This window comes from Parathielavia appendiculata (genome assembly GCF_033297405.1).
Source record: "Parathielavia appendiculata strain CBS 731.68 unplaced genomic scaffold N657scaffold_1, whole genome shotgun sequence".
NCBI classification, from domain to species: domain Eukaryota; kingdom Fungi; phylum Ascomycota; class Sordariomycetes; order Sordariales; family Chaetomiaceae; genus Parathielavia; species Parathielavia appendiculata.
Window position 1 is genome coordinate 655,404 of NW_026944220.1, and position 62,616 is coordinate 718,019.

The 62,616-nt window shown below is 56.1% G+C and overlaps 22 protein-coding genes across 22 annotated transcripts; 12 read left to right on the forward strand and 10 right to left on the reverse strand.

Moving 5' to 3' along the window:
* Nucleotides 1–907: 907 nt before the first annotated feature.
* Nucleotides 908–2,912, forward strand: N657DRAFT_563161 (uncharacterized protein; the record flags this gene model as incomplete). Its single annotated transcript, XM_062788192.1, has 3 exons — nucleotides 908–986; nucleotides 1,053–2,716; nucleotides 2,775–2,912. 3 exons carry the CDS (start codon nucleotides 908–910, stop codon nucleotides 2,910–2,912), a joined length of 1,881 nt encoding a protein of 626 aa, XP_062652021.1.
* A 227-nt stretch (nucleotides 2,913–3,139) lies between these two features.
* N657DRAFT_638682 (FMN-dependent alpha-hydroxy acid dehydrogenase) lies at nucleotides 3,140–4,911 on the reverse strand. The gene is made up of 3 exons (XM_062791642.1): nucleotides 4,840–4,911; nucleotides 4,451–4,780; nucleotides 3,140–4,337 (listed from the first exon to the last, which is right to left on the reverse strand). The coding sequence occupies exons 2-3, from the start codon at nucleotides 4,776–4,778 to the stop codon at nucleotides 3,334–3,336; spliced, it is 1,332 nt and encodes a 443-aa protein (XP_062652022.1). The 5' UTR covers nucleotides 4,779–4,780; nucleotides 4,840–4,911; the 3' UTR covers nucleotides 3,140–3,333.
* Nucleotides 4,912–5,275: 364 nt separating this feature from the next.
* On the reverse strand, nucleotides 5,276–9,216 carry N657DRAFT_638684 (uncharacterized protein). Its single transcript, XM_062791643.1, has 7 exons — nucleotides 8,903–9,216; nucleotides 8,783–8,837; nucleotides 6,695–8,734; nucleotides 6,352–6,637; nucleotides 6,179–6,288; nucleotides 5,821–6,115; nucleotides 5,276–5,760 (listed from the first exon to the last, which is right to left on the reverse strand). The coding sequence occupies exons 1-7, from the start codon at nucleotides 8,915–8,917 to the stop codon at nucleotides 5,730–5,732; spliced, it is 2,832 nt and encodes a 943-aa protein (XP_062652023.1). The 5' UTR covers nucleotides 8,918–9,216; the 3' UTR covers nucleotides 5,276–5,729.
* Nucleotides 9,217–9,450: 234 nt separating this feature from the next.
* N657DRAFT_607424 (DUF1903-domain-containing protein) lies at nucleotides 9,451–10,018 on the reverse strand (the record flags this gene model as incomplete). Its single annotated transcript, XM_062790244.1, has 3 exons — nucleotides 9,451–9,737; nucleotides 9,806–9,818; nucleotides 9,893–10,018. The coding sequence occupies 3 exons, from the start codon at nucleotides 10,016–10,018 to the stop codon at nucleotides 9,562–9,564; spliced, it is 315 nt and encodes a 104-aa protein (XP_062652024.1). The 3' UTR covers nucleotides 9,451–9,561.
* A 1,080-nt stretch (nucleotides 10,019–11,098) lies between these two features.
* On the forward strand, nucleotides 11,099–11,493 carry N657DRAFT_676067 (ubiquitin-like protein; the record flags this gene model as incomplete). The annotated part of the gene is made up of 2 exons (XM_062795869.1): nucleotides 11,099–11,347; nucleotides 11,434–11,493. 2 exons carry the CDS (start codon nucleotides 11,099–11,101, stop codon nucleotides 11,491–11,493), a joined length of 309 nt encoding a protein of 102 aa, XP_062652025.1.
* A 111-nt stretch (nucleotides 11,494–11,604) lies between these two features.
* N657DRAFT_695224 (uncharacterized protein) lies at nucleotides 11,605–14,777 on the reverse strand (the record flags this gene model as incomplete). Its single annotated transcript, XM_062797311.1, has 2 exons — nucleotides 11,605–14,614; nucleotides 14,690–14,777. 2 exons carry the CDS (start codon nucleotides 14,775–14,777, stop codon nucleotides 12,099–12,101), a joined length of 2,604 nt encoding a protein of 867 aa, XP_062652026.1. The 3' UTR covers nucleotides 11,605–12,098.
* Nucleotides 14,778–16,151: 1,374 nt separating this feature from the next.
* Nucleotides 16,152–18,328, forward strand: N657DRAFT_10091 (MFS general substrate transporter). The gene is made up of 8 exons (XM_062785722.1): nucleotides 16,152–16,455; nucleotides 16,552–16,706; nucleotides 16,774–16,858; nucleotides 16,944–17,443; nucleotides 17,516–17,755; nucleotides 17,809–17,851; nucleotides 17,912–18,012; nucleotides 18,069–18,328. Exons 1-8 carry the CDS (start codon nucleotides 16,265–16,267, stop codon nucleotides 18,239–18,241), a joined length of 1,488 nt encoding a protein of 495 aa, XP_062652027.1. The 5' UTR covers nucleotides 16,152–16,264; the 3' UTR covers nucleotides 18,242–18,328.
* An 853-nt stretch (nucleotides 18,329–19,181) lies between these two features.
* Nucleotides 19,182–19,669, reverse strand: N657DRAFT_561943 (uncharacterized protein; the record flags this gene model as incomplete). Its single annotated transcript, XM_062788096.1, has 4 exons — nucleotides 19,182–19,293; nucleotides 19,350–19,459; nucleotides 19,513–19,558; nucleotides 19,620–19,669. 4 exons carry the CDS (start codon nucleotides 19,667–19,669, stop codon nucleotides 19,182–19,184), a joined length of 318 nt encoding a protein of 105 aa, XP_062652028.1.
* Nucleotides 19,670–20,132: 463 nt separating this feature from the next.
* Nucleotides 20,133–23,200, forward strand: N657DRAFT_659993 (putative dynamin-related protein). Its single transcript, XM_062795028.1, has 4 exons — nucleotides 20,133–20,581; nucleotides 20,659–21,042; nucleotides 21,104–22,708; nucleotides 22,780–23,200. Exons 1-4 carry the CDS (start codon nucleotides 20,483–20,485, stop codon nucleotides 23,077–23,079), a joined length of 2,388 nt encoding a protein of 795 aa, XP_062652029.1. The 5' UTR covers nucleotides 20,133–20,482; the 3' UTR covers nucleotides 23,080–23,200.
* Nucleotides 23,201–23,800: 600 nt separating this feature from the next.
* Nucleotides 23,801–28,489, forward strand: N657DRAFT_10439 (uncharacterized protein). The gene is made up of 2 exons (XM_062785741.1): nucleotides 23,801–24,752; nucleotides 24,816–28,489. Exons 1-2 carry the CDS (start codon nucleotides 23,949–23,951, stop codon nucleotides 28,356–28,358), a joined length of 4,347 nt encoding a protein of 1,448 aa, XP_062652030.1. The 5' UTR covers nucleotides 23,801–23,948; the 3' UTR covers nucleotides 28,359–28,489.
* A 732-nt stretch (nucleotides 28,490–29,221) lies between these two features.
* N657DRAFT_10441 (uncharacterized protein) lies at nucleotides 29,222–30,290 on the forward strand. Its single transcript, XM_062785742.1, has 2 exons — nucleotides 29,222–29,845; nucleotides 29,931–30,290. Exons 1-2 carry the CDS (start codon nucleotides 29,453–29,455, stop codon nucleotides 30,204–30,206), a joined length of 669 nt encoding a protein of 222 aa, XP_062652031.1. The 5' UTR covers nucleotides 29,222–29,452; the 3' UTR covers nucleotides 30,207–30,290.
* A 768-nt stretch (nucleotides 30,291–31,058) lies between these two features.
* On the reverse strand, nucleotides 31,059–33,923 carry N657DRAFT_607448 (uncharacterized protein; the record flags this gene model as incomplete). Its single annotated transcript, XM_062790245.1, has 4 exons — nucleotides 31,059–31,205; nucleotides 31,265–32,500; nucleotides 32,588–33,659; nucleotides 33,802–33,923. 4 exons carry the CDS (start codon nucleotides 33,921–33,923, stop codon nucleotides 31,059–31,061), a joined length of 2,577 nt encoding a protein of 858 aa, XP_062652032.1.
* Nucleotides 33,924–34,202: 279 nt separating this feature from the next.
* N657DRAFT_10372 (uncharacterized protein) lies at nucleotides 34,203–35,265 on the forward strand. The gene is made up of 2 exons (XM_062785740.1): nucleotides 34,203–34,375; nucleotides 34,672–35,265. The coding sequence occupies exon 2, from the start codon at nucleotides 34,673–34,675 to the stop codon at nucleotides 35,168–35,170; it is 498 nt and encodes a 165-aa protein (XP_062652033.1). The 5' UTR covers nucleotides 34,203–34,375; nucleotide 34,672; the 3' UTR covers nucleotides 35,171–35,265.
* A 210-nt stretch (nucleotides 35,266–35,475) lies between these two features.
* On the reverse strand, nucleotides 35,476–36,328 carry N657DRAFT_563677 (glutaredoxin; the record flags this gene model as incomplete). Its single annotated transcript, XM_062788230.1, has 2 exons — nucleotides 35,476–35,562; nucleotides 35,627–36,328. The coding sequence occupies 2 exons, from the start codon at nucleotides 36,326–36,328 to the stop codon at nucleotides 35,476–35,478; spliced, it is 789 nt and encodes a 262-aa protein (XP_062652034.1).
* A 427-nt stretch (nucleotides 36,329–36,755) lies between these two features.
* On the forward strand, nucleotides 36,756–37,760 carry N657DRAFT_10555 (uncharacterized protein). The gene is made up of 2 exons (XM_062785749.1): nucleotides 36,756–37,280; nucleotides 37,342–37,760. Exons 1-2 carry the CDS (start codon nucleotides 37,048–37,050, stop codon nucleotides 37,697–37,699), a joined length of 591 nt encoding a protein of 196 aa, XP_062652035.1. The 5' UTR covers nucleotides 36,756–37,047; the 3' UTR covers nucleotides 37,700–37,760.
* Nucleotides 37,761–37,923: 163 nt separating this feature from the next.
* Nucleotides 37,924–40,919, forward strand: N657DRAFT_585067 (uncharacterized protein). Its single transcript, XM_062789777.1, has 3 exons — nucleotides 37,924–38,265; nucleotides 38,369–40,432; nucleotides 40,496–40,919. The coding sequence occupies exons 1-3, from the start codon at nucleotides 38,070–38,072 to the stop codon at nucleotides 40,618–40,620; spliced, it is 2,385 nt and encodes a 794-aa protein (XP_062652036.1). The 5' UTR covers nucleotides 37,924–38,069; the 3' UTR covers nucleotides 40,621–40,919.
* A 281-nt stretch (nucleotides 40,920–41,200) lies between these two features.
* N657DRAFT_562267 (uncharacterized protein) lies at nucleotides 41,201–42,042 on the forward strand (the record flags this gene model as incomplete). The annotated part of the gene is made up of 2 exons (XM_062788125.1): nucleotides 41,201–41,439; nucleotides 41,523–42,042. The coding sequence occupies 2 exons, from the start codon at nucleotides 41,201–41,203 to the stop codon at nucleotides 42,040–42,042; spliced, it is 759 nt and encodes a 252-aa protein (XP_062652037.1).
* A 1,677-nt stretch (nucleotides 42,043–43,719) lies between these two features.
* N657DRAFT_10623 (uncharacterized protein) lies at nucleotides 43,720–45,201 on the reverse strand. The gene is made up of 2 exons (XM_062785752.1): nucleotides 44,291–45,201; nucleotides 43,720–44,173 (listed from the first exon to the last, which is right to left on the reverse strand). The coding sequence occupies exons 1-2, from the start codon at nucleotides 45,081–45,083 to the stop codon at nucleotides 43,908–43,910; spliced, it is 1,059 nt and encodes a 352-aa protein (XP_062652038.1). The 5' UTR covers nucleotides 45,084–45,201; the 3' UTR covers nucleotides 43,720–43,907.
* A 4,644-nt stretch (nucleotides 45,202–49,845) lies between these two features.
* On the forward strand, nucleotides 49,846–51,484 carry N657DRAFT_651996 (uncharacterized protein; the record flags this gene model as incomplete). The annotated part of the gene is made up of 2 exons (XM_062794249.1): nucleotides 49,846–50,174; nucleotides 50,242–51,484. The coding sequence occupies 2 exons, from the start codon at nucleotides 49,846–49,848 to the stop codon at nucleotides 51,482–51,484; spliced, it is 1,572 nt and encodes a 523-aa protein (XP_062652039.1).
* A 787-nt stretch (nucleotides 51,485–52,271) lies between these two features.
* Nucleotides 52,272–56,013, reverse strand: N657DRAFT_10746 (uncharacterized protein). Its single transcript, XM_062785759.1, has 2 exons — nucleotides 55,945–56,013; nucleotides 52,272–55,879 (listed from the first exon to the last, which is right to left on the reverse strand). The coding sequence occupies exon 2, from the start codon at nucleotides 55,837–55,839 to the stop codon at nucleotides 52,645–52,647; it is 3,195 nt and encodes a 1,064-aa protein (XP_062652040.1). The 5' UTR covers nucleotides 55,840–55,879; nucleotides 55,945–56,013; the 3' UTR covers nucleotides 52,272–52,644.
* A 1,289-nt stretch (nucleotides 56,014–57,302) lies between these two features.
* N657DRAFT_607465 (ATPase, V1 complex, subunit C) lies at nucleotides 57,303–58,677 on the forward strand (the record flags this gene model as incomplete). The annotated part of the gene is made up of 4 exons (XM_062790246.1): nucleotides 57,303–57,588; nucleotides 57,657–57,843; nucleotides 57,917–58,409; nucleotides 58,471–58,677. 4 exons carry the CDS (start codon nucleotides 57,303–57,305, stop codon nucleotides 58,675–58,677), a joined length of 1,173 nt encoding a protein of 390 aa, XP_062652041.1.
* N657DRAFT_638704 (adenylylsulfate kinase) lies at nucleotides 58,517–59,853 on the reverse strand. The gene is made up of 3 exons (XM_062791644.1): nucleotides 59,770–59,853; nucleotides 59,385–59,637; nucleotides 58,517–59,299 (listed from the first exon to the last, which is right to left on the reverse strand). Exons 1-3 carry the CDS (start codon nucleotides 59,775–59,777, stop codon nucleotides 58,925–58,927), a joined length of 636 nt encoding a protein of 211 aa, XP_062652042.1. The 5' UTR covers nucleotides 59,778–59,853; the 3' UTR covers nucleotides 58,517–58,924.
* Between the last annotated feature and the right edge of the window lie 2,763 nt (nucleotides 59,854–62,616).

A 62,616-nucleotide genomic window follows, 5' to 3' on the forward strand; every position in this document is an offset into this window, starting at 1 on the left:
GAGGGGCAAACATGTGGCATGACTCAATGTGGGGCAGCCATCAGAAAGAAACGCCATGTTAAGCTTCATTGATGCTTCAAACCGGCCATCAACAAGCTGCCAAGGGAGAGATGTCTCGGTATGCGCTCGACCAATAGGCCGGCCAGCAGCACGGGAGACAAGTGTGATAAACCAGTCGGTACCATTGGCCCTCGCCCACATTGGGCCAAAATAGAGCTTGAAAGAACGGGACGTGCCTGGCTCGCCCACGTGTCCGAGTTCGGACTCGGCGCCTCAAGCAACAGTGTGCTGTCCGCTTGAATGAAATTCTGACGGATACAATGCACTGCCTGTCAGTAGAGTACCGAAAGAAAAGAACATTATCATGGAACCCATAAACCTATTCGAACCTCAAGGACGTCCCGGTCAACCTTGAGACAGCGACAGGCTGCCATTGGAGTCTCTTCGTCAATTACCCCGAGCTCAGGGAATGGCCCCTAGCACGGTAAGGAGCGTAAACCTCAAAATATCCGATACCCATGATGACATTCTGACTCGTTTATCCTCATGAAACGCGTCCTGCTGTTTTAAATGTGCTAACGTTAAATGTGTGTAGCTAACACGGCAGACTTAACACACGGCAAGTCGAACGAAAAGAAAGAATCGTTGCCGGCCGGAGGGCTCCGCCACGCCGTCTTGGCACTTTGAAATAACCGGGCTGAACACACTCCACTCCTTCTCCACTTACCGTCGAGGCGAAGCTATCCCGATGCGGAATTGGGCCAAGAACGCTGGCAACTTGAATGCACCGCGTTACAACTTGCGTCGTGCCGTGCGACTGCTGCCAAGCAAAAATCCGCAGTTGCGATTCCACTGAGAGAAGCAACTCACAAAGGAATAGGAGAGCGAAAGGGACTCTTGAGCCGACATGCCCGAGACCAGCACCGACGACGACGTCAAGTCGAACAAGCGAAGCCATGCCGACTTCACTGGCGATGATGGCTCCGGTACGTGGGGAGCTTCTTTGCACCGCACTCTTCTCGCAGCAAGAAACTGACAGCTCGACATGGCAGACAGCTCCTCGGACGACGATATGGGCCCACAGCTGCCCTCAGCAGCCCCCAAGAAGAAGCGGCGCGTCCTACCCTACGAGAAGCTGTACATATCGGCCCTCCCCAAGTCGACTCGCTATTCCAAGTCCCTGATGCACAAGGAGCAGCTCGCCTTCGTCGCCATGACGCCCCTTACCGACTTCCTCATCACTACCTCGATAGACGGCGTGGTCAAGTTCTGGAAAAAGGTGTCTGAGGGGCTCGAGTTTGTAAAGGAGTTCAAGGCACATCAGGGCGAAATCCGCTCTGTGTCCTGCAGCCTGGACGGGCGGAGCTTCGCCACTGCGGGCGTGGACAAGACGGTTAAGCTTTTCGATGTGATAACCTTTGACCTCCTGGCCGTCCTCCAGCTCGACTTCGCGCCGAGATGCGTCTGCTGGGTCCACAAGAAAGGCTCCTCTCTGCCTCTCTTGGCTGTTTCCGACAGCGAAGCCAAACCCAGCATTCGCATCTACGACGGCCGAGGCGAGAACCAGAAGCCGATCCACGCCATCTCTGGACTGCACCGAAGCCCTGTATCTCTGATGGCCTTCAATGACCACCATGATTGCGTAATATCCGTCGACGAGGGCGGCATGATCGAATACTGGCGTCCGGGAGGGTTCTACGAGAAGCCCGACAGCGTCTTCAAGTACAAGAGCTCGACCAGTCTCTTTGAATTTAAAAAGGCAAAGTCGGTGCCGGCAACTCTGACAATGTCCGCTGACGGGAGCCGATTTGCGACTGTGTCGTTCCCTGATCGGAAGATCCGTATCTTCGACTTCGCCTCCGCCCAGCTCCAGCGGACCTATGACGAGTCGCTTCAGGTGATAGAAGAAATGCAGCAGGCTGGAACCGCAATACAGAAGCTGGATGCCGTGGAATTCGGACGCCGGCTAGCGCAGGAGCTCGAAATCGAGTCGCCCGAGCTCCGCAACAAGTTCAACGTCATCTTTGACGAATCAGGCCATTTTATCCTTTACGGTTCCTATCTCGGGGTCAAGGTTCTCAACACGTACACGAACCAGGTGGTCAAGGTCTATGGGCGCGAAGAAGGCTTCCGACCGTTGGCGCTGGCACTGTACCAAGGACAGCCCCTAAAGAAAGGTGTCACAACCGTTGCTATGGCCGCATCAAACAACCCCTTACTGCAGGAGTCTGAGACGAGGGACCCAATACTGTTTGCCACAGGGATCGGAAAAGTCCGCTTCTACATGTTCACCAACGAAGAGGAAATCTCAAAGTCGTCAAGGGACGTCCAGAATGAGAAACCAACGGTACTGGGCCAGAAAAAGACCGAGGAGAAGAAGAAGGCCGAGACAGGAACAGCGGCGATCATCCACACCACCTACGGCGACATCCACATCCGCTTGTTCCCTGACGCGGCACCAAAGGCCGTGGAGAACTTTGTGACGCATTCCAGGCGCGGGTACTACAACAACACCATCTTCCACCGCGTGATTCGGAAGTTTATGATTCAGGGCGGAGACCCCCTTGGCGATGGCACAGGAGGCGAGAGTATCTGGGGCAGGGAGTTTGAAGACGAATTCAGCAGTTTGAAGCACGACAAGCCGTATACCGTCAGCATGGCCAACGCTGGGCCCAACACGAATGGAAGCCAGTTCTTCATCACGACGGAAAAAACGGTATGGCTAGCCCCTCCCCCTCGTTTTCACTTGAGTGGCATGCTAACATGTGGCTCAGCCCTGGCTCGACAACAAGCACACCATATTCGGGCGCGCCGTGCGGGGTCTGGACGTGATCCATAGGATTGAGAACGTCAAGACATACAAGGAGAAGCCGGTAGAGGACATCAAAATTCTCAACATCGATATCGCCTAAGAGGGCGAGAGAAGGTCAATTCGCGTGCCAGAGATGGAAGGCTCTCGACCATCCTGAGGAACCATACATCTTACCTTCAAAGGTTGCCTGCCATGCTGGGACGATTCACATGGGATGACAGACTTTGAGGGCCAAGATGGGGAATCTGTGACTTGGCCCAATGCCAGCTGGCCCGTCGCTTACAACTTAAGTATGGGCCATGGGTAGGGCATTCGGTAGAGGGCTGTGGGCCAAAGCTGAGCTGCATTCAGGATAGGACGGGCTCAGTGTATTATGGGCTGCAGTACGATGGATTCGAGAAACAACATGGTTCGAGCGGGTAGCATTGAATCTTGCCGCATCTGAGCAAGCTGGTATCTCATGTAAGAGACAAACGTGCACCGAGCAGACAAGAAGAGGAATGGAGTAACAGGCCTGGTTTTCAGAGGCATGACTTGACATCACCGCCGTAGTTGATCCGCCGCAACATGATCCGGTTCAACTCGGCCACCTTCTGCACGCCGGCCAACCCCATTGACTGGTCCACGTCGGCCAGCAGCCCGGCGAGCACATGCCGAGCTCCCTCGCCACCCGCCACGCCCAAGCCATAGATGACGGGCCGCCCGACCAGCACCGCTTTGGCGCCCAACGCGAGAGCCTTCAGAACATCACCCCCGGTCCGGACACCCGAATCAAACAGCACCGTTAGGCGATCCCCAACAGCATCCACAATCTCGGGCAGCATCTCCAAGCTCGGCACGGCCCCGTCGAGCTGTCTCCCGCCGTGGTTGCTCACAACGATGCCGTCCATGCCGTACTTGACCGCCATCTCGGCGTCCTGCACGCTCAGCACGCCCTTGAGCACAATCGGCCGGTCGCCCCACAGCCGCCGCAGCGTCGCCAGGTCCTCCCACCGGTGCGCGTGGCCCGAGAAGACCTCGCCCAGCCAGAACCGGCTCGCCTGGACGACGTTATCCTCGACGGCGCCGCCGTCGTGTTGCTCGGCAAATTTCTGCCGGAAAATGGGGTCGCTGAACCCGAGCGCGTTGCCCTCGCCCTTGGCGAACGGCAGGTAACCCGCGTCGAGGTCCAGCGGGCGCCAGGACATGGTAAACGTGTCGAGCGTCACGACCAGCACCTCGCACCCCGCGACGCGGGCGCGGCTGAGGAGCGAGGCCGTGATGGCGTCGTCGAGCGGCCAATAGAGCTGAAACCAGCGCGGGGCGGCGGCGATCGTGATGGAGGACGTCGAGGCCGCGCGCTCCGACTCGGCGGCCGGGTTGATGGAGAGGTCGGCTGCCGAAGCGACGTCCTCGAGCGGCGTGCAGGCGGCGGTGCTGTAGATGAAGGGCACGCCGAGCGCGGCGCACGCCATGGCGACCCCCTTTTCGCCGTCTGCGTGGTACGCTGCTTGCACGCCTATCGGGGCCATCAGGAGGGGCGTGTCTGGGTGGTGACTGTGTTGTTAGCGAGGGGAATCCTGAGAAATGACGTGAGCACACTACGTTGGGTATTGTGAGGAAAAGAGGGGGGGTGGAAAGGGGGGTTGGACGACTTGCCGTAGGTCTTGCCAAAGAGGGTGACGCTGAGATCTCGCGGCATGGTTGGGCGGAGCATGCGTGGGATCAGCTTCCACTGGCGAAAGGCCAATCGGTTGGCATGCATGGTCGCTTGTTCGCCGGCGCCGCCAAAGACGTAGTTGAAGGCCTGCGGGCTCATGGCCTCCCTGGCCGCCTGCTCCAGTTTGTTGGGGTCGGTTGTGACGATAGGCGTCTTGCCGGAGATGAGAGCTTGAGTGTAGATATCGATCTGATACTGCCCATAGGGCTGCTTCTGCTTCTGCGTCTCCCCATTAACCTTTTCGTCTTTCTCCTGTGGCCCGGACATGGCTCGAGGGGCATTAGCTTCCTGGTAAACTGAGGCCCATGTTCTTTGACTGTTTACTTACACACAGCGGCAACTGAAGAGTCTAAATAATACCGCTCGGACTCAGGTATGTTCGGACTCGTGTAATTGTAGGTACGTTCAGGGCCCCGAGCTTCCCCGCATGTGAAGCCAATGGACTTCGGCGATCAACTAGCGGCCTCGTCGGTGACTGTAGTGTGGGGCAATCAACCCAGAGATTTGAGGCATGACTGACGAGGAGGACTGGGCCAATTGAATAATGAATGATCGACTTGGCCCGAAGGCACAATTGTGATGCCGGCTGGATTGACTAGGTGAAAGAATGCTCGAAGGGAGAAAAGGGGTCTGAGGCTCTGGCCACTATCGGGCCCTGTTCAATACCCAGTTCCGCTACACGTGTGTTCCTTCCAACTGAATCACCCTAAACAGAGCTGAGCTGCTCTGGCATATCATGTCAGACAACGGCTCAGGCACTCTTAGGGAAGGATTTACTCGAATGTCTCTTTGGACGTGGACTGGTTCTCATCACTGCCTATGTCAAACGCCTATCGCACGAGATGAATGTATCCATCGTCCTCTTCCTTCGATGCTCCATCCCCGTCTCTCTGCTGCAGCCGTGGAGAGACAAAAGCTCTGATCCTCTCCGTCGAAAGCATCCATCCAATCAAACACCCGTCGTTTGTGGCAATCTGGGATGCTCGCAAAGTGCCCCTGTTCTGAACAGCCACATAGTAAGTCCATCAAGCCACCACCTAGTAGCTTGGCTTGCCCATCGTCTGGCGTGCTGTTGACTGCATCGCATCCGCATCCATACACCACATTCTCTTCTTCATGGAGATCGCATCGCTGAGACATGTGCATGCATCTCTACCATACTTCCCATCCAGTTTTTGGCTAGGTGGACTTCAACCAGTTGTTGTGACGGCATCTAGTTCAGGGCTTGATGGACCACAGCTCTCGGGACCTATTCAGGCTTGTCAGTTCATGTGCTCAACATCGCAACCAGTAAGAAAGGCATGCATACCATCCCATCTCCCTGATCTTTTTCGAACTAGCCTGCGACCCCTTCTTATCGCTCGTCCAAATCGCCAGCGCCTTGCTGCACGACGCAAACGCCTCGACAAGCTCCTTCATCCTGCCGCACCTCAAAAACTCCTGGGCGACATCCGAGCCCTTTTCGGCGATCACCGCCGCAAGCTCCATGCACTCCAGGAGGTTGTCCCGCGAGAGGGACGTGCCGGCAAAATGCAGGCAGCTGATATAAGCCAGCACCGTCTCGGGAATGTAGGCGGCGCGAAGCTCTTGGAAGTCCTTGTCGACTAGCCCTGCGCCGTTAGCCTTCACAACGGGCATGCAAAGCCGTAAAGGACGCCATATCATACCTTCGTTGGACACCAACAACCAGTTCTTCAATACTGGCTGCATGCACGCCTTGGCCGCGCGGACCTCCTGGCTCGTGTGTTGCAACATATCTCGGGACATGGTGTTTTGCCTGTTACAAGCCATGTTAGCCAACCAGGAGTCGTCAAGTTAGGAACCGCGGAGGAAGACATACTCCCTGCTGAGTCCAGCCACCGACGACAGGGTCTCCATTGAGTCCAGAGCGCGAACAAGGCACTCTAGCTCCCAAAGGTTCCGGACGAGCGTGATGAGCTTGTCCTTGCTCAGTTTGCAACGATCAAGGAACTCGGCTGGAAAGTCGCCACTGGCAAACTCCTCGAACCACCCGGGACCCAAATCCTCGCTCGTCTCTCCGACCGGGATGGGCGACTTGGCCTTAACAATTTCTCGTCCTGAAATCCGATCGCTGAAAGCGCGGGCGGCCCGCAACCGTGTCTTCTCTGTGCCCGGTTAGCATAATAACAGAGAGCGACACTCTAACAAGGCTCTAGACGTACTGAGCAAATACTTGTAAATCCGGATCGCGTAGGTGCATGACTCGACGAATAGGCCGGGGACAAGCATGAGCCATTCCATGGCACGGATGATCAGGTCGTCTTCTTGATCAACGAACTCCGAATCCTCCCCAAAGAAATCAGGTTTGACAACCCGGCCATACTTGAGCGTTGCCGGTCCATCCTCAAGGATCTTGAATCGGCCCTTTGCCTCGCTGCGGAGAGCCAAGTCCTGGACATCGTCAAGGTAAATCAGAGGCTGGGCCTTGACGAACTGGGCCAGATCAAGCCCCAGTTTCCTCATTATGGTAAGCTGGTGTACCCGTGCGTCATTGTCCACAATGTGAATCAGATTCCTGCTCAGCGTTTCGTACACCCGAGCACCGTACAGCTTGGAGCAGTACAGCGGAATCATCTCCTCCAGGTTGGCAAGCCGGAGGTAGCTGATGTACGCTGCGATGATGTGCTCTTGTACTTGATGCCGGGCCTGCAGTGGACTCCTATCCTTTGTGAAACCGCTTAGACGGTCGAGGGTGAAGATGATGATGAGGACGTGCGCCAGTATCCTAAGGCCGTCGTGGTCTGCCAGGTCGAAGTACCTGTCTTGGTTGACGTTCTCCACCAGATGGGAGGAGATTTCGGGGATCAGCTTTGAATTTTGCTTTTGGTTCGCGTGCCGGGACAGCACGAGCCCTTGTTGGAACAAATGCCGATCCAGTTCGTTGGAGATGATGGCGCCTTGCAGCGTCTTTGCGGTCCGCATCGCCTCTTTCCTGGTCCTCGAGTCCGTCTCCAAGGAAGCAATGAGACGCTTGCTAACCGTCATCGGATCGCTGTGATGCAGAACGGCGTTGAACGAGGGAAATTGCTCGGCGGCTCTGGTCGCACTGTCGCCGCCATGCTTGACGAGATACGAATCGAACTGCGTCCTGAGAAGAGCGTTGTAATGAGCAAAGAGGAAGTCGTCCCAGGACTTGCACACTTTCTCCACACTGGCGATGTCGCCCGCTAGCAAGCCGTAGACGGCCCGGTCGTACTCTCCCGTGCCGCCGTCACGGGCAGCGGCGAAGCACATGCGCCTCCATAGCACCAGAGCGCTTGGCTCAAACTCTGGCTGTTCCTCGTCCTCGGGATTGGACAAGGGCAGCGGCGTGATTGATGCCGCCCGCCAGAGCTCCGTTCTCTCTGAACACCACTCTCTGATCTCAGACATGGAGCAACCGCGCCGAAGCATTTCGAAGCATCCGAGCCAGATAGCACGCTCGAAGAACTCGTCATGAGGTTCCAATTTGCGGGACTGGCGGGTGACGGCGTCGGGATCCAGTTGAGTAATCAGAGTGTTGGAGCCGAGATGCGACTGAGCGGCCGCGGCGTCGTGAGGTTCCAAAACACCTTGATAACCGTTGACGCTCTTCTGTAGCTTGATCTTATGTCGCGTGTGGAGCCAACCGTGCGCAAGGATATCGCCGCGCTCGGCATTCTGTTGCAATTCACTCACGACCTCGTCAATGGGCGGCCTATGACTCGCGCTGCTCTGAAGCCACTCCAAGACAATCTTCCTCTCCCGTGCCGCCGAATCTGAGACTAAGAAGTCGTCCCACCACTGCCTACGCGTCCTAGTCGAGGCATCGTTCGTGGTTCTTAGCTGGGATGCGGTCTGGTCGCGGTACCGCAGAGGTAAAATCCGCCGTAAAAGATCCCAAGTCTGCGCCTCCTCTTCTACACGGCGTATCTCCTCAGCCGAGACGGCATCGTTGACATGATCGGCTTCGTCGATGTCCATGTCGGCAGAAGCAGCCCGTTGCCAACTCCCTCTCCGGGCAGATGGCTCGCGCTCACGCAACCGGTCAGCCCTCTTGCGCGAATAGGTGTAGTAAGAGTCGACAAGTTTGAAGACGTGAGCGCGCTTGTCTGCCGCCGACCCCGTCAATTCAGTGTTGTAACGGTCGAGTTGAGCAGCGAAATAGTCGACCTCCTCGCCCGCTCGGATGGTGCTCTCGTGATATGTAGTCTCGAGGTCGGCCATTTTGTCATTCAGGGGCCCTGAAGGCAATGTTAGTAACATGATGCGGCTTCGAAGCGGTGACTGACCTTGAGCCGGACTCTGGGCGCCAGACCGGGAGCTCTCCTCTGACGCTGGGTAGCCCTTGGAGAGCAATGTCAGCAAAGATTGATTGCGAGGGGCACGCGAAACCGTAAAAGTGAACTAACAAATGCCGGCGCCATGTTTATGGGCTCAGAAAGTCGCCAGGCAAAGTATGCGCCAAAATGGTTGTTGTCGATTGTCCCAAGTCGTCAGTGGTTGTCCCGATGCGTCTCGGACGAGGCCCTATGGAGCTTCGGAGATCGTTACTGCTCGCCCAGATTATCGCATGCTGCGAGACGATTTGAAAAAGGGTGGGCCTGTTGTTGGTCCCCTGGAATTCTGGAGACCTTCTTTCAGTGTGACGGCTTCAATTCAAGGTTGCGCTTCCACTGGAGACGCGGTCGCGTTGATTGCGGCTCAAAGGTTGGGCTGTCGCTGGCGAGCAATCGGGACTCGCAAATGCAATCCGAAAGCTCCATGCCTTGTTGGGCAGTTTAAGCACGGGCCAATGCTTTGACAGGGGCCCAGATTGCTCCACCCAAAGGCTTTGAAAAATCACTGACAAAACCAATTTTTTTGATCTCTTTTCTTTCTCTCAACAATGTCCATGGCATTCATATTAGAGTCTCGGAACAAGCTCTTCATTGCTTGTTCAGGTCCATGCGACCTCTCGCGCGCTCAATGATAGCCTAGAGAAATCCGGCACCATCCCTTCCAGTTACCTGACGCCTCTCGGGGTCATTCAGGTGGACATATACGGTTGAGTGATACATTTGAATTTCCGTCACTGGATGCCCTTCTTCCTTTGCTCCATCTTCACCCGCAGCAGGTTTGCCTTTGGACAGCTCACGGTTGCCGCATCGTTGCCGTTCCTTTCATAGAAGGCTTGGCAACATTCGTAAAGAGCATCGACAAACCTGGCACATTTGCCTTCGTTGTATCCATTTCTTGTCAAGCAGTCTAGAGAGGATGTGAGTTGAGCAGGTGCACCGAAATGAGACAACCAAGGGAAAGCCCAGGAACGGTACCTTGAATCGCACACTGAAGAAACAATGCCGGACGTATCAGCAAGGCTGTCATCGCAATGGGAGGCACCAGGTAGTGACTGGACGAACCGCTCGTGGATGGCATGGAGGATTGGTCTGAAGATCTTGCTCAAGGCCCTGAAAGAAAGTAAGGCGGTCAGTCTTCGGGTCAGGATTGTAGTCTCGGTGTCCTGGGATTATTTCATCACAGACCATCGTGTCAACTGCAGTTCTCAGAGCAATGGACGCAGGATGCTGGAATGGGTCTCAGGCTGAGGCAGGCTAATAAGCTGTGGTGCTACATTCCGTTGTGTTGCTGGGTGAATTTTGAGACTTGAGAGCCAGCACAGTGATATCAAAGTCCTTGCTGCCACGCTACTATGTAAGAAGGTTACGTAAGGTCTCTGTACCAGTGCAGCTGTGCCGATCTTCTTCGCCGACGACTAGGTCCTTCTCGAAGAGCCCTTTCCAATTACTGCACGAATAAAGAAGTGATGCCGGCGACCTCACTTTTGTATCCATTTGATGGAGTTTTCACTCTCCTCCAGAGGCTGTAGCCATATGAGGATGAGACTGACCGTGGACCCAGACGCTTTGCTTAGACAGGTACAGGTACCTGGAGGACTCAGAGGGGAGACAGTGACCTCGGGCGTGACTGTAAGTGTCTGGTTTGTTTGCGACTGAACCGAAGCCGTGGATTTTGTAAATGCATCAGTACCATAGAGTGTAGTGGTATTGTTACTCTGGAAACACCGACACAGTCCTTGATGCCTCGTGTGAGGTACCTTACTCTACCTACATAAATTGCAGGGAAAGGCCATTGACTTCTGGGGACCCAAGAAAGCACCCACTGCAGTGAAGTAACCCCACCAACAAGGCCCGCTATTCCCCGCCACAGCAGACCATCCCACCTTCATCAACCACCAACGTCAATTTGGAAGACAGAACCCTTCTAAATAGGTGACAGATCACATTTATAGAGCCACCCCAGCAACTCTTCTGGCGGTCTCTTCTCTTCCACGAACAAAGGGCAGTAAAGCCGTTGGCAGTTTGAACCATAGCCCAGTTATTACTGGGGTAAGCTCCTGTCAAGCGCATCTGCCTCCGCCCCTTCTTCCCAACGTTTTCCTTCGCCGGGCTCCTTCCATCCCGCTAAACTTCCTTGCGCCGCAAACCAGTCCTCGTTTCTCGATTTCTCGAAACTGACGGAAACACGCTAAATTCCAGAACAAGTCACAAAGCTCCCTACAACCCATCACTTTTGGGAAACCGTCCTTCGCAACCGACACATCCACGATGGCCGACAACGCCGAAAACGGCAGCCCCGTGCAGCCCGGGCCCGAGATGGGCGGGGCCCCGCAGGCGAGCGAGCACTTGAACATCAAGGTTACCGACAACAACAACGAGGTCTTCTTCAAGATCAAGCGCAGCACGAAACTAGAGAAGCTCATGACGGCCTTTTGCGAGCGCCAGGGCAAGACGCTCGCCTCGGTCCGGTTCCTCTTTGAGGGCCAGCGCGTCCAGCCGACAGATACCCCGGACACGGTGAGTCACTACAGTTCAGATTTGGATCAAATTGTTACGTAAGGTCGCGGGGAGCCGGCTGCTGACCTACGATTGTGTCTGAACAGTTGGAGATGCAGGACGGCGATACGCTCGAAGTCCACCAAGAGCAGGTCGGTGGCTGTTAGGCGACCGGTTTGAAGGTTGAAAGGCGGGGAGTAAGGAGCGGTGGGCTCACTACCACGAAACGTTTGGCTTGGGGCATGGCGAATGGGTATCACCGGTTTTGCAACACTACGACATCGTTGGGGGGGTCATACCAACGAGGCATGATCGAACCAGTGCATCGAGATTTTGTCGCTGGGTTCCCACCTGAATTGGTTGGCGCATCTTTTGGCGCAGGTATCTGGCACACTGGAGGAATCTTCGTTTGCCGGTCGGGAGTTAAATGCTATTAATTCCTCGACATCATCATATGGTCACTTGAGACCAAGCTTTGCTCCTGCGCTTCAAACGTGCTGCTGCCTATTCAGGAGCCTACTTCGTGAAGGTAAGGCGATCCGCTCGCCAACTCTCAACCATTCACTCCCACCGAAAGGAGACCACAAAGCTGTGTGTCTGTGGAAAGCTGCACGGTAAATGAATTTCATATGCTGGATCTATCAAGCCAAGAACTACGCAGAGCCATGAAAACTCCAGTCTCCGCTGTAGATCATCTAACCGAGAAGACTCGAACCGAAATAAGATCAAATCAACGCCCACGCGTAGCGGCCCCATTAATAATGCATAATCCTCATGCCTTCAGCTCCTTTTCCCTGCACTTCCTACACAGCACCACCGTCTCTCCTGGCGCCCCCCGACCTTCGACTGGGAAAATCTGCCCGTCATCAAACCCGCCGTTGCAGGTAGCACACCGAAAACACTCGTCATGCCACTCACCGCCCAAGGCACGGATGTACTGCCCAATAACAGCCGTCCTGCACTTGCGACACTTGGGCGCCCTCCGCTCGGTGCGCTTCGTCTGGCAGGACACGCACCACGCATAGCCGTCCTTTTCGATATGCGTCATGCCCTTCTCGAACGGGTCGCCGCACTCGGCGCAGAAAAAATGCCCAAAGTGCCAGTGGGCGCCTAGCGCCACCACGTGCTCGCCCATGATGGGCGTCTTGCAGTGCTTGCAGCGCGGGGCGAACAGCTCGTGCCAGTCGAGATGGCAGAAGAAGCGCAGGCGCTCGTCGCCGTCCTCGGCCATCGTCTGGCCCGGTTCTTCAGTAAGCACTTCGCCTCTGGCGCGGCGGGCAATGCGGTCGAGGCGGGCCGCGCGGTGCTCGTCAGGCTCGGGAGAGATCTCGAGCGCCTCCAGGGAGGTGCCGCAGGCGTAGCAGGTGAAGCATTGCGGGTGGAACCGCTCCGAGGTGCCAGCCAGCGATATAAAGCGACCCTCGATGCTGTCTCCGCACTCGTGGCAGCAGGCGGTGGCTCGAATTCCGACTGGCTTTGGTGCGGGCGACGAATGTCCGCGAGGCCGTATCGCCTGCCGGACCTTAGGGCCTCCGACTTGGGGAGTTGGGAGGGGACGACGAGAGGCAGCGCCCGTGCTTCTGGTGCTATCGTCAGGTGTCACAATCACGGGTATGCTGGGGCTTTTGTCTGCTCCATCAGGCTCAACTACAATGGTTGGAGGGGAAGGTGAAGAAGAGTCGGATACCGCAATCACAGGGATCGACGGCCCATTTACTTGAATACCTGGCGGCGGGGGTTGTGGGCGACGTGTCGGCGAGGATGACGGGGCTGGCGAGGCCGTAAGATCATCCGTAACAGAGATAGCAGGGATCGCCTGGGCCTGCTGCTGCGGCTGTTGGCGGCGGAGCCCTCCTGGGACGAGGCATGCTGGGTGGTTGACGGCCCGTCGCCCGGCTCTCGACTCTTCTGACTTGTCGTCAGTAGCCTCCTCTGGGGGCTTCCAATCTTTATTAAAGCTTACGATAGGTCGACCAGGACTATCGCTGACAGCAGACGGGGTGGGGAGCTTCGGGCTGCGGTCTTTCAACTTCATGCTTGTGGCTTGTCTAATGTCCTCGCTGCGAATCTCTACGCCGTGTTTTCGAGGCGCATCGTACTTTTGCACAGGTGAAGCCGTGACCGGAGCGTTGGTGGTGTACTGTGGGTTTCGAGACTGGCTCGGCGGGTTCCGATATATTTCGTACTTGGAGACCAGATTTCCGGGCGAATGAGGAGCAGTGGTCGGCTTCGTTCCAGCGGGCGGCTTGGGAGCGGATTGAACGCGGTTCAGGGGTTCCTTTGGCTTTGGCCGCAGCGGGTTGACGGCGTCTTCGGGCGCCGAACCTTGGGGCTGGGCCGGAACCTCATTGTCCGGCTCTTCCCAGATCTGATCACCCGAGAAGTGCTTTTGAACGTCGCCGCTCATGTTCCTCTTTTGCCTACTTCTGGAACGCACTCCGGGGAGCGGGCGGGAGCTGCCAGGAATGTCGCCGTACGGTTTCGAGTTACGAGCAGGAGCGTCAGCAGTTCGGCCCCACGCCACGCCTGACTCATTGCCAGGCGACTGGCGAGAGGAGGCAAAGGAGGGACGACCGCCAGCCGATCCCGGGCTGTCCCCCTCGGTCGAGCTACCGGATACCGAGCGCGAATGAGGGTCTCGGGCAAGTCCAGTTGGCGCGACGTCGCTTCCATATCTACCGACGCTAGCGGTGCGGGCGTGCGCGTAACTGTTCTTTCGCAGATGCGGTCTGTATCGGTAGGGGGCACCTGGCCGAGGCAGCTTTCCGGGATTCTGGTGCTGCCAGACCAGCTCAGCGGCCTCGTTGAGGGCGGCATCGTAAAGCCGCTTGCCCTCTTCGCTCTCGTCGGCCCCATCATTGCCCTGTTGAGCCCGCTCCTTGAGATTCATATCTTCCATCGCTCGGCGTAGAGAGAAAGCCTCCTCCTTTTCCATCCACCGCTGGCCACGCTCGATGTATGTTGCGCTGGGTACAACCTCAGAAGGTTTCAACGGTTCAACGGGCTGATCGGGGTAATAATCTTTTCCTCTTGTCGTGGTTGAGGGTCTTGACGAGACACTGGGCGCAATTGATGGGCGCGTGGCAGATGGAGCCACGCTGCCGGTATCGAATTGCGTGCGATGGTGGGAGCGGTGCTGGGGTAAGGGTGATATCGAAGGTGACGGGGCTCCGACGGACGACTGGCCACTGGTAGACAAGCCGAGACCATCCTGTTTCGGAGCAGGCAGGGGACGAGCGCCTGCAGGCCTGTTCATGCGGTTCTTTCGGAGGTCTGCAAGATAGGCGGCTGAAAGACGGGGAGATTGTGAGTTAGCACCCGCCCGGTCCATCAAATCTGGATCGCTCAAAGGAGTGTGCTTACCAAATTGCTCGTTTGACATGTAGGACGGAGAAGGAGGTGTGGGCTTCCTCGTGGAGCTACGCTCCTTGGACCCGCTGCGGGCGAACATGGCTCCTTCTTGAGCAGCTCTCGACGGGCAGGTAACTGTGCTAGTTGTCTGGAGCGTTGTCGTGACCCGGGTCGAGGCTAGAAGGACGGTGAGAGGATAGCTGCCCGCTAGCCGAGCACCGACTCGACCGCTGGTCAATCTATGCAACGTCCTGGAATGTTTACTTCGGAGGGCTTCAGTGCTCAACGACGTTGCTAGGAAGGGCCGGGGGCAGCAGCATTGTGCAACAGAACGGGGAGGAAAAAGAGGGAAGGTGAGTCAACAAGTTAGAGGCCGGGAGTTCATCCAGAGGTGTGAATGAGTGCCAGACGCACTCACCTTGCTTGTTCCTGATTTTCCGGCTGTGATTGGTCCACGCAGCGGGACAAACATGGGTTCCCACAGCGACGAACCGGCTCGGCTCAATCAACGTTTGAATGGGAAGGCGGTCGCACTCCGCACGTGTTAAAAGGTACCTTACAACCTGACTTCCATTCCTCATGCTTCCATTCCTGCCCCTGGTTGCCCTACGGATAGCTCCCGTCTAACCACGCGGTAACATGGGTGCTCTGCATGCCTTTGATTGACGGCAACTTGCAGTCTTCAACTTCTTCACAAACGTAGTGTGTCAATTGCACTATTAGGCTCTCAATTCCCAACATTGTGTTTTCTATGTAGCCCACACCCGTAATCCGACAACACATTCTCGATTTGGCCCAAGGCACTTCAAGCAGTTCCAGAAGCTTGGTCCGATGAGCGAGATTCAACACATGCCGGTCCTCGTTCCCCGCACCCAGCACCAGCCAGCTGAGGTCCACCCGCAGCCACCATGCAGAAAATCTGGTTCACAGGGCGCGCTTGCGTCTTGCCCGTAGTTATTTCCGAGCCCGGGCCGGTCCCGGGCACTGACAGCATCCTTCGGTACGTCGAAGCAAGCCAGCTTCGGGAATGGGGATGCAGAACCTCCGGACGGTTGGCATCTATTCTTTAACGCTCTACAGCGATAGACTTGCCATATCCCTATTCAACATGCCGGCTCCTGTGGACGACACCTGATTCTCAGGCAGTCAGCTTCAAGAACAGGAACCGAGACGATGGCCCCCGGTCTTAGCGCCACTTCCGTGTGTGGATGCCGCTGCATCGGCGGCTCCCGCTAACCCAAGCTGAGGCGACATTGGAGCTTCTTTGGGTGGGGAGAAGCAGGGTGTGCTCCCTCGGAATCGCGAGCCCGACACAAAATATCTCCGAGCTGTTTAGCGTTTCCCTCGATGGAAATGTCATTCATGAGTCAGTGTCTGCGACTCTCTGGCGGTGGTGTATTTTGGACCAAGGTCTTTATGATACTGGCTTCGCCCGTCCCGTGGACTTTATCTTCCCAGCGTCTTAATCAGGCTCCGTTACAGGCAAGACTGCATCAACCTTGACTGGGGCGAGCTCCAAGGTGTCATCTGTTCACCATTCCAACTCCAGTCCATCTCCGCTGGCACCATATCAGCAAAGGCGTGTCGATGTCCCTCCAGACAGCGGCCCTTAATCGGCCCTGGCTGTCAGCCCCTGAATCAGCACCGTCCGTGTTGGTCGTCCCTAAAGAGGACGCCCCTGTCCTTCGGCCTGATGAGAAGAGCACTGGGTCGGAGGAAAGCCCGGGAGAGACGAATACTCACGACAATACGGAGTTCAAGGAAGGGGGTTATGGCTGGTTAGTATAATACCCATACAACCTGCCACAGGCGCAGTCTCATCCGCCCCTGCTATCGACGAATATTTTCTGCGTCTGGGCTGACATATGGGGCAGGGTGGTCGTCTTTTCAGTCCTGCTCATCAATGCGCACACATGGGGTTTGAACTCGTCATATGCCGTCTTCCTGGCCTACTACTTGCGGTCTGGCACAATCGAGGGGTCTTCCCCGCTTGGATTTGCCTTTGTGGGCGGTTTGTCCATATCAATAGGTATGTCCGCCCAACACCTCCTTCGGCCCGCCCGGCCATCTGCTTTAACTGACTGTTATTTGGACAGCTCTATTGGTATCTCCCTTTGCTACCTGGTGCATTGGTCGGTTTGGGACGGCCTTCAGTTTGCGAATTGGTGTTGTCTTTGAAGCGTAAGTTTCTAAGAAATACCGGCATGCCGGTACTTTAGTTGGCGTGTGTGACATGCGGATGTTAACTGTTACCTCCATTGTACAGTGTCTCATTTATCGGGGCTTCGTTCTCTACCCACATCTGGCATCTCTTGCTCAGTCAGGGCTTGTGCTTCGGCCTAGGACTGGGCTTCTGCTTCACATCCAGCGTCGGCGTGGTTTCCCAATGGTTCAACAAGCGCCGCTCGTTCGCAAACTCGGTCGCCACATGCGGCTCTGGCTTCGGCGGCCTCACTTACTCGCTAGCCACCAATGCCATGATCTCCAACCTCGGTCTAGCGTGGGCCTTTCGGATTTTGGCCATCTTGGCCTTCGTGGTGAATGGGGCCTGCAGTCTAATATTGCGCGACCGCAATAAGGCTGTCGGGACTGTCCATATACCCTTCCACAAGGACCTCTTCAAGCATCTCCAGGTTTGGCTGTTTATTGGCTGGGGATTCTTCAGTCTCCTGGGTTATGTCATTGTTGTCTTTTCCCTTACCGATTACGCTCAGTCGGTAGGCTTTTCGGCGAGCCAGGGATCACTTGCGGCAGCCATTTTCAACTGTAAGCCCCCAACACATGTCAGTACCAAGATCAACCGCTGGGTATCTCCTGCTAATCATCTGCGCGTCTCAGTGTCGCAAGGCATTGGAAGACCCCTCATTGGCCTGGCTAGTGACCGGTTCGGGCGCATCAACGTCGCCGCCATCGGCACCCTCATTGCTGGCTTGGCAGCCTACTTTCTATGGACATTCACCGGTGCTCATTTCCCAGGTCTCATCGTATACGCTCTCTTTGGCGGGTTCGCGGGCATCATTTGGCCCTGTGTTGCGCCGGTCGGGGCCGAAGTGGTAGGCTTACAGCTGTTGCCTTCTGGTATGGATCTCCAGCCTAGCGAATGGTCAAGCGTACTGACCATGTCATCACAGCGCTGTCCATATACTGGCTTGTTTTGGTCTTGCCGGCGACATTGTACGTTATCCGACTGTCCCGCTCTTCTCTACGTCCCCTGCTTGCTAACCTTCAAGTCAGCGCTGAGGTGATTGCCCTGCGTCTGAAAACGTCAGGGGCAGGCGCATACCTCAACGTCCAGGCCTTTACAGGAACCATGTATATTGCCGCATTCATGTCCTGTATGACCCCCGTTCTGTCCTTGTATCACACGACTGGTCTTTAACTAGGTTGCTAGTATGGCTTCTGAGAAGCTGGAAACTGCAGCAGCTGGAGCTGCTGGGTTTGGATGACAAGACAATAACGGAGGATAACAACGTGTGCGGCGCAGGCCCCATTCCAGCCGCAACACGACCGTCTGGACGACTCCGAGCCTATCTACATGGCATGGCCGTGATCAGGAAGGTTTGAAGTACAGCAGAGCGACTGCAAAGCCGTGTTGTCAACGAATCAAATCCGTTGATGAAATCATGGCAGGGGAACACTCACCAGCCTGATGGGTTGGCGATATCATCACCGTCCCAGATTCACGAGGAGTGTCCAACACGCTCTTGTGTAGTTAAGGCCACCGCTTGATAGCTGAGGATGCGTGCTCCTGTACCTATGCCGATTCTTCGGGCTCGAAGCATCGGCGTGGCTGGAGGACATACTTTGAGGACACTTGCTATCCTGCAAGCTCCCCGTCGAAGTGGGCAGGTTCAGGTCATACGACACCTCCTTGTGGCGGACACAGTCCAGGTCGAGCCTTGCGCAAACGAAGGGAAATTGGAAGTGAGACTTCAACCGTTAATGGCTAGAGATTGCCCAGAGCGGGTATGATATTCTACCATGATTTAGCGACGATAGCCAGGGCGAAGCATGCCATACGCAGAGGTATGCTCAGAACGGACGGGATTTTCGAAACGTGTTTACTGCGATGGGAAATAAAATAGTGTTGCTTGCTGCGGCCTTGAGGCCATTCAAGGAGCTGTTTGATATCACACTGCGAGGAAACAAGTTGATTTTGTGCCTGCTTCTCATGTGGCGCCTTGAGACATGACTCGGTGTGGCTTCCTAGCCGCGGGGCTGGGAGGTCTGCAGCTGACTTGGAAGACTGCGTGGGATCTCGTCCATTGGGACCGGCGACGACCAGACCGTGGCCAGGCTCCTAGTGCCGGACTTTATATCGACGCCTGGGGTATAGCCCAATCTGCTCCGAACGAAGTGGAACTCCAGTTGCTGTTTTGGTGTAAGGGGTAAATGTGGCTCGATGTGAGCGTGATGTTGAGGTCCAGCAAGAAGCTGCGCCATTAAGTTGGAGCCTCGAGCCTTAACTCTCCGACGAGCCCAGGCGCTTGCAAAGCCAATCAAATCACCAACGGAGCTCTCCTTTGACTCCTGTCCCGCCGCCGCCATCGCCTTGTTTTGCTGGCGTCTTATCGTTAAACCCCAGGTTCTTGAAATCGTCTCTTGCCATGAGGTTGCTGATGATGCAGTGGTCAGTATGGGTAAAGCATGAGAAATAACCAGTTACACTCACCGGTCCATCCGGCAAGCCAGGTACGATTTGGCTAGCATCCGACACTCGCCTTCGTTCACGCCTTTGACTTTTTTGATGCAGCTTAAGTACGACATCATAATATTCTTGCACTCTCCTGAGCCCGGGTATGAGCAACAACGTCGCTCGATCAGCTGTGGAGGACTGTGCACTTGCCATCATGATCTAGGGGAAAGCTTCCCCTCTGAGGTCTTGAGAGTGCACGGTCAACAAAAAGCTGCTGGAAGAGGCACCGGGGACCATCGGACTTACGGGACGGGTTTCGAGGACGGTAACGGCCCGGGGCTCCCGAACGTACTCATGGTATAAGCGGCTGAGATATTGTTTTTGGGTAATACGTGGATACTGTTCGTCTGTATGGTCAAACTGCTGCCGCTCCCTTGCAGTGAGACGGAACGGAAAAACGGAATCGACTGAGCTGACTGAGCTGTGAGCAGGTTGAAAGAATGAAACGAGCGTTGACGTCGCTGGATAATTACTGGCCAGTACGGAGAATTGCGTAAATGTATCGGGGTCCCGGCCGAGTCAAATGTAGGCGTATGATCAGGGGGATCGACCAGCTCCGAGTGTTGCCGCGCTGGATGTGCGTCCTGTGGCTTGTAAGTACCTCCGTACGTATGAATAGTAAGCAGCTTCAATATGGCATTTTTCGTAAGTTTCCTTTCGTTATGGTACACTTCGCTGTTCTGGGCTAGCGCCATTGATGTGATCTGTGCATAAAATTGACTGAAGAAGCCAGTCGTCCGTGCATCTGCGACTCCATAACGGCCAAGGCCGAGTCGCCCCAGTTTGATCTAGAAACATCAAGTTTTGTCGAGCTGCTATTGTCTGTCATCCACCTCACCCAACCGGGACGCGCCGCACCGCTACCAGTCTCTGTAAAAGACCGCCCGTCCGCCGTCGACTGCTCGTTTACGGGACGACCCTCGCTCTACTTCGCGCTCCCATTGCTCTAGCTCGGTTACTAACCAGCCAGCGCCAACCATCCGCAGTACATACCTGATTGTTGCTCTCTTTGCTCGAGAAGCCCCCCACCACACCCAGTCGCCGGCGCATCTGTGCCCCTGCCGTCGACGTCACTTGAAACAGTCCATCGCGCATTGCACGACGCTGCTATGGCTGCGCTTGGCGACGACTTGCTGGGGACGGTCAACAAGTTGCAGGATCTCGTCTTCAATACCATTGGCAATGACTCGCTGGATCTCCCGCAAATTGTATGGCACTCGGCCGCCGGCTCCCGTGCCTTAGCTAATTCCGAGCGTTCTTTGCTGACCGTGTTTGCGCTTGCCAGGTCGTTGTTGGGTCTCAATCCGCGGGCAAGTCGTCGGTTCTCGAGAACATTGTCGGCCGAGATTTCCTCCCTCGTGGCAGCGGCATTGTCACTCGTAGGCCCCTCATCCTGCAGCTTATCAATGTCCCCAGCGATGACGCCGAAGATGAAGTCAACGTCGGCTACCGAAACCTTACTCAGGCCCCTCGGAACGAGTGGGCTGAGTTTCATCATATCCCCAACCGACGGTTCAACGATTTCGGCGACGTGAAGCGGGAGATTGAGAACGAGACGGCGAGAGTCGCAGGAACCAACAAGGGGATTAACCGTCAGCCCATCAACCTCAAAATCTTCTCCCCACACGTTCTGAACCTTACCCTGGTCGACTTGCCGGGTCTCACCAAGGTCAGCACCGTAACCCGTCGCTTGTTCTCTGGTAATCTCCTGGTCTGACAGCGTACTGCAGGTGCCCATTGGGGACCAGCCAACAGACATTGAAAAGCAAACACGGAACCTGATATCCGAGTACATCGCCAAACCAAACAGTATAATCCTGGCCGTATCGCCAGCGAATGTCGATATTGTGAACTCGGAAGCCCTGAAGCTCGCCCGGCACGTCGATCCGCTGGGGCGCAGGACGATTGGCGTGCTCACCAAAGTCGACCTGATGGACCACGGGACGAACGCGCTCGATATCTTATCCGGGCGCGTGTACCCTCTGAAACTGGGTTGGATCGGAGTGGTGAACAGGTCACAGCAAGATATCCAAGGAAACAAGCCCATGGAGGACGCCCTCAAGTCTGAGGCCGAGTTTTTCAAGCATCATCCGGCTTACAGGAACATTGCGACACGCTGCGGGACGCAGTTTCTGGCCAAGACGCTCAACACCACGCTGATGGCCCATATCCGGGACCGCCTCCCGGATATCAAGGCTCGGTTGAATACCCTCATGGGCCAGACCCAACAGGAACTCGCCAGCTATGGCGATATGCATTTCAGCGGCAAGGAGCATCGCGGATCGCTCATCCTACAGCTCATGACGCGCTTCGCCACGTCCTTCATCTCGTCGATTGACGGCACCTCGACCGAAATCTCGACAAAAGAACTCTGCGGCGGCGCACGCATTTACTACATCTTCAACTCGGTCTTTGGAAGCTCGCTGGAGTCGATTGACCCTACCTCGAACCTATCTGCCCTTGATATCCGAACCGCTATCCGCAACTCTACAGGCCCGCGGCCCAGTCTGTTTGTGCCCGAGATGGCTTTCGATCTGCTAGTAAAGCCCCAGATCAAACTTCTCGAGGTTCCAAGTCAACGATGCGTCGAGTTGGTGTACGAGGAACTGATCAAGATTTGCCATACCTGCGGCTCCACCGAGCTCTCGCGGTTTCCCAGGCTGCAAGCAAAGCTCATCGAGGTGGTCTCGGATCTCCTTCGAGAGCGTCTTGGCCCCGCATCGGCATACGTCGAGTCACTCATATCGATCCAGCGGGCCTACATAAATACGAACCACCCCAACTTCCTCGGTGCCGCTGCTGCCATGAGCCATGTCGTTTCCAACAAGCAGGAGCGGGAAAGGAAGCGTCTGATTCAGGAGGAGCGGGAGCGGCGAGAGCGGAGGCGGATGAAAGAGCTCGGCGTCAACGGCACAGACACTCCAGCCGATGAAGACGAGGACGTTGCCGCCGCCGACAAGACAGACACGATTGCTGTGCGGAAAGCCCCTGGGAAAGGTGCGCGCAGTCTCTCGCCGGCCGTGCGTGACACAGCTTCTGGGGGCATTGCTGCCGCGCTCAATGGCCCTAGGTCCTCGTCTCCCTCCCAATTTAACGGGCAATCTTTGGGCCACGCCAAGGATTCGTTCCTGAACTACTTCTTCGGCAAAGACGGTGCCATCGTGCCGGGGGGTCCACTTCCGAACGCAAACATCGGTCGCCACGTGAGCCAGTCGGTAGAGCCGACTTTCAGCCAGAGCATCAGGCGGCCGGAGGAGAAGCCATTGCGGTCGCCGATGCTGCCTATCCGGGCTGATGATAGCCTGGATTTCACTTCCAAGGGAAGCGACTCATTGGTAAGTTAATGTTACACAGTGCTGCTGCTAACTTGAATTTTGAATCTGGGACTGACAGCCCTGCCCCATAGGAGCCTGCCATGACTGACCGCGAAGCTATGGAGACGGAGCTGATCCGGGCCTTGATCAGTTCCTACTTCAACATCGTCCGGGAGAGCATCGCGGACCAAGTGCCTAAGGCTATCATGCATTTGCTGGTCAACCACTGCAAGGATGTGGTCCAGAACCGGCTCGTCAGCGAGCTGTACAAGGAATCTCTCTTCGAGGAGCTCCTTTACGAGGATGATGCGGTCAAGAAGGAGCGCGAAAAGTGCGAGAAGCTGCTCCTGACGTACCGCGAGGCGGCCAAGATCATTGGCGAAGTTGTATAAGCGGAGATGGTTGTTTGCAAACTCGGAGCGGTGCACTGGCCTTATTTCTCTTTTGAAGCTGATGTCCTGTAAATGTAACTCGCTTTTGAAGATGAGCGGAGATAGGCGGAACGGTTTGCTGGCGGTGTCTGGGTGGCCGGATTCCAGTGTATTACGATCAGACGGCAGACGACTCGTGGGGTCGTGGGAGCCAACCTTGTATAACATCATGAAAGCATCATTACTGAGCCAGTGCCTTATAATAAGATGGAATTTGTATGGCTCCCGCATTGGGAAGGAATCATGAACACGCCGTGCCAAGCTTCCCTTACCTAATCTGTCCAGGCGGAGACTCCACCAGCTGAAATAACTTGGGACATCTGTATCGACTCCAACTGCATTCCTTCAACGCTTTCCATCGCCCCTCGCCATCAGCTGCACGCAATCACGCGGTGCGTGGCTGTATCATATTCCTCAGCTTGCTTTGGCGAATTGCAGAGCTTCATCTAGCCTGGATAATCATCAAGCGCTTGGTCGAGCCACACTCTCCACTCATCAAGATGCTACATCGCCGACAGCACAAAGCAAGCTGATCAACCCTCCTTTCGCAGTCTCGGGCTCTGGGCCTAAACAGCCATCAGACTCTTGTTGCGCTCCTATACTCTCTCAATGTATGGGGTTCAGGATAGGAGGCCTCTTGACGGACAACGCCCGCATACTAAGCCGTTGTTACCACACAGTTTCCTCTCTCTTGACAAGTGTTATTTACTCCGCCTCGTTGTTCTGTGCAGACCAGCCACTGCCTTTCCAGTAGGCTGATGCAGCATCTTTCTTACTTCTCCTCTCCTGTTTTCCCATTCAGGCGCCGTTAGCAGGTGCGTCTCTTTGCGATGGCCTCTGGTGCCAGTCTGGGCGGCACCGAGGATGGAGAGGCAGAGGCACAGGCTGCCGTGCTCAGGGGAAGTCATGCATCCAAGACGGAGCAAGGCCTCGGCAGCAGTCTGGCAGCGTCACAGGTCGCAGTCGGCAACCGGACCACCACAAATGACGCACATGTCGATGGCTTTGCAGCAGCGAATGAAGCGATCGCTCCGGGAAGGAGGAAGCGCAAGTCGCCTGATGGTAGCGCAGAACATGACGAGTCTGGGGTCGCGGGTTCTCAGCCAGTTCGCGGTCTCAAGAAGATCAGGCTGGCCGAGGCACACGCACAACCAGGCGCTCAGTCAACGTCAACGTTGGGCAGTTCCCTGAGCCTAGACAAGTCTCTCTTGCCTCGGGAAATATGGCACCATATCTTCACCTTCTGTCCGCCCAAGTCGTTGGGCAATTTGTTGATTGTCAACAGGTTGTTCAACCTCTACCTTGACCCTGCTTCCCCGTTTCGCGGAGGCGATGCTCCTTCTGGCACTCCCACTCCCGGCGCCGTCGTGCCCATGGCACCCAACGCCATCTGGCAAGTCTCGCGGCGGCTCTTTTGGCCACAAATGCCTGCCCCTCTCCGATCAAAAACCGAGCTTGAGATGTGGCAATTGGCATGCTCTCCCCGGTGCAAGGAATGTGGCAGACGCCATACACGGAGCTGGGCTTCGTCTTTTGACCCCCATCATCCCGGTCCAGGAACTGAGGGCGTGAGAGTCATTTGGGCTTTTGGCCATCGGTTGTGCGCTGCTTGCCTTCTCAAGACATCTGACAAGGTACGTATACCGCCCTAGCGATGGCATGGGGGATAGCGACGAGGCCGACTAACCCCTCGGTAGGAGCTCGATGTACAAATCTCGCCATCTATACCCTCTGCCATCATACCGGCGCTCCCGTTCGTCTTCGTCACATCAGATCGCCATGTTTTCTCGGCTACCGCGCTCGAGCACGGTCAGCTGCGGCCGGACGTACAGGTAACCAAGCTATTTTCAAAGACAGATGTGGAAGCCCTGCAGGAGGAGTTTACCCAGGTCAGGGACATGGGCCAAGGGACGGTGGGCGAGTGGCTCAAGGGCCTCCCCGGTCGAGGCAGCGGCCTGCTCCATGAAGCTTCGAAGTGGGAAAAGTGGGAGTCATCTGGCGGTGTTGTGAGAATGCGCTCACTGCTATATCCGGGTTATGAGAGAAATGTCTCAGTTTCTCTGCCTCGAAAACCATCAACAAATCCCTCTACCACCCCGTTTCCCGCCCAAGGGCGTCATGAGCGGACTGCAGAGGAGGCTGCGGAGCTAAAGGCGGCTAGAAAGGCCGAGATTGAGCGGCGCGCTCTGCTGCTGGAACCCCCACTGACGCCCGAGGTCCTCATCCTCCTTCCTGCCTTTCAAGCCGCTACTCAGATCGGCGCCCGACTGGATGATGACGCATGGGAGCGTCTCAAGCCGCGGTTATTGGCGCAGCGAGCCGAAGCAGAGAAGGTTCCGCAGAGTGAACGCGATGTCAAGTCCAGCGTCAAACCGGAACTCAGAAACCAACAGCAACTGAAGACAACTCTGACTGTCGAGAAGGAGGCCCGTGGCCGTCTCGACAAGGATTGGGAGGAGGTACAAGCTCCCCTTCGCGCCAAAATTGCTGGCTATGCAGATGAAGTTGTCAGAGATGGTTGGGAAAAAGGCAAGAAGGTCACGATAGAGAACTGCTCACGCTTCGCAGTGGACTCGCTCCTCTATGTCCGAGAGCGGTTTTATGCCGAAGTCGCGAAGGATGCCGCTGCTGCAAGGGTGGCCCGCAAGGCTGTTCCGATCGACCCCCCTGAAGGGCCCTACACTCAAAAGCTAACCCTGGAGAACATGAAGTGGATCTTTGACACCAAAATCAAGCCTCACACTGAGCCTCTACGGAAGGAACTCTTCTACTGCAGCGGTTGCGAGGGGAACTTCAAGCCATTTGGCTTCGAGGGCGTCATCCAGCATTATGCGGCAAAGCACACAAGTGCTTTCAGCCTCGGGAGCATTGTCGTACATTGGAGGGCTGAATGGCCAGAGCAACCGCCCTTCAGCGCAACAGCCCGACCTGCAAAGGCCCCCTTTAACCCGCACGCGCCGAGCGGGTTCCACGCCAACGGAGGTGCGCCTCTGGCTTCCAACTGCAGCTATCCACCTCCTGCGGGACCAGTGCCCCCGCCGCTGCCGCCCACTTATCCGCCGCCCATGGGATCCGGGTACACTCCATTAACGTACAGTGACCACTACCAGCAGCCGCTGCCGCTGCCATTGCTGCATCCTTACCAACCGCAACTCGGAGCTCTCCCGTTCGCACCGCAGACCGTTTATGAGCACCGGCCTTCCTACGCCACTCCGCCCGCCCCCTTTCCCGCTTACCGACCTCCAACAATGGCGTATCCTGCCCCGGCCGCAGACGTAGCGCCAACTTTTGTGCCTCCTCCAGGCGTTCGTAACGATTATCCGCATGGGCCGTATCCTGCGAACAATGCCGGGGTCCCCTTTGGCCCATCCCAGCCTCCGACCTATCCGGATCTCTATCGAACCAAGGTCGAGGATATTGCCCGCAATTCACGCGAGATCTGGCGGGTGTTGGGCGACATACGGGACCTTCCCGGATGCGTCAGGGTCTTCACGACGATTCATCACATGGTGAAGAGATTTAGGTCTAGATTCTACGAAACGCCGCCACTATCCATGTTCATCGACGGCTTATCTAACAATAAGGAAATGCGTCCCGTCCGGAACGTCAACGGGCTGGTTTGCAAGGCCTGCCGCCTGGGCCTCGGGAACGCGGCGTCCGTGGAGCAGGGTAGGAAGGACTTCTCACTACCACAGCTGGCAACCCACTTCCAGTCCAAGCACATCGAACGAATGCAGAGGACGCAACCGGCGCAGACGTCCCTAGACTGGGTAGTTGATATGGTTCTGGTGCCCGATCTTGTACTTCTTCCAAGTCTCGCTTCGTCGGCCAATGAGCTCCAGAAAGCCCTGCTGTTGGCCGCTTTCCCAGCTGCATTTACGGCGCCTCCCACTGAGCAACCCTACACAATTCACCGAGTGCATCAATATGAACAAGGCCCGGCCGAAAGGATTTATCACAAGGCAGCGAATGCTCGGGAAGGACCTCAGACGAGCGTTTGTCACGCTGGCCACTCGGGACCCTCAGAGTTCGGCTTTCGCACCGACTCCCGTGCTGCGAGTCAATCACCTCAGAGCGCAACGCCGGGACTGCCTTCAGAAAACGACCGTCAAGCGCATAGTGATAAAGTCAGGCACTCGCCTCAAAGTGCTCAACCGCACCGCATGCAAAATGGCTTCCATGGCAAGAACGAGGCTGGTAGAAATAGAGGTGGCAAACCGCAGGGCGCGGAGGGTACGACCAGGTCCGGAAAGCAGTTCAAGGCGGACGATGGGAGGAAGCCCGAAGAGACGAGCGGTAGCGCTATGCTTGCTCCAAGTCAGCCACGCACTCCATCCATGCGCCCGTCACTTACCAGACCAGAGCGGCACGAGACAGCAGTCGTCACGCAGGGCCGAGCATCCGAACTTCCCAGCATTCAGGTGCCGCACCAAATCGGGAAGGACTCGATGGCCCCATTCGCCAATGGTGGACAAGAGCCTAACATTATGGCAGCGTTGGAGTCCTACCCCGACCAGAGGCATTTTCCCGACTCAGGGGACCAGCAAAGTGCGCAAGATGCGGCAGCACACACCGTCACACGCGATTCTACGGTATTCGGGTCCGGTTCCCACACATACAGTCGGCCTGGCGACAGAGAGGGTCGAGCGTGGTCTCCTCCTATTCCGGCAAGCAGAGGCAGGAGGAGCCCAGGGGAGCGGCATGTCGAGCCCGTGTATCATTCTAGGCCAGAGGTAGTCGCGAGGCGTGAGGATATGGATTGGCCCCAATGGGCGCATGCTGGCTTCATCGATCCATTATCGCAACGTGAGGAGGATGAGCGTTTCGGCCGAGGGTGGCCCGGGGACCGAGGCCACCGCAGCACAGTACCACCGCCGCGGGAAGCAACGGACCGGAGATACTACCACGGCGACGACATGTGGATGCCACAGCCGCGGCAGGCGCCCGTCGAGGCATACGAGATAGTGCATGTCATTGATGAAAGCGGGGAGTATTACATCCGCCGGCCGGTGCGGCGGCATGAGCCGGATCCGGCACGGTATAGATATGAGGATCGCAGGATACGACATGATGCAGGTCCGAATTCTTCTGCTCTTGACTCGGTGTATGCCCCTGTCTCCCGGTCGGGTCTGAATCACGATGGGTTCCGAGACGGCGTGGGGCAAGACGGTTGGCCGGCTGGCCGACGGGCTAATCCGGCCTACTATGAAGAGTATGACCCCCGCTTTCCGGCCGCTTGAAAGGGTCTTGTCTCGACGGTACGATGGAACTATCTGATGGTTTGTGCGTGGCTGGGCGGAGGGATACGTCGGATGGGGACGCTTGAGAGTTGTTTGTATCTATATTTACCTGTACCGAAATGTATAGCAAACGAACTGGGTCAGTCGGGTCGTTGCGTCTAATGTTAGGCCTGGACTGGAAGAATAATTCATGTACCAGGTCTTATTCAAGGAATGGCTCAGCAAGGCTTGACATGTTTCATTTCCATCTTGAGGCGTAACATCAACATCCGCGGTGGCTTGCGGCTCTCGCATGAGGCAGTCTTGGCTCTGGGTGCAGCGCCACTCCCGCTGATCCCCGAAGCTTGGCGGACGAACGACGCCAGCCTTGGTTGCTTACTGTGATACGAAGTGGTCCAGCAACCACGCACAACAAGGGGAAATTCTCACTGCGTGGCAAGTGGTCTTCTGGTCGGCTCGGTCGGCCGTGACTCGTGAGCGCGGGCCTCTCATATGGGTGCGACGATCCGTTCGATCTTGGATTCCCACTAACTTCCGCCGCAGAATGCCCCCGGTGGGCCGCTGTTTCGGCCTGCTAAGTGGCCGGCGCAGAAAGACTTCCCCAGCCAGCCAGCGTCTGATGTTTCAGGCAACACAAAACGGCTGCAGTGGGGCCATGAACTTGGACTCTTCACGGGTACCATGTGAAAAGCTTGTTTGTTGACCAATCCGCGCCTTGGCATCGCCTTGCTTCAACACTGGTCGAGTTGGTTTGGACGTCGTGAGAGACTGGACTGGATGGAGCCACTGTGTCTTGTTCAGGGGATCGATCCTTGGGAGCCGATTTGCCGTTGCTCGTGGAGTATATATCATATCACACAGCTACATCTTCACATCTTCAAAGTGTTGCTTGTTCTAGGAGCTTCTTCAGTCCATCACACACTCTCTTGTTTGTGGTTTTGCTTGTAATCGGACCGTTTCTCTGGTTGATCCAGCCTTTTCACACCGGCGCTTCCAAGCACCTTCACAGATACACATTTAATATTGCACTGCCAAGTTGACCCTGGCCATCCTTCCGTTCCTTTCTCATACCCTCTTCCCCAAAACAACGCACCATGCGTGTCCGACACTTCTCGGCTATCCTCTTCAGCGGCCTCACCAGCACCTCCCCTCTGGCATGCCGGCAAGCCGCTACGAATACATCAGCAGCTCCCAGTGCCGGCGCAACCCCCGGAACCAGCTCCGGCTCCGGCGGCGTCGACATGGCCGCCGCCATCCTGGCCATCATGCCATCGTCCAGCTCGTGCTCGGGCGCCCAGTTCCCCGACGAGTGCCGGGCCGCCCAACAAGCGGCGCCCTTCATCACCAAGGCCTGCGCCGACCTGAGCCCCGGCGAGTGTGCCGCCACCGTCGCCCTCATGGGCCTCGAGAGCGTCGAGATGAAGGCCAAGCACAACATCAGCCCCGGCCGACCCGGCCAGGGCACCGCCAATATGATGATGCCCAATGTATGGCGCCCCTTTGAACCAACTCTTCCACTCGCTGCCTTGTGTGTGGCTAGGTTAGCAGATGGCTGATTTGTCGACTCCTTAGTTCGTTTCACAGTACGCCACATCCCTGTTTGGCGCCGATAAGGTCGCCGGCAAGTCGCCCGCCGAGGTCCTCTCCATGGTCACGCCCGACGAACACAACTTTGGCTCGGCCGCTTGGTTCCTGGCGACGAAGTGCACCGCCGACGTGCGGGCGTCGCTCAAGACGGGCACCGATGCCGGCTGGGCGGCGTATAATAAGGACTGCATTGGTGTGAACGGATCTCTTCCGGAACGGATGGCCTACTGGACCAGGGCCAAGGCGGCGTTCAACCTCTAGATGACTCTAAGGGAGTGAAGCAGGTCTGGTTTTGTTGCTGTAACGTCACACAGATTATACCATAGACAGGCGTATACGATGAACAAGATACCCGTTCCCGCTATATGTCTGCCACGCAAATTGCCCACCGTGTTAGAGACCTCAAAGGCAAGCGTCAACGACATCCCTTCCTGACATTGTAAACGGGCAGTATGCGAGAATTCTTCAGCTAGAGACTTCCTGCACCTTGCTAGTGATGTCAGCCCAGGTACCTAGGTATGTCTGATGGGAAGGAATGTCGGAGCTTACCGTTCAATAACGGAAGACACGAGACCCTATAAGCCACCCCTCCCCCCTTCCTCTCTCCAGGTTCCATACCCCTCCTTTTTTTCGTTCCTCGCCCGTTCAGGCTCCTCCAAACAACCTTAGAAGTTCCTGCTTCGTGAAATCTGGAGCTGATGCCGGCGATTCTCTGGATACCGTCTGGCCTCTGAAGCCAAAAGTCTCCGCAGCAATTCTTGGCCCAAACAACCGGCCGGCGGAGGCCATTGCGGAGTGTGATTGATGGCTGCTGATGGGGCATCGATGGGACTCATAGAGGCCTCCCCGCATCCGTCCCGCGAGACAATCCTGCATCTTCATGGGGGCGACTCAGCACAGTCAGCGGGAAACAGAAAAGCGCTGATATGCCAACGAGATGATACAGTCCCTTGATAGGAATCCGCCGCGAGAGGAGGGGTATTAAGCATATCGACATACACAGATGAATCTAGAAGGAGAAAGACTGACGCCGGGACACTCGAGGAAATACGCTTTTCCGAAACTGCCCTTCTTCACCCAGGCCAGGCGTCTAATAGCAACGCCTCCTTGACCTCAGCCTGCTCCATTCAAGTCCAAGCCATAAGGAAACAAACCAGCACCTCCCGGCAATGGTTGCTGTTGCTGTTCTGGATTGCCGGAAAAGAACTGCAAAGACTCGCCGCCAAAGTTTGCAGTTTGTGTGTAACTGTCAAACGAGTCCTGAGCACAGCGTCAGTTGGAGTGGCGGGATGAGGGATGAGGGTTGAGGACGTCCTTACCCAGTCGAAATTGCTCATAAAATCCATGTTACCACTCGGCATGGTGTCAAACATGGCCAACGGCGACTGGCCGCCCTCAAAGCCTAGCATCGCGTTGGAGAATTCCGGTGCGGCCAGATTTCCCATACCGCTACTTGTGCCCGGCCCCAGGCTTGGGCTCAAGCCTGCATTGGCCGAGTCCAAACCCAGGTTGAACGCCGCGTACGGCGCGTCCACCGAGGCGGATCCCCCGCCCAAGGGAGCGGTCGACACCGGCCCCCCGGAAAGCATGCCTCGTGTCCCGGCTGCCGAGTGTTTCGACTGCAACTCGCTAGACCTTCCGGCCCCAGTCGGCTCCGTGGCCAGTGGCCTTTCGACCGGACTGGTGGGTCCATCAGCACCTCCGAAGCTCTTGATTTTGGCTAGCATGATCTCGATAGTATTGGCGGCCTTGACGGCTTCGATGGAGGTGTCGGCCAAGCCCTTCCAGATTTCCGTCGTCATCTCGAGGCTATTGATCATCTCCTGGCGCTGGGCTCGGGACCAGAAGTACAGGCTCTGCGCGTCTTGGTGCGCTGCCGACCTCTGGCTCACGTTGTCGAAATGCAGGTCCAGCGCGATGAGCATGGCAGGAAGAACGAAGTCCTTGGTCGCAATCGATGTGAAGAACCACTTGACCGAATGTAGGCGCCCCTCAGGCTGCGTCTCCCGATGCAGCCTCGTCAGGTGCCGCAACGCCTCCAAAGACGCCTCGATGGCGGTGCGCCGCGAGTGAGCGTATCTGGGGTTGTGCCTCGCTCGCGGGATGTATTTCCTATGAAGCAAGCACATGATTTTGAGGTAGAGAACATCCATGTGGACGCGCGCCATAACAACGTTCAACGGGTCCGATGAGCCCTCGATGCGCTGCATCCTCAGGTGGAGAGGCAGCTCAGCCCTGAGGTCGCGCAATTTGGCATCGAGTCGAAGGATCTCGTCATAATGCACCTGGTTCTTTATCCGGCCTGTCGCTTGCAGGATGGTGCCGAGGTGCGTGGAAAACTTGACCTTCGCATTCATGTAGCTGACGGGCGTCGGCTCGGTGCTGGGTCTCGAGGGCGGCAGCACTTTCGTGTCTGGCCCGAATTCCTCGTCGTAGAGGTTGTGGGGCAACTCTGTGTCATAGTCGTTCTCTGATATCATGCCGGGCAGTGATAATTGATGTGAGAGGAAGACGTCGAGCATCCGAAGGAGAGCCCAGTTCCTACGTCTCATCTCCTGTAATCCAGATCAGAATGAGAGTGAAAGCCATCATACAGCCAGTGATAACGGCAGGGGAAAAGGAGAAAATTGAGCTTAACGTACCGCCTCAAATGGTGTCAGTTCGGGAAACGACTTGCCATCGCGATGGTAACCCATCCGAAGCGCGATTCTCACGACTATGGATCCCAGGAGCCACAGACCCACATCGCTATCCCAGCGAGACGAATACTCGCAGAAGCAGTACATCAGCAGGGCCTCAAGAGTATGCTGTGACGGTCGCGTGTAGTCGCCGGCGATTAAGCACTGCACTGTCCTCAACCGGTACTCGTTCGCCAGGTCAAGCACGCGGCCTTTCCATTCGGGCGGCTCATCTCCGACCTTGTGGTAGCTGAGCATAGCCATGCACAGGATCGAATATAACAAGGCCAGCCACATGATGGGAGTCTTGGGCGGGTCTTGCCAGTGGTCTCGAAGCTGCTGATAGAATGTCGGCTGGTGAACAATGCTGCAGGCGCTTTCCATGTTGGCGAAGAACCTTGCGCACAGAGCCAAGACGGTCGACTTGGGCGGCAGCTCTGCTCTGAGTTCGACCTCGGTGGCAGGAGTGGCGCCCATCAGCAAGGTTGGCGGTTGTTTGGCATTTGGGGGTTTGGTCTGTTTGATTCTCTCGTAGCTCTTCTCCAGGTCCTTTTTATGGTTCGCAAAGTAGTTCCTGACCTCTGCGATATCGAGGAGGATGGTGTGCCAATGCTCCTCCCCAAGATAGATGTGCTTTGAGCGCACGACATCCATCTTCAAGACCCCAAGGGACTTGGCGAGACCTTCGTCAATATCACTCTCGTCGTCATCCTGCATTGCGCCGTCATCGTGCCCCTCGAGTTTGAGCGGCAAGGAGCCGCTGTCTGCGGCAGACGGCGATGCGTTGGAAGCAGCGCCGCCAGAGGATATTGAGGAGGAGCCGCGTAGCGAGGGGACGTCAACGTTGGCTCCCCCATGCATCAAGGACAAGACTAGGCCCTCGAGCCTGTCGATGCGGTTTTGCATGTCATCCGGAGTGGGCTCCCCTTGACTTTGGTTCTTCCTGCGGGACACTGGAGTGGCGTACGAGCAGGAGAGTGTGTCTGCGCCCTCACGCTTGACACAGTTGGTGCATGGGTGAGACCTGTCGCACTTCCTAAACCTTCGTGTCAGTAGATGGCGACATGGGGACAGGTGGTAGGTGGGACTCCGTGGCGGCGGCTTACAGTCTGGGCGAGACCATTAGCTGAACTGTACGGCAACAAGCGAACGCGGAAACATGCATGGAGGTAGCTCACTTTCTCGTCCGGCAGGGGTAGCAACTGAGAGGCACCCTGTTTCTCTTGCGGACAACGCGATATTGAGGTTCTGGCGACCGGCCAGTCGACGACGTCGTCGTCGATGGCGGTGTCGGCGTCATTTTGGGCAGCGGCGGGCGGGGGGACGGACCGAGCGGTCAGATCACACTGCAAAACCGGGAATCACCTCAAGGCCGCAGCAATGGTTACTCTCCAAGCAGTCGTGAAGTCTGTTGCCTCCCGCGATGACCAGAGCCTGTCCGAAAGCGAGCTCGAGAACACTGGGGAAGAACTGAGGCAGTGCGCAGTGATCCCCTGGTGGAAAAACCGGGAAACGTCCGCAGTTCCTTCAAAACCAAGAATCCTGTCAGCCCCTCGTAGGACTTGCGCACCAGAATATTCGGTCTTGTCGCGGCGCACTCTGAGTCACTGGTAGCGACACTGCCGAAAGAAAATTGATCGTCTGGCCTACAACTCGGCCTTGTCAGGGTCGTTGAGGACGTGAGAAGCAGGCACGAGCAATCAAGTCGCTGGAGTCGTCGGTTGCGGCTTCGGTTTACTATCGCGCAGGCACATGCGGAGAGTCAGAAGTCGATAGAATGGCAATATTAAAGCTAGCCGCGATGAAATACGTGCGATTAGATAAAGACAGATGACAGTGAGATGAGGTGCGATTAGATAAAGACAGATGACAGTGAGATGAGGATGATGTTAGCAGTGGAAGCCTGCCGTCGCGATGGTGCGGGATGGGAGTCGAAAGTCAGTGGGGCATCTTGAGGTGGGGGCCGGTTGGCTGCAAACGGCCAAACGTTCCGTTTTGTTCACAATAAAGGGCCATATGGGCTAGATCCCAATGAAATCTACCCATACCATGCAGCTGAATCCTCCATCAGGCCTGGACTGGAGTCGCTGGACGTTGATCATCCTGCGCTCAGCAAGTCGAATTCTCTCGGCAAAGGAGCTCTGGTTTGCCCAACACCACCAGCCCTGTGAACAAGCCCGGGAGATCAAACCTGCCTCCTACGACGTCAATAGCCGGGCAGACTTCGAATCCGAATGCCTCAAGGTAATTTGCGTGAGCCTGGAACTGGACCATCACGTCAAAGAACTGTCTGGTCGAACTGTGCCGTACCAGATAATAGAAAGCCGAGATAAGATCAATACCTTCCCCGGAATGCCTGGTAGCAACTGCTGTCAACTCACCAACAGAATCACTATAACACCAAGACTGCTGACGCGTTCAAAGGAACCCGGCGGCAACGAAAGCACCGATCAATTCAGACGTTCATGTCCTCGGTTACTCCGTACTCAGTACTGTCACTCCCACCAACCACAGCGAACCAATGCTGAATGGACAGGGGCTTATTAAGCGCTAACTCCGACGCAAATATGAGTCATACGGTGAACCTCACCCAGCATTGCTGCAAACTGCCGAAGGTGACCATCGACTGCGCTGTTACGCATACGCTAGCACACCGCTTATGAAAAGGTCCCTGTTGCTCCATACAACGGCCCGACTGGGCGATCGTTTAACTTTCGCAGAACGGCGTCGTAGAGAATGTCTCGATGTTCTTTGCGCGAGAACATCGATAAGTCCGCGTGGCGATCGATCACTGATCGCTCTCCAAGACATCCTGTTGGCATTGCCGGTCAGGCGCAAGTGACCGGTGTGCTTCATGATGCCCCTGCCGAGACGTCCCCGTTCGCCTTCACACTATACGGCTTCAGGAAGTCGGCGTTGTTCTCCAGCTCCTCCTTGACCTGTCCCACCGTCAGCATCCATACGCACAATGCTTCGCCAGGAAGAGATGGGGGCAAAACGCACAATGTCGAGGCCTCCAACCAGCTCACCATCAACCCAGAGCTGGGGGAACGTCGGCCAATCGGCAAACTCCTTCAGCCCCTGCCGCACCTCATCGTCTGCCAAAATATTGAAGAAGCCGTACTTGACAGCATTGTCGCGCAGAATCCCCACCATCTGTCGCGAGAAACCGCACTTTGGCTCGCTGGGTGTGCCTTTCATGAACAGCATAACAGGCGCGGCTTTGACCAGGTCGCCGAGGCGTCTGAAAAGCTCCTGCTTCTTCTTCTCCGGGTCTTCTTCGGTCGTGACTTCGCCCTCACTGTTGCCGCCCGCCCCCGCTCCGAGCCCATTCGCCGAAGTTGTCGTCGCTGCGCCAGCCTTGCTCGCATGGCGCTCGATGGCGTCCCGCACCTTGACCGCGCTGCTCCCGCTGACTGTCTCCAATACCTGTCCGTTCCGAATGAGGACGAGAAATGGCACGGCGGTCACGTTGTAGGCCTCGCTGATGTCGGACAGATCTTCGGCATTGATCTTGACCCACGATGTCGACGGCGGCTCGGTCACGGGGTATTCGGAAGCCAGCGTCGAGAGCACGATCGCCATTTGGGCGCATGGCGCCGCCCATGGCGCATGGAAAGAGACGATCAGAAGCGTGGATGGCAGCAGCGACGAGACGTGCTGCTCCCAGTCCTCCACGCTGGTGATTTCCTTGATGCTAGACATGGCGAGAACTTGAACCGGAGATCGAGTCGACGGGGCCGTCAGCCAGAAAGATGGGTCGTACTTGGAGAGTGTGGTTCGTGTCTTGAAGCGACTGAAACCACGAGTATTAGCAGTCGGTTGTGCGAACTATGGTAAGATGGGCTTGTTGACTTGTGACTGGGCGCTTCTGATAATTCTGGTCAGTGTTGGCCACCCGTTTGCTGACTTGCCCCGCCATCAAAGCCTGGTCAGCCGATTACGGATAAACCCCGCTGCTGCAAGTTGTACGCCCCCATTGGTCGCGAGCCGTTGCGTCATTTCCACGGCTTCATCCGCCTTCCTCGCGGTTCCCTACTGTGAAGCGTTGTTACGGAAGTCAGAGCGTCACATGTACTGTATAGTATCGAACATCTTGAAGCTACCGGCGATGGAAACTACCAGGGACGCAGGTTGGCATATCCCCACAAAAGTCGACAACATGACGGGTAAGCAAATGCTACGTCAACTATGTGTCTGTTCATATAAATACTATATCCGTGTTGCAGCTGCGCCATTCTTCGAACCCCTTCAACGACGTGTGGTCTCATGGAGGACCGGGGTTTAACCGGCCAATTGCGCTGTGGGGGTATGCCGGACCATGGCCTTGCTCCCAGCCACTCGCCTTTGCTCACTCATCATATCCGCCGTTATTTCCTTGTGGGAGACCTGATTTGTGGTCTTGTACGTACATAGTAACTTTCATGGTCAAAAACCAGCGGCCACGCCCGGATCTGGGCCCAAGACAAATTCTTGGCCTTCTTGGCATCCGACGTCGTCCGCATCCATCACCGTCTCGGCCCTCCACCATCGATTTAGCTTTTTCATTATTCGCCTGTCTTGAAAGCTCTTGGCAATGTCGGCTCAGGAATATTATCAGCAAGGCCCGCCGCAAGGCTACAGCAATCCAGGGCCCTACCCTCAGCATCCTCAGCAGGTAAGGAAGCCGCCTTCTTTGCTGGTTACGCGCCTGCTGACGGGAAGCTCCCTTCTCTTAGGCGTACGCTGGCCCGGCGCCGCAGCAGGGCTACTATCCGCCCCAAGGCCAAATGCAGTATCAGCAGCAGCCGCCGCCTCAGAAGCAGAGCGGCGGCGGTGATGGGTGTCTCAAAGGCTGTTTGGCGGCGCTGTGCTGTTGCTTTGTCTGTGAGGAGGGCTGCGAGTGCTGCGCGGAATGCTGCGAATGTTGCATGGACTGCTAGACACACTCAAGATTTCATTGCTCTTATGTACGGAATCTCTGTCCCTTCCTCCAGCAATATCTTCCTTACTTTGAGGCTGGGTTGTGAGTTGGATGTATTGCACTCCGTACATGTACGTATCTGGGATATTCCAAGCGACCACCCGGGAAGGTAAACGTGCAATAGCGAGGTGATTGGAGATACCAGTCGTTGAAAATGTGCTGACACCTGCAGATGAGAGAAGTGAATCCTACACAGTAGAACGGGAGGAGTTCTTCAATGTGGGCCACCTGTAACTTACCTGAAGTAATCCGTACTTACGACTGACTGCGGGGTACCGCCAAGACTTTTGTTTGGGAGCTCCTCCTGCACAGCCTCTCGACGTCTGCAAGCGCTGAAAGCTCTCCTCATCCCACCTTCTCCATGAGCCGAAGAGGAGAGCCGCGCCAAAAGTGCTACCTCCTGTCCACGATTCTCGCTTCTGACTTCTGGACCCTCTGTTCCGATACCTAGCGGGAAGCGACCGACTCGGGTCCCACGAAACAATGGCGTCGCTCAATCTCTCGACACACGGCCCCTCGATCAGGAGCAGCTACCAAGGCGTCATCAACGGCCCTGCCGCCTCGTCGACCTCGCCAACCACCGCGCGATGGGCTCTCTTTACCGTGCAGGCGCCGCTGCTGAACGCTTTCCAGAATACCGGCGCAAAGGAGAGCATCTTGAAGGTCGAGAGCACTGGTGGTAAGTGCAAAAGAGCATAGCCCCGCTTTCTCTTTGGGACACTCGCATGCGCCCAGCGTATGGTCGCACATCGTCCAGACTAACTCCCCAATTCTTTGCGCAGACGGCGAACTTGCCGATCTTGTCGAAGAGTTCAACGAAGGCCGCATTCAGTTCGCCTTCGTCAGAGTCAAGGACCCAAATACCGGCCTTCCCAAGAATGTCTTGATTGCTTGGTGCGGCGGAGGCGTCCCCGAGCGCACCAAGGGCTATTTCACGAGCCATGTCGCCGCCGTTTCCAAGGTTCTTCACGGTTACCACGTTCAGATCACAGCGCGCTCTGAAGCCGACCTCGTTCCCGAAGATATCATGCAGAAGGTGGCCGACGCATCGGGCGCCAAGTATTCGGCCGGGACATCTACCCCGTCCCCTGCAGTCGCGCCCCCGCCAATTGCAAAGAAGCCTGTTTTTACCCCCACGACGTCCGGTTCCGGGTCTTCCTTCAACCCGCTCGTTGCTTCGCGCACACAAAGGCGGGCTGATGCCGACGACGGCGGCTGGGGCGCCGACGCACCCCCGGTCACACGCACCGAGCTTCAGAAGGTCGAGTCCGCTTACAAGCCGACCAAGGTGGACATTGCGAGCCTGCGAAAGAACAAGGACGAATCCCGGTCAAGCGCGCCCTCAGGGCAAGACGAGCGGCCCAGTGATGTAGTCAAGGGCGGCTATCAGCCGGTCGGGCGAGTCGACATCGCTGCGCTCAGGGCGCAGGCGAAGGAACAGGATGAGCGTCCCACCGCGGTAAAGGGCGCCTATGAACCCGTCGGCAAGGTTGACATAGCTGCCATCCGGGCAAGGGCACAGCCTCGGCCAGCCGAGCCGGCGGAGGAGTCAGCGCCGCGAGAGAGCTTTGTAGAACGCAGCGCTGCCTTTACGCCATCGGAGCGGCTTACCGAGCTGCCAAAGCCCAAAGTTGCCAAAAAGTTTGGCGCCACGCCTTTCGCGGGCACCAAAGCTCCAACTCCTGTCGGCCTGGGTTTCGGTGCTCTGTCAGCTCCGGCGCCGCCGCCTGTTGGCGCTGCCAGCCGGACGTTTGCTGATCAGGGCGGCAAGACCCCGGCCCAGCTCTGGGCTGAGAAAAAAGCGAAGCAAGCCGGCGCAACCCCGAGTGCTGCGTCCCCGGCAGCCACGTTGCCGATCACGGCCCAGAAGAGCGGCAGCGAGTGGAAGAGCGGCTATTCCGGCAAATCTTGGGCAACGGCACCGACCCCCGTTTTTGGCCGCGGCGGCGTAGAGAAACAGAAGACGGGAGGGACCGAGCAGTCGGAGCCGGAGGCGCAGCAACCTGCCGTCACAGGTGGAAGTGTCTCGGCACTGCTCGACAAATTCAAGGGCGCGGCGCCTATGGGCACCGCAATTCGGTCCACCGCAGGCGAGGTTGACCAGAGGGAAGAGGAACCAGCCGCGCCGCCGCCGCCGCAGATGGACAGCCGTCCTGCCGGTGGCTTTGCTCTCCCTGGTCTGCCGTCTCGGCCTGCTGCTGCGAACCAGGAGGAGGAAGACGAATCCGAGGTTCCGCCGTCCATCCCGTCCCGCAACTATGAGGAACGCGAGCCATCGCCTGTTCGGGTCGCGATGCCGGTCCCTCGTAGCGCTGCCACTGAAATCGAACCGGCGGAACAGAGCCTTCCTCCCCGACCTGTGCCCGTTCCGCAGGGGCTTCCAAAGGAGGAGGAGCTGCCCGCTGAGCCCGAGACTCACGATCCACGAGCCGCGGCCATCGCTGTCGCGTCTGTTGCTAGCGAGGCGGCAGACCGCGCTGCAGACGGCGGGTCAGGGGCGGCCGCTGGGCCAACGGGTGGCAGAAAGGCCCTGATTCAGTACGACTACGAAAAGGCCGAGGACAACGAGATTGATTTGCGGGAAGGCGAATATGTCACCAACATCGAGATGGTAGACGATGACTGGTGGATGGGCACCAATGCTCAGGGTGAGAGCGGTCTGTTCCCCAGTAACTATGTTGAGCTGGTGGATGATGATGAAGAGGCTGTTGCCCACGAACCGGCTGCGGCCGCTCCGGCTCCGGCTCCGGCTCCCGCCCCTGCTCCTGCGGAACAGGCGCCCGAGGCCAATGCCGATGGACCCACGGCGACGGCGCAGTTTGATTATGAAGCCGCAGAAGACAATGGTATGTAATCTTTCTCGTGTTGGCGCGTCTTTTGAGTGAGCAATACTAACCGACTCGAGTAAGAACTGAGTTTCCCAGAAGGAGCCAAGATTACAGGCTTGGAATTCCCAGACGAGGACTGGTGGTTTGGTCACTACCAGGGGGCGTCGGGCCTTTTCCCTGCCAACTATGTCCAGCTTGATTCGTAACTTGAACGATGGGTGATGCGCTGGCAGGCGAGTGGATGATGCGTATGTGGAACAGTCCGTGCCTTAGCTAGAGCAGCCTTCTTTGTGTTTAATGCCCTTCCCGGAGGCCAGGGCAGGAAAAAGCGGATTAGAAACAGGATGAGATTCCACCGTCATCTTGGTGTCGTTGTGTGCTTGGTCGGTGCGGTTATGTCTGCATCAAGACAGGTAGATGTGCTCGAGGCCCGCAGAAATCAAGTGCATGAATCAGAAAGGCAATGCAAGCTCGAGTGGGCTCCATAGGCTGGTCAGCTTCCAGGAATCTGCACCATCAGCTTCTTAAAACTTCAGTCTGTGCTGTTTTCTCTAAGGTACTTCACGGTATGGACGGATGATGATCTCTGTGAGCGGGGGCCGGACTCACTCGGGCCTCATCGGCAACACCTCCACTTCCACCTTTTGAGCAACGACAATTAGTCCATGCCGACCACACATCATCCAACCTTCCTACGCAGCATCGGCGATTCTGTAAAGTCCCATCTCTTTTATTTCCGTCATATTGGTGAATGATGCCTAGGCAAGCATAGAAGCCAACCCAATAATGTACGCGCACACTCCGCCTCCACCGCCGCCGAAACCGCCCGGGAGCCATGATGTAAGCCGGATGAGCACGCCAGCCAGCGGACCGTCGCCGCCACCTCCACCATTGCCCGAAGCCATCGCGGCCCATGTGGGCTCCGCTGTGTGTGCGGCGCCGGCAGAGCCCAGAGCCGGAGCACAATCTCACGAGGTTGAGGATCTCGGTGACCAATGGCTCCCTAAGTTCCTGGAGGATAAATCGTACGTGTGTTCACGCATGACATTGCTTAGTTAGGGTTGCCATCATCACTCACTCACTCACGCCTCTTTTTACGTTCCTGCAGCAAACAAGATCTAGCCGACATCCTCGCCAACCACACTCTCCTAGCGGCATTGACGCACTCGCCGCAAACCATGCACCCGTCGCTCCGGCATTCGCACGGAGGCTTGCAGGCGGCGCTGGCCGACAACATGTCGCTCGCCTCGCTACTGGCCGACGCGGAGCGCCGCCTGGCCCACCAGCGCGGCCTTGCCCAGGCGCAGCTGCTGTCGACGCACGCGCTCGAGCGCCAGTGGCACGCCAAGCAAGGCGAGATGGACCACGCGCTGGCCCCCTTTGCGCCCGCGAGCCTGTATCAGCGCCTGGCGCAGGGTGTTGTGGAGCAGGAAGGAATATGCTATGCGCTCGAGGAGAGTTTTCTAGAGGGTGGTGGAGGAGGAGGAGGAGGGGATGGGGCTGGGCTTGCAACGGAACGCGAGGCTGCGGAGTGGGTTCGGAGGTACAGGGAGGCGAAGAAGCTTTACTACTTGCGGCAGGAGAGGAAGGAGAGGTGGGATGAGGGGCGTGTTGGTGGGTGGCGGTGATGGGTTATGCAGAAGAGAGTTTACAGCATCTCGAGTGTCGCAGCCAGGGTGTCCACGATGGGTGGTTAGTGAGGGGGGTTGGCTAAAGGGATACCGTCCGGTTACAAGAGACATGGTTCACGTCCATTCGAGGCTCACATGCGCATAGTGATGCTGCCAGTCTGGTTGGGGAAGTTGAAGGGGGGGCAGGGTAGTCTTGGATCAGTTAACAATGGAACATCCCTTCCTTGAGGGGGATCATCAGTTTTTTTTGGGGGTTTTTTGACAAGGAACCTCCTCCTATTCAAGCTATCCAAGCTCGACTGTATGAGATTTTCAAGGAGCATACAAGGTATATATAGCATTTTGGTCCATCCGAAGTGTGTACAACTGGTATCAGATCCTGGTTTATCTCTTAACGTGAGACTTGGTACGGGAGCGAGGCAAAATTGTCTGGTAGTTGATCTTCTTCTTTCTCGTCTTACTAGTCACCCGCAGCTCTCTCGATCGATGGAACCCCTGCATGTGACATGTTCTAGAGGCGTCAGTTGGTAAATAGCTTCAATCCCTATCCAGGTCGTCTCGCTACCGTCACCTCTTCTTTTCAGCGCAAGGAACAACACCAGCAGCGGCCGTCTTCTTACGAAAACCTTCGCGATTGCGTTCGGGTTAGGACCGAACGAGCCCGCAGCGATCACGTCAAACTTCCGACACTTGACGAATTGCAGGGCGGCCACGCTCTCTCCCACGTGTCCTTCACGGCGTTGACGATAGTGTTATACTCATCGTCAGAAACTTGCCGCCGAAGAAGACGGCCTTTGGGATCATGTCAGCGGCTGCGCCAGCCCGGACTTGCCGTTAAAAAGTGGCGGGAACTTGGACACAGCGGCCGGGACATCGTTGCAGATTTGTACAACTAGTGATTATAGATATCTTATTTATTCATGCGGTTCATGTATATACAGTACCAAGGCTAGGTTTAGGGTTAAGCACGGAGTGCTTACCTTCATAGTATGGGAGAAGCTTGTCCTTGACTGACTTGGGATATTTTTCGCCCCTCCCAAAGAGTGCAACAGGAATGGGTGTCGTTTTGGAAGACGTGATAGTGCGTAAACGAGTGTGTGAGTGAGATGAGCTCAACTAACGACGTAGATGATTTTAGACGGAAGGAATTGTACCAGTCAGGCAGCCGGATGTACGTTGATATATCGGATAGGAAAGAAAGAAGTGATATAAGATCCGCGGCACCAATGGCTCCCTTATATGGATGGATGGGAAGCAGGGACGTCTCCTCTCTTGCTTTACTGTTTCCTGCCTGGGGCCTTCGAGCCGTGTCCCCTTGCTACCCAATTCTGCCACGACGATGGCATCGTGTTTGCAGAGCTCAGCTCGAATCCATTAGTTCGGGCGCATTTTGGCACTGTGCGGCGTCGGACGGGAGAGTTGGCAAGCCATTCGAGCTGCACGGTGAGAGGCCGAGCACTGACTCTCCCTCAAGCACTCTGGGCTAAGGATGCCGCGTCAAGATAATTGAGGTGCGACTTGAAGATAAGGTATCCGACTGAGCCGCGACTTGGTGAAAGATAGATCTAGAAGTCGCCAACCAGGACGTCAAGATGTGCAATCAACTGCCTCACTAAATCCTGTTGTGGTGAATGGACTTCGAGTTGAGGAAGCCCATGCGCCTCATTCTGCGCTCCGGGTTCGCAAGGTAGCCATGACCTCTTCCCTCTGCCCTTTATACGCCCGTGTGTCGTTTGAGTCCATGACCCGACCAAGCCTGAGAGGGCACAAACATGTCCCGTATAAACTCAAGCGCAACATGCGAGCGGACACCAAGCGGCCGGTGACAGCAGCCGATGTCCGCGGGTATACATCATCATCGTCTATAAAATACTGAACGGACTCCTCTTCATCTCCGGGCTCCGGGGACTCATGGGAAGGGCGAATAGTTCCTCCTCGTTGGCCTCCTCTCCATCTCCAAACCTTGCGGCAGTGGCCGGTGCTACCGCGCCCCCTACAATTGCATTCAGCGATCCAACGCCGCCGCCGCCCGAGCCCAGGATTGCTGATACAGATATGCCCGAAGCCGGTGGGGAAACCGACGTGACCAAGGGGTGCGTTTGCGGCCCTTGGGCGCTTTTTGCAGCTGCTGAGACGGTTAGCGGCATGGCTTTCGCTGCTTTCTTCTGCCCCTAGATCTCGCTTCTCCCACGCCAAAGCCATATACCCGTATTTCGAACAAGACACAGGTGAGCAAAGTGCATACCTTGACTAGCAGCGGCCAGCTCTGCCGGGCTGGTCGCGAGTTTTAGCCCCCTGAGCTTCTCCCCTAGCCTGCCTCCTAGGGGGCTCCTCGGGCTCGCCGGGCCGGCCGGGTTTTGGGGGATAAGGAGTCTTGTCGACTGCGGCAGTCCCGGGTCGGGCACCAGTCCAAAATGGTCGACAATCCACTGCAGCTCCTGCAGGGCCATCTCGAGCCCGACGCTCTCGCCGTTCGTGCGCATCTCGGCCTCGATCTCGGCCCGCAGCTCCGCCACTCGTTTCTTCGCCCACATGGTGTGCAGCACGCCGCGCCGTCCGGCATCTTGTTTGCTTGTCAACTCCGCGGGGAAGATGGCGGGCAGGGGCTTGGTCCGTAGAATTGTTGCGCGGGGCTCGCCGCTTCGGCCTTCGCGGGCGATGCTGACCAGAGTTGGGATAGGAGCGCCGGGGGGCAAGAGGTAGTAGACGCGTTGTATGTTGTCGTTGCTGCTGGTTTCCGGATCGACATCCCAGACCGGGAGCACCGCCCCTTTGCCCTCCCATGACACGTCCCAGCCACCACCACCACCACTGCTCTGCTCGTACCCTCTACCGGAGCCGGCCTCGTCTTCTTGCTTTTGAACCGAGGCGTTATCATCCCACTCGACCATAAGAATCTTGGTTCCCTCGTTGCGCTTGTCCGTCTCGAACTCGAAGCGCGACCGGGCCAGGTTCGACGACGGCGAGGTGGGTGTCTCGACCACGTCCAGGGCCTCGGGCGGGTCAGGCGCCGTCGCCAGCGTGCCGGTGGTGGTCATGGCGCAGCTTCAGGAGCTCGGGTGTTAAGGTTGGGTAATCAACGCAACCGCGATGGATATGGAGCTTTACTGGGTTCGCCTTGGTAGCGGCCGTAGTATGGGGTTTCGAGTTGGCCTTCCCCGGGCAATCAAAGGGAAACCGAATGTAACAGCCAATAAAACTGCCCTTATCACGCCGGTCCGTGCAAGGCCGGGAGACGATCAAGCCCGGCGAACACTGCCAGGACCCCGTGCTGAATGGTACCGCTAGCAAGCGCGTCGCCGCTGGCAGACAAACAGACAACTGCGAGTGCCGCCCGGGAGAGTGGTAGCAGCTCGGCGCAGGTTAATATGAAACGCGCAGGGAATCGCGGAGAGGGGCCCTCAAAATCCCAAGCTTGGTTGAGCGGCCCGGAGACGAGTGCCAAGGCAGGGCGGAGGTGTGGAATGAAGTCCGCAAGAGCAATTGACGGTTACGAACAAGGAGGCTGAAGGTGAGTGAGAGAGAATGAATTCAACTTTTTAGGAAAAGAGAGACGGCCCGGCTTCATTCGGGGTGAAGACGAGCCCAACGCAAAAGTAAGATACTCGACGGGAGAGGTTGGAGCCCCTCATGACCCGAAGAACCTCGCGAAAGAGCTTCCCCCACCCTTCGTTAAGGGAGCTAAGTTAAGGTTAGGCAAAAGGCCGGGGGAGCCGGTGGCCGCAGCTGTCTTCTGGGAACCGCACGGCCATTCAAAAGACGCTGTAACTGGCGCCCGAGGCCACAAGGGACAAGCTTACAATGAACAATACCCTGTACCGTTTCGGAAGACAATTGTCTTGGCTGCCAACGAGATCGCGTCTTCCTGCAGGGAGATACGATGACCACCTACCTCCGTACCCCCTAAGGATACCCCGTAGCCCGGTAGTCTCCGTGGGTATGAGACCTATCCGTCATGTAGGCCAGATGAGACTTGATGGCAGTTATTAAACCGATAATCCAGTCGAGACGTGGCGCATGATAGCACGTTGAGACCTCTGATGATGAGAGAAACCAGGTCGGCCTTCTCGCTTCCGATATCCCCTCCTTCCAGGTCGTTGCTGTTAGGTGCAGCGAGAAAAAGGTGAGCCTGATCAGTGATGACGACGGGAAGGGAAAGAATGCAAGCGACCCAGGCATTTGGGGGAGAAGCCCAATGAGCGACCTCCGCTACCATTAGCGCCACTGCATGAGTTGCCAAAAATAGATATGCTCGAGCCGCTTGGCGGGGAGACCCAAGGCATGTGGGGACTTTTGAGAAGATCGTCCCCGACCAGCGACGTCCACTGTTTGACTGTGAACTTTCAGTTTTCTCGAGCGTCAAGATTCTCGGAAGGTGTCGATGAAGAAGCCAAACAACATGTTCCTCGGAACACAGCCAATTTTTTCAGCCAACGGCCTTCCTCCCACCTCTCCCGGTGGCGTAGCCTCACATTCCTGTTCCCGACGGTAACTCAGGAACAAGCCGGAGGGACGTCGCCGACGCCATACCGAATCCAATGCAAGATTGTATACCCAACTGAGCTCGAGAGGTAGTTCTGCTCCGGCCAGAAGTGTGCCAGCACGCGTGGTGATCGCCAGGAGTTCAGAAGTTGAATCCCAATCCCCTAGCTTCATGCTGACGCAGCCCCGCCTCTTCCAAGGAAGGGATTGTTTTCTTCCAATAACCATGTCAGTAATCCTTGAATCCTGTGTTTCAGTGACAGCTATCGTCGTTCTTGTCCAACTGTGCTCCTTCTGGTATTGTTGATATTGATCATCCTGGTTGCTGTTAGGAGGGAGTCTTGGCCCGTTTAGAGCTGATCAGCCAAAGCGGAGGGGCAGCGATGGCCTGGGTGTCCGCCGTAGCCGTTACCGATATGTATTTTCAACATGGCCGGTCCCAGCCGAGGTATCTCTGGGCCGTTCGAAGAGGGATTGCCATGGACCTCCGAGGTCGTGGGGGCCCGTCGGTTTGAGTTCTGGCGTGTGTGTCGTCTCGCTCCGCATCGTTACTAGTCCTGTAAATCGAGCCTGGTGGTGAGTCGAGCTGGGATCCGCATACGGTGATGTATGTCGAACGAGACCAACAATCAGCGAGCCGAGTAGGGAAGGCGGGGGAAGCTATTTAAATCACTTCGGGACCGAGAGTCGGCCGAGCCCGTGATTTCGGAGCCCGGCCGGCTGCATTGACCGGGTCGTATGACACCCTAGGGCTTCTGCCAAAATCTGATATCGCTCATCTATAGACTGACGGGAGATAACGTTGGGTGTTGGACACGGGGTGCCCTCGAAACGGCGCCGAGAGGATAAAGAACGGCCGGAGTAGTGCCGCCAACAGCTCTCATTGACGGAACCATAGAATGGAACGCCCGAAACGGTGCCGTCGTGGATGGCCTTTAGTGGTTGTTGTGTAACTGGCTTGGAGACTCCCGCAGCCTTCTGTCGATGGAACTCGGTCATATCGACATGCAGTTCTGCGCTCACAGTGGTTGAATCAAAGGCTCCATGCAGACGCTGATCACCGACGAATTGGGTTCATGTGCCGAAGGTGTCTCCGGGTCTCTGGAACGTTCACCAACTGCCGATGGGAGGACCGGACGGATACTTTGGCACCGCCCACATTCGGCTTGCGTGGAGGCTGTTTTCCAATTGCTGAATTAGGATCTGGTACTCCGTCGGCTTGCAGACTCAATGATATCATATGAGAAGCAGCTCCGCTTAGACTGTCCGTTATTGGACCTCATCAACCTGTCGGGCGCTTGCAGCGTGTGGGGAGCGCTGCCCTGGTGGTTTCAGCCATTACTCTGAAGAAAGCAGAACAGCGGAGGTCGATCGGTGGCGGCCATCCAGCAACGGCCGCACCAACCAAAGGTTGGAATGCAACGAGTCAAGCAAAAGAAAAAAAAAGAAGTGAGACACGAGGCCTGAAAAGGGAAGAGGTATCCATACTCCGTACGGAGTAATATTACAGTAATGATCTGGATCAAGCCGAACGTAACTGGTGTGTGTCTGGTTGACGGCATGTCGATGGGTAACAGCACGACCGAGCAGGTGAACGCATCGCTTGTAGATCGTAATGACTGTACCGTATGTAGTGAGCGTATTGACGGATAAACCAAAGTTCGAGAATGCGGATGCATTATCGCATCAACAAGCCCTCCGCAAGCCGGCCCGCTTTACTGCGGCGCTCTTAGAGTTCACCAAATGCACTAGCGGTGCCACCCCGCGGGAGTGACCGTCGGCCGGCGAGAATGTGGATAACAGAGGGTCACCCCTGCTGGGCAGCAAATGCACCCACATCATCGGGGTTTTTTGAGCTGGCTCGATTGGACGCGGCTAAATTGCGACGAGCTGCGTGTCTGCACGCCAAGAACAGGTAGCACCACGGGGACGGGACTGCACGGCTGATGGATCGTGTTATGGCGGGCCGCTTGGCTGTGCCAACTTCTCCGCCAGCAGGTGCGTACCGAGCGACGCCGAAGAAGGCCCGGCCTATCTTGGCTCAACCCCGCCCAGGTATCCAGCAAGCAGACACACTGAACAGGCCCGATTGGGAGAGACAATCAATGAAACGCGAGCAATCGCCCCCAAGAGAGGCCCTGGCTCTGCGCCATGTCCGTTAACAGTTGCTCCGCACCCCTGGTCCTGCAAAAGACAGGTGATAACAAGGTACACAGCGTCCTAGCTAATGCACCGCTATAAATCAAGTACTCGGTTCGCAGGCGCCCGGCCCCTCCTGCCGTCGTTGCTCTTGGTGGCTTGCATTTTCGCTACTCTGGCCCAACCCCAGCAGTTCTCCACTATTACGCCGGCCAAACCGCCGTGGCCCATCGTGGCCCTTCCACGGCCCATCGCCATCTGCGAAACCGTAACTTCACAGTCAAACTTTCACCACCCAACGTCTCCATCCGGGCTCTTTCCCATTTTCGCGGCGCAGCCAAAGCGATCATTTGGGACCGTTTTCGATTCTAGGCGCACCATTGGCGCTTCTTTCTGGGCTCCAGGTCGAATTCGGGCCTTGCCGCGCGGTACCCACTTCGTACCTTCCAGGTCCCATTCTCCTCCAGTTCTCCCCCCACCCTTCCAAAACAGGGCCGTCGAGCCGATTTCTCTTCCTTCCGTGCCGACTCCGTCTTTGCCCTTCTGTCGCTGCCGACTTCTCGACACGCCCTTTATTCCGACATCGTGTATCGCGGCCTTTGATCCGTCCATCACATCCATCGCACCCGCCGCTTCCGTTACGACCGGCTCCGTGACTCGACAGCGCGCCAGGACCGATTCGACTTTCATTGTCCGTCGGCTCCTCCGGTCCCTTCCTTCTGACACCCGCTGGCCCATTTAGAGTTGCGAGGCTTGCGCCATCGTACCGCCATTCACGCATCCGACGCTCGTTTTCGCTGTGTCCGTCTCGCGAGGAAAAGCTCGTGCGCTTCTCCGTTGTTCCTGTCCGCGACAGCCCTCGTCGCGTTTCATTGTTGCTGGCTGAGATACTTTCGACGGCTGGAGCGTGATCCTCTTGGCCTTTCGAGCTCGTCACCAACGGCCAACTTCTCCGAGTCCTTCGCGGCCGACAACCTTCCAGACAGATGCCCCAACCATGATCGAGCTGCGATCGTCCTCTGCCGCGAATAGTTACAGCTCGTCCTTCCCGGCGACGTCCTTTCGGTAGAGCACGAGACACACGTTGCGGGTTGTTACCCGCGTGTGTCTTTTGCTCTATTGGGGTGACCCGTTTTTACCAGGCTCTCCGGCCGCATTGCCGATCCAGGACCCGCAAACATGGAGCCTTTACATATGACCGAATTCGGTTCCGACCGGTACTTGGAGAAGGCGCTTCAACAGTCGCAAGCAACACAAGCAACGCCAGCACCTGCGACCCCAAGACTCTCCCAGTCCCAGTTCATACTACCCCTTCGCGGGTCCAGTCTGTCCGAGACAGACGCTCCACCAGCCAAATCCGTTGACCAGAAACGCTCTGAGAAGAGAGGTTTTGGTTTTCTCAAAAACAAGTTTCATGTCAAAGGTTCCGCGGCTACAACTGGGAGTAGTGTCGAGCCTCCGAATAAACGGCCCTCGTCGACCCACTCGATAACCGCTGCCCGGCGAAGGTGCGAAGCCCAGAAACCGCAGGCGGCGCCCCAAGTATCTATCAAAGCTAACAATGCAATCCCTTAGTCTCCCGTTCGACCATCTCTTTGCCGCCCTACCGAATGAACTGCAAGTCGAGATCATCGCGTCGCTCCCGCTCTCCGACATCTTGAACCTCAGGCTAGCCTCCAGATCCCTCCACGCCCTTGTATCGCTGAACGAGACACCCATAACCCGCTACCATCTCGACCACCATGTGCCTGCCTACGCCAAGCGTCTTTACCCGGCTCCGCGGGGCATCCCGCTGAACTTACATTACCTGTGTGGCCTGTGGCACCGGCTACACGTGGCTGCCAAGTTGTCACACTTGATCTGCGAATGGGTTTCAAAGGAGTTGTTCTTTCGCAACACGGAGGATAAGAAGAGGGAATTCGCGCCGCAAAGGGAGCGAATGCGACGGCGCCTTATACCCAGGCTCTTCACCGTCTTCCACTTCTTCGAAACCTACCGGACACTGCACCTTAAATACATGGCTGAGCACGGGTACGGGCTGCACCAAACCCCGTATACGATCAATCCCATCGAAGCCGAAATCCTCAGCATGTACGATGACCGCACTCTTCTCCAAGTTCACGAAATCTTTCCGCTCGTCATGGCGTCCTTCGACAGACGCCTTCGTCCACCAACCTATGTGGGTCGTGTGGAACGATCGTTGAGGGGATACCTCAGGGAGAAGCCGCCTGAAGAGGTACACGTCGCCATTCTCTGTCTCGGCGGCCTGCGACAGGTGGAGAAGATATGGGAAGTCAAGGGCTACAACGCCCGGCGCGCCGCCGTCGACGCCTGGTATTCGTCCATCGTCCAGCAAACTTCTGAGCCGGAAGCGAAAAAGCGCAGGGGAATGTTGGGTTTGAAGCGCAAGAAGTCTTCGTCTGTTTTGGGGAAGCCATGCACAAATGATGGTGCCTCAGTCTCTGGAAGTGCCGACAGCATGAGTCTCGCCAAAGGAAAGCAGCCGGAAAGTCTGGTGTTCTGCACCAGTCTAGCAGACGGCATGCCCATGGGCTCTTTGAGCAAGGAGGAGCTCAAACTTCTTGTTCCAGATCTGCCGGGACTCCGCCAGATATGGTCCGAGACGGCCGAAACCTTGATTTTGGATGACCGGAAAATCGTCCAGCGGCAGAGCGACATTCGACGTAATGCCCAGATATTCACCGACCTCATCAGTGAGAACAGTAGTGCCGACGAGGACCAATGGCTCTACGGCACTACCGCACCCGACTCGCTACGACCGAACCTAGATGCCATCGAGGAGGACTTGATGGAGTGACCCTGATTCGTCCGGCGTCGACTTCTCACCTCTTCACTGCGACGAGCTTGGAGAGGCAGGAAGCAGGCATCAAACTGCCCTCTCCCTCATCCAAGCTGTCGACCACGCTTTTTTCTCTGCCAAATATTATCTGTCACGATGTATGGCAGCTGACCGGTTCACAGAAGCTCTATTTTTCCTCTGTCAAGTTTGGGATATTTGCAGATAAAAGGCATTTACAGGCGTTGCGGACTCTTTGAGGATTTTATCCAGACGTGTTTTGGTATCTCGGTTCAGAGATCAGCATGGCGAGCCTGGTGTATGGGTTCTTCTTTCTATTTTTCTTTCTTTGTTTATATCTGCCCGTCCACCCACGCTTGGGTGCGTTTCCTGTTTCGGTTGTGATCTGTAGCGAGACTGTATTCATGGGTTTGGGAACTTACATATCTATCTCTTATACGCATGGGCTTGAGCCGTATGGCAGTTCACTGCCTGCAGGGGCTTCGGTGTTTCAGGGTCAATCCAATCAATGTTCGAAGCAAGGGAAGGAACCATGCATTTCCCGACTTTGGGACAGCCGTGGTAGATAGCATCTGATCAATCATGCTTCATACCCGTTTCCAGCGTACTATTACCCTCTCAACCCAATCAGCTGTGACTTCGCTGGTTCAGCGGTGACCTCACAAGAGTTGGCATTGTGCTGCAAGCTTGAGCAACGCAAGTCCTGACCCAACCATCATGTTTCTTGTCTGTTGCTGCACCCCACGGCCACATTCCGTAAGTTTCATGTGGCAGTCTCATAGCAAGGCAACGTCTCTCATGTGGACGACGTGGTTTGGGAAGGCGTTCATTTATTCAATTCCGACGGCCGCAGCAACCACCTGGCACTGTCGCATAGCCAGCAAGCATTACTGTTGTTCGCCGTACCTTAACAATCACACGTGACTACATACAGCACGAGGAAAAGGGCCGTATTACAAAAACAACAAAGTTTGGGAAGCAAGAGTATGACGTATGTCCTAGACGGCGCCCATAAAAAAAGCAGACACGTCTCCCCAATACCATGACCAACCTGTATCTCCAGCCGGCCCTCTGTCCTTTAGATACTATGGAAGATACCCTTGCGCCAACTCGAGTGAGACATTTAAAACCGCCCACGGCGCATGCCATCGCGCCTTATTTCACCTCCGCCCAGCTCCATAATAACGCTCGCTACTTCCCAAGCCGGATGTATCAAACGCCGCGAGACCCGTCGCAGCGAACGCGGAGCCCCCTGACCCAGACGATGATCGCACGCTCGCTCCGCCGATGTCGTAGTTGGCATTGCTCAATCCTCCCATTGTCGTCCCCTGCTGCCCAGACGTATCGAGGTGAGTCGTGTCAAACAAGCTCCAGTCAGCCGCAGAGTTTCCCGTGAACGCCTGTACATTGGTGGCCAGCCCCTGCATGCTTTGCGAACCCGGCTGGCTTGTACTGGCAGACCGTTGCTGTAGGCCGTTCGTGCCTGTACGGTACTGTGACGGCTGCTGTGGCAGGTTGTGTGTGTTGCTGGACCGGAAGGTGTTGTTGGCAGCAGACTGGCTTTGTTGTTGGCCGTACGATGATGGGTTGCTCAAGGTCGTCGTGGACGGGCTGCTGCGATAGTTTCCATCGCTGGAATTAAAGGTGGTGCTTGTCGTCAACGTCCCATATTGCGGGGACTGATGAGCGGTGTACGATGTGTTGCCTGCCGAAGTACTCGCCAGCTGGGGCTGATATCGCTGCTGGGACGTGAGATGCTGCACACCCGAGTATTGCTGTTGACTGGACGTATATGGTTGCTGGTTGGCGGCATACTGCTGTTGCTGCGGTGTGCTTGCCGTATACTGATGACTCGAAGAAATCCGAGGGCTCTGGTGTTGTTGTCCTTCAGACAACTGGTGTCGCTGCTGTTGCTGCGGGCGTTCCGCCTGCGAGGATTGGGGTTGCTGCTGCTGCTGATACTGCTGCTGATACTGCTGCTGATGTTGATGCTGCTGTTGGTGTTGTTGTGGTTGCCGATGCTGTTGTTCTTGTTCGTTCTGTTGCTGGTGGTTCTGCTGCTGATAGTGGGAACTCGAAGCGCGGTATTGATTGTAAGGGCCTTGAGGAGTAGGGGTTCTCGTCTGCTGTTGTATCACTAACGGGCGGCTGCCTCCTTGGGATCGAGGCGGCTGAGATTGTTGATTGAAAGACCGACCGTTGCCGACAGAACCATGTTGTTGTTGTTGTTGTCGTTGTTGCTGCTGCTGCTTCTGCTGCTGCTGCTGCTGGGGTTGCTGTTGCTGGAGGGGTTGCTGTTGTTGGAGGGGTTGCTGTTGCTGGAGGGGTTGCTGAGGGGGCGATTGCTGTGGGTAAATGTGTTTGTGTTGCTGCGACGAACGACTTGCCATTGGTTGAGGTGAATCTGACGCGCCATTCCCTCTTGCTTGAGGTTCAACCTCGGTCTCTTGGTTCAATTGGGCTTGAATTTGTGCTTCCAAACTCTCCAAATTAGGGGACTGCACCTCAAAGTGAGCCGGATGTATTGACGCAATAGATGGGTCAACAACCGAGGCCGAAGCCGGTACCGGTTTCGGGTTGTGGGTCGCGGCCGGGGGTGCCGGGCCTGCTTCAGAATTCGCATTGGATGTCGAGCCGGCTCCCGCGGCAGCACCAGCGAAGGCACCCCTGGTGCTTTGTGTGGTGGCCTCATCCCCGTTCCTTGTTCCAGGTCTGGCTTCTCTGCCCTTTCGCTGACGCTTGGGCTGGGGTTCGGACACGGTGGATGGAGGCGGTGTTCCTGCGTTACTCGGCGGAGCGGGCAACGTACGACTGTTCGCGCCCGGCAAAGGAGCCGATTCAGTTCCTCCCTCCTTTGAGTCAGACCGCGAAGCATCGGCTTCGTCTTGACCTGTCCTCTTCCTCTTGCCACCTGCATCTTTGGAAGATTTTGACTCGGCTGGACTGGCAGGAAGAGGGGGTGGGGGTACCTGAGTCTGAGCTTGCGGGCCCTGGGCAGTCTGCGGCGCCTGGTAAGTGGGCGCTTGCCTTCGTAAAGGCGGATAGCCAGAGTTGGATAGCACTGGGTTCCCGGTCCCATCCCCAGCCGTTTTCTTGGAAGCTACTGGAGGTGCTGAGTTCACCGCCTTGAACGACTGGGGCGCCGCCATGCCTGGGGTTGTGGCCTGAGACGCTTGGTCTGCTTGGGTTGGGAATACTTGAGAGTTCTGGGCTCCGTTTTGTGGCGTTCCTATGGAACTGTGCATGGGGTTTGCGGCGGGGTTCTTGGGCCCAGTCTTGGAACCCTTGGGGCGACCTCTCTTCCTTTTCACGCTAGTCGTGCCATTAGGTGTCGCGTCATTGGGGGTAGGCGCCCCTGGTAACGCCGTCCTGGCTGCCGCATTTGACGGTTGGCTAGGGGTCTGCGGCAACAGCGGGCTTGTGGCTTGCGTTAGAGGCATGACATTCGCAGCAACGGAGTCGGCGGCAGCACCTGACCCATCGGAAACCTGGGGTCGGTCCGCGCTTGAGGAGGGGATTTTAGGACCCTTCGGGACTCCCTTGTCTTTCCGGGCATGGGTGGCTTTGCTGCCTTTCGGTCGACCTCGCTTGCGCTTCTCCGGTTGAAGATTCTCGAGCTGGCGTGTTGGAGCTGAACTCTGCTGCTGTCCCGTTGAACTCTGCTGTTGTCCCGTTGAAATGTGCTGCGACCCCGAGTTTCCACCTATCCTGGGGAATATCTCGGCAATCCAGCCGACGAAGACGCTGCCGGGCCCGTTCGCTTCTGCGCTTTCCGGGAAGCCGCCCCGGGTGGCGGGGGGGGGTGCTCCAGGAATGCCACCAAAAAAAGCCAAGGCTTTGCATATTTGATCCACAACAAGCGCCGGGTGTAGGCTCCGCAGGAGTGTGAGGAGGCGGGCTTGTTCAAACTTGGTCTCATCGGGAGTGAGGGGCATGCGACGCTGTGGTTGGGTCGGCGCTGGTGCGGGAGCTGGTGCGGGCGCCTGTCCGGGAAAGGAGGGCTGGGCTATGGCTTCGTTTTGAAGTTGAACAAAGCGGCTCCTGCGAAGAGAGATATAGCCATTCTCAGCAGCACGCTTGGCGGCCAGCTCGGTACTTTCACTCGTCCGCTTCGCCTCGGCGTCGCGATCTGTGGCCTCGTTCCTGCCAGCGACCTCTATCTGCATGACCCCAAAATTGCCCTTGGATTCGTCGGTTCTCCCCTTGAGTTTGCTGGGAACGGGGTTGCGGATCCGGCCATCTTGGTAGGGCACTTGTGGGATAACGGACGAGGGGATAATGGTGTAGGGGACCCCGGCTTCCGAAGTGAGAGTTGGTGCCGAATCGGCTGAGGAAGGAGGCATTGGGGCCGCCATGGGGCGGGGCGTGACCTGGCTTTGAAGTATTCAGGAGGAACTGTGTGGCGGCACATTTGGTTAGCGACCGACTCCGCTGAAGAGAGAGCAACGCGTCGCACTTACCTGGAGAAGGTGTGAGCGCTGGAAACCCACACCCAAGCGACCGAGAATCCGGCGCGGAGGGAGCGCGAGACGATTGAGTGTTGTTAAGAGGTCGACTGGATGACGGCACCGGTGGGTCGAGTGCTGCGTCGCGGCAGCGTTCCGGTCAGGGTGCAAGCCCCATGTTCCCTTAGGCGTTAATGAAGAACCTTCAACGAAACACCGTGTGTCGGTTGACAGCGAGTAACTCCCGTCTGATGAACGCAAAACACGAAAATGGGTATCGGGTCCGACCCCACCTGGCCAGGGAGCCACGGCGCGGATTGCCTCTGGAGCGCGGTCTCAACAATCAGATGATGCTGAATAGCGAGGGGCCCACTAGGTCGCAGCCAGCTCTCTATAGATGAAATAAATAAAGCCGGTGTTGTTTTAATGGAATTGCAGTGCGCTGGTTCTGAACGGCTAGAGCGAGGAGGTTGGTCTCATGCGACGATCCACGGTTCTCGATTTCTCCTTGTCGAGCATGGCAGTGACACGATTGTGTTCGCGAATCTGGGGCTACCAGGATCGTGCTAAGTTGTCAGAAACATAGCTGACAATCCAGTGCTATACATGTACTCGAATAGAGATAGATGCCATTAGGCACTGGTGCTGTCGTGTGCGAGAAGATCGCGAGTCGCAGGTGAAACCAGAGTCCCGCTGCAGGATGGTCGAGGTTGCTGGCACCAGAATGTTAAGGGGGCTGCGGCACACAGCTTTGGCGAGGTACCTGGTATGACAGCAGAAAAATGCCAATGTGACGGACGCGCAACAACATGTAAAATACCGTATCGGTCGTGATCAAGCACTGTGCATCGTCCGTATTCTTACTATATTGGTTTTCCCAACACCTGATTGTGTATCGTACGATATATCGGTTTATCAACCCCTCTGTATTGGTACCAGAATGAAAGCGTTATCTTGGCGGGGTACAGGGAGTCAAGGAACGTCGCTTGTCAGTGGGGAGCTTAGCTCAGTCCCACTTCTGTCGCATCGGCACCTAACACCAAGCCAACATGTTTCCGTTCCGTTAACTCATCATCGTTTTGTTCACAGCTCCCTTCATATCGACCACGTTGCTCTTAGCAACCCTTTCCCATTGTTGGTTCATTGCTCAAAACCCGGGACTTCAGCTACCCCAAAACCCCACAACGCCGCCGAGCTGCAATCCAGGAATCATCCCTTTGGCTGACGAAGCTAGCAAGAGTGCTATCAAGGTGTGGGTTGAATCTTGCTTTTATGCCTCCTATTGAGCTGATCTGACTTTCATTGGGCGAATACATTAGTAGGCTTCGCACAAAGTTCCAGGGAGGCGCGAGGGCATGATATCATAACCGACAATGCAGCCGACGCAATACATACTCGTTTCGCTACCCCTCAGGATCTTCGACGATGACCCTCTAACAGGCCTGGCTGCGACGGTCGGACGGGACAATGGCGAGACGCTGCCGTTTCCGATACCCTCTTTCAAGATTGGAACCCTTGATGCGCTGGTGCAGCACGCAGATGACCTTGCGAAGCTCAACGCCGCATGCGAAGCCGCCGTCGCGAAAGTGGCCGACTCGCTCAAGAGTATTCTAGATGGGGATGAGGACAAAGCTGCGCAGCAGAAGATGGTCAACGACAGTAGGCATTTCTTGGTTCCGAGCCGCCGCTCCATTCGGCCTTGTGTTATGTCTGATAGCCCTTCGCAGAGCCCACAGATCAATACCTCCGCACCTTCCAGTGGAACAAGGTCCGATACCGAGCCGACCGGCCGCTGGGGGAGCTGATTGAGAACCTGCAAAAAGAATTGCAGAATATCGATAACGACATCAAAGGAAAGTTCAATCAGTACAACAATATCAAGACCACGTTGGCGACATTGCAGAGAAAGCAAACGTAGGCTTGCCACCAAAACCACCTGCCCGTGGCATGGAGCCATTGTGTAGCCATTAAGACTAACATGCAGTAGAGGAAACTTGTCTACCAAGTCACTGACGCCCATCGTCGACCCAAGCCTACTTGTTCAGGACTCGGAGTACCTGGAAACCCATCTCATTGCCGTACCGACGAACGCGCGCAGGGACTTTATACGCAGCTATGAGACGCTCACCCCCATGGTGGTGCCACGGTCGTCCATCCAGGTTGCCCAGGACGACGAATTCACCCTGTTTGCGGTGACAATGTTCAAGAAGACCAGTGCCGAGTTTCTGCAGAAGTGCCGGGAACAGAAGTGGACGCCTCGGCAGTACAAGTACGTGGAAGGCGGCAGGGAAGAGGAGCAACGTGAACTTGATCGCGTCGCCAGGGAGGAGAAGAAGATCTGGGGCGAGGCGTTGAGGCTGGGCCGGACGGGCTGGAGCGAGACCGTCATGATCTGGACCCATGTTGTGACACTGCGGGTCTTTGTCGAGACGGTCCTGAGATACGGCTTGCCGCTGGAATTCGTCTGTGCGCTTGTCAAGGTATGTTCCGAGTTCACCGTGTCTCATTCCCAACCCCTTTCCAGGCTGACCGTGGACATAGACAACGCCAAAACAAGCAAAGAAGGTTAAGACGGCGTTGGACTCAGCATATTCATTCCTCGGCGGAAATGCGTTTGGGAGGGATAAACGAGGACGAGTCACCAAAGATGACGCATCACTAACGTCTGAGATGGCTGCCGCTGGCTTGGGGGCGGCCGAGGGCAGCGAGTACACGGCATATGTGTACTACGAAATCGACTTTCCATGATCAGCTTCGAGCTGAGCCAGTACAGCATGGTAGGGAGGAGGGACTACACGATACAGGAGAGAAGGCGGGCTCGAGGTGTAATGCAGCTGTCGGTTTGGAAGCTTGATGGCCTTATTCTCACCGCTCAAGGCCAGGTCTCTCAGAGACGGAAAGCAGCAACACCGCTCTTCCCTGTTCCTAACTTACGATGTCTATGGACCGTACCCTTCGAGGCAGGATAAATCAGATGCTTTTGGACCAATTGTCATCACCTGGTCTCCTGCGTCTGGGTTATGAGGCCCTTCTCCGCCAAGTACTCCACAATCTGGCGCACGCATTCTTCAACGCTTAACTGGTCCGTTCGAATGGTGATCTCGGGCGACTCGGGCGCCTCGTAGGGGGCCGAGATGCCAGTGAAGTCCTTGATCTCGCCTGCCCGCGCCTTTTTGTACAGGCCCTTGGGGTCCCGCTTCTCGGCTTCCTCGAGGGGAACGTCGACAAAGACCTCGATGAACGGTATGGGATCGTCGCCCGCTTGGGAAGCATTGGCGTGTAGGTCTCGTGCGACTTGTCGGTCGGCGCGGTACGGGGAGATGAAGGAGGTCAAGGCAATAGTGGAGGAATCGGCGAAGAGCTTCGCGACCTGTTCGCGTAATTCACGATGGATCATTAGCATCGTAAGAATATCACGGAGGGGGTGTTGATGTTGAGTAGGAGGGACGCGGTACTTCGGCAATGCGGCGGATGTTCTCGTTACGGTCCTTTTCCGAGAAGCCCAGGTCCTTGTTTAGCCCAAAGCGCACATTGTCGCCGTCAAGCCGGTAGGCAGCGAGGCCGATGTGGAGCAGGTGCTGCTCGAGGGCGGTTGCGACGGTCGACTTGCCCGAGGCCGAGAGGCCGGTGAACCAGACAGTGAAGCCGCGTTGGCCACGCAGCTGGTTCCTCTCGTGCCGTGTGAGCGACGGGTGCCAGGTGATATTGCTGCGCAGTTTGGTCAGTCAGGTGTCTCGATGCGGGGCGAACATTCCCGCTGCTCGCGCCGGTTCGCGAAGGGATGGTGGGGCATCGCAAGGGCTAGGTTCTCGTCGAGCGGAGTTGCAAGACCGGACTCACGTTGCCATGGCCTTTTTAAGATTTCTCTCACAGGAAGGAACGAGCTGGCAGCTGTCGAGTCAGGTGGGTGGTGGTGCGAACGAGCGGCGCTCGGGGGACGAGACAGCGACGAGGGATTAATGAGTGTCACGTAGGTGAATTAGATGCAGAGACTTTCGGCGCAAAGAAGTGGAGCAGTCTTGATCGTGGTTATACTGTAAGAAGTGCCGTCTCAGCGGCCGACGCCGGGAGACCCCGACAATGCTCTTCCGGCTCGGGGATGACCCACTCAAGGCGCGAGTTGGACATCATTGTATAAATCCTCTATAATAAGTCATCAGCCACTTTGGGCAATGCATTTTGGCAAACCTTTTCAATATCCTCCTCTACCTATCCTTACAACTTGATTTTCACTTACTTTTACCTATAACTATTGTGGTTTACTATTAAGCGGTATATTCTATTATTAGTATTATTATTATTTTTATACCGTTATGCCCTAGGGCTCGCCGGACCTTCTACCACTATTTACGAAGGAAAACCATGCCTGCAAGGCTGGATTGAAAACCTCTATCTCCCCTATACCAGTCTGAAGTCTTGAATCTACTCGCTATATTCACAAATGAACCAACGAGAGCCAACAGCGGCGGCTTACTTGCAGAAGCCAGTGGGGAACGTAGGACGTTCCGAGCCAATCACTTAGGACCAATCGGAACGAGTCCTAGAGGTGCTCCAGAGAGCTCTCAGGAGCATGAGAGAGCACCAGTGCAAGGCCAATCAGAGGACGCTCTAAGAGGCCCTCGAGAGCACCATAGAGCATTGGCTCTAGGTGGCTCTAGAGAGCACGAGAGAGCAACCAAACGCATCTAGTATATAGTCACCCGTTCTGGAGGACTCTGGGAGTTCTCCAGTAAGCAACTCAAGTGCAAGATTGTCAGTACCCTTGGACACTGCTTGTTGTGAACCCTTTGGCTTCACCGAACCTCACCCCGTTGTCAAGTATAACCTTCAGGAGTCCCTTTCAGAAGTTGGGGCTTTGAGACTCGTCACACTATAGCAAGAAGAAAGGGGTAGATAGCTAATTAGGCTATCGAACCAGCCTAGTTCTAGCCATGCGGCTAGCCTATACTCCAGTAGCCTCCTAGAGCATAGTAGCTACCTAATCACCTTCCTTGCAAGCCTTCTCTCTTCGTTCCCCCACTCGTCGAGAGCCCTATACAGGTCCCTCTACGAGCGTATCTCGGCAGCCAGCTAGGTCCTTAGCTTCAGTAGTTAGTGGCATCACATAGCTAAGTGTTCCACTGTTTCTCTGCCACGACTGCATTCGCAGTAGGAAGTAGGTATTCGAGAGATCCTAGCCCAGAAAATGAAGTCTTTGAGGCCTATAGCTCTAGTTCGGACCTGGGTTTGTTAGGAACTCTCAGCCTTTTAAAGCCCTCATGTCTTTCTGTAACGGCATGGCTGGTCAGTTCGGCAACGCCCGGCGACAGGTGCCAGTTATTACAGCTTCATAGTGCTGCCAGTGATTTAATCTGTCGGATTGAATCATTTATACCCTTTTCTAGGAATCTAGCGCAATGGTATGGCTACACATTGTGTGCCGTTACACTTTCTAGTGCTCTTTTCTTAAGTTTTGGCCAGTGGACAGCCGGCTGTACGGTGGGTAGGGCCTAGTTCTGGGCCCTATATCGTTGTAGTCGATTAGTGGCCTCCTGGGCCCACCTAGCCTTCCAGGCCGTATTGAGAGCCTCTGTAGAGTCCTTGCTTTTGGCTCTCTAGGCTGCAATAGCCTCTGTAGCTACTTCTATTGCTAGAGATTTCGTTAGCCCTCTAGCTCTTTATAGTCCTTGGAAGCGGGTGCAGATATTGTTATAAGCCTCCTTGACTAGCAGGCTAGGAGGCTAGTGTCTTAGAAGAGGTCTTGTTGCAGGCCCAGTTGCAGGCCTAGTTGCAGGCCCAGTTGCAGGCCTAGTTGCAGGCCCAGTTGCAGGCCTAGTTGCAGGCCTTATTGTAGGCTGGGAAGGCTGAGGAGTCGGGAGAGTAGGCTTCTGGGGCATGTCTTCGAAGTCAGCTAGCCTCATATTAAGATAAAGGTCTAGTAGAGGAACCTATATTTCAACCTCAAGGTGTCGAGTTAGGGTAGCATTATTGGCCCCCGTCACTATCCGTAGGCTTCTGTTCTAGGCGTTCTAGAGATTTTTTTGCAATGCCCTGTGTAACGGTCCCAGGAGTATATTGCAACTAGCTGGTGACGACTCTACGAGTTTGTCTCGAATGGAGAGAGAAGAAAAAAAGAGTGAAAGACTATGCAAGATATCTGCCGTCTTATACCTCCACATCCTTGGCCTGTGCGCCGATATCGAATAAGATAAAAGTCCACCAAATCCCGAGTCTTGGCCGAGAGTTTGCCGAGGCCTTTACGGGCTCAGCCCGTTACAGGCCAGGTTGACTGGGTTTAGCCATTGCCTTCAGCCTTTGTTGAAGTGGATCAGCTCGCTCTTTTCCTTAGCAAAGACTATATCTCTAGACTCGGCTCACTATAGACAAATCTTCCAGGCCTCTCCTAGTTGCCGATAGTTAGCCTGGGGCTCTCGGCTGAAGGCTAAGAGGTTGATATCGTCTGTAAAGCTCACTATAGCTATCCCTAGATGCTTCTACTTCAATACTCTATATAGAGAAGCAATATAAAGGATAAAGAGAATTAGGAATAGTGGGAAGCCCTATTGGACCCCAAGTAACTATAATAATATCTATTTTGTATATCTATCTAGAGCTGATTATATATAAAGATCTAATAAGTATTGCTATAGAAATAGCCTAGTCATAGTAGATAATTCAATGCGATAGATTTTAATATGTATAAGTAGC

Bases quoted from the DNA above. Each gene is read 5' to 3' on its own strand.
- N657DRAFT_638682 (XM_062791642.1), bottom strand. From the start codon at position 4,778: ATGTCCGGGCCACAGGAGAAAGACGAAAAGGTTAATGGGGAGACGCAG. The intron at 4,338-4,450 runs GCAAGTCGTCCA...GTCACCACCCAG, and splicing joins CCTCTTTGGCAAGACCTACG to ACACGCCCCTCCTGATGGCC.
- N657DRAFT_638684 (XM_062791643.1), bottom strand. The intron at 8,735-8,782 runs GTCAGTCACCGC...CATTGCCTTCAG, and splicing joins CGCCCAGAGTCCGGCTCAAG to GGCCCCTGAATGACAAAATG. The intron at 6,116-6,178 runs GTATGATATGGC...GCGCAGGGCTAG, and splicing joins GTTGTTGGTGTCCAACGAAG to TCGACAAGGACTTCCAAGAG.
- N657DRAFT_10091 (XM_062785722.1), top strand. From the start codon at position 16,265: ATGTCCCTCCAGACAGCGGCCCTTAATCGGCCCTGGCTGTCAGCCCCT. The intron at 16,456-16,551 runs GTTAGTATAATA...CATATGGGGCAG, and splicing joins AAGGAAGGGGGTTATGGCTG to GGTGGTCGTCTTTTCAGTCC. The intron at 18,013-18,068 runs GTATGACCCCCG...CTAGGTTGCTAG, and splicing joins TATTGCCGCATTCATGTCCT to TATGGCTTCTGAGAAGCTGG.
- N657DRAFT_659993 (XM_062795028.1), top strand. From the start codon at position 20,483: ATGGCTGCGCTTGGCGACGACTTGCTGGGGACGGTCAACAAGTTGCAG. The intron at 21,043-21,103 runs GTCAGCACCGTA...AGCGTACTGCAG, and splicing joins ACTTGCCGGGTCTCACCAAG to GTGCCCATTGGGGACCAGCC. The intron at 22,709-22,779 runs GTAAGTTAATGT...CCTGCCCCATAG, and splicing joins CCAAGGGAAGCGACTCATTG to GAGCCTGCCATGACTGACCG.
- N657DRAFT_10439 (XM_062785741.1), top strand. From the start codon at position 23,949: ATGGCCTCTGGTGCCAGTCTGGGCGGCACCGAGGATGGAGAGGCAGAG. The intron at 24,753-24,815 runs GTACGTATACCG...ACCCCTCGGTAG, and splicing joins TTCTCAAGACATCTGACAAG to GAGCTCGATGTACAAATCTC.
- N657DRAFT_10441 (XM_062785742.1), top strand. From the start codon at position 29,453: ATGCGTGTCCGACACTTCTCGGCTATCCTCTTCAGCGGCCTCACCAGC. The intron at 29,846-29,930 runs GTATGGCGCCCC...TCGACTCCTTAG, and splicing joins CCAATATGATGATGCCCAAT to TTCGTTTCACAGTACGCCAC.
- N657DRAFT_10372 (XM_062785740.1), top strand. From the start codon at position 34,673: ATGCAGCTGAATCCTCCATCAGGCCTGGACTGGAGTCGCTGGACGTTG.
- N657DRAFT_10555 (XM_062785749.1), top strand. From the start codon at position 37,048: ATGGTCAAAAACCAGCGGCCACGCCCGGATCTGGGCCCAAGACAAATT. The intron at 37,281-37,341 runs GTAAGGAAGCCG...CCCTTCTCTTAG, and splicing joins ACCCTCAGCATCCTCAGCAG to GCGTACGCTGGCCCGGCGCC.
- N657DRAFT_585067 (XM_062789777.1), top strand. From the start codon at position 38,070: ATGGCGTCGCTCAATCTCTCGACACACGGCCCCTCGATCAGGAGCAGC. The intron at 38,266-38,368 runs GTAAGTGCAAAA...TTCTTTGCGCAG, and splicing joins GAAGGTCGAGAGCACTGGTG to ACGGCGAACTTGCCGATCTT. The intron at 40,433-40,495 runs GTATGTAATCTT...GACTCGAGTAAG, and splicing joins TGAAGCCGCAGAAGACAATG to AACTGAGTTTCCCAGAAGGA.
- N657DRAFT_10623 (XM_062785752.1), bottom strand. From the start codon at position 45,083: ATGACCACCACCGGCACGCTGGCGACGGCGCCTGACCCGCCCGAGGCC. The intron at 44,174-44,290 runs GTATGCACTTTG...TAACCGTCTCAG, and splicing joins GCTGGCCGCTGCTAGTCAAG to CAGCTGCAAAAAGCGCCCAA.
- N657DRAFT_10746 (XM_062785759.1), bottom strand. From the start codon at position 55,839: ATGGCGGCCCCAATGCCTCCTTCCTCAGCCGATTCGGCACCAACTCTC.
- N657DRAFT_638704 (XM_062791644.1), bottom strand. The intron at 59,300-59,384 runs GTACCGCGTCCC...TTACGCGAACAG, and splicing joins ACATCCGCCGCATTGCCGAA to GTCGCGAAGCTCTTCGCCGA.